Below are 62221 nucleotides of genomic sequence, written 5' to 3'. Positions count from 1 at the left end.
TGGTCCCCTGAATGCGCGTCCCTCTCTCGATGTCTGAATGCGCGTCCCTCTTCGATGTCTGAATGCGCGTCCCTCTCTCGATGTCTGAATGCGCGTCCCTCTCTCGATGTCTGAATGCGCGTCCCTCTCTCGATGTCTGAATGCGCGTCCCTCTCTCGATGTCTGAATGCGCGTCCCTCTCTCGATGTCTGAATGCGCGTCCCTCTCTCGATGTCTGAATGCGCGTCCCTCTCTCGATGTCTGAATGCGCGTCCCTCTCTCGATGTCTGAATGCGCGTCCCTCTCTCGATGTCTGAATGCGCGTCCCTCTCTCGATGTCTGAATGCGCGTCCCTCTCTCGATGTCTGAATGCGCGTCCCTCTCTCGATGTCTGAATGCGCGTCCCTCTCTCGATGTCTGAATGCGCGTCCCTCTCTCGATGTCTGAATGCGCGTCCCTCTCTCGATGTCTGAATGCGCGTCCCTCTCTCGATGTCTGAATGCGCGTCCCTCTCTCGATGTCTGAATGCGCGTCCCTCTCTCGATGTCTGAATGCGCGTCCCTCTCTCGATGTCTGAATGCGCGTCCCTCTCTCGATGTCTGAATGCGCGTCCCTCTCTCGATGTCTGAATGCGCGTCCCTCTCTCGATGTCTGAATGCGCGTCCCTCTCTCGATGTCTGAATGCGCGTCCCTCTCTCGATGTCTGAATGCGCGTCCCTCTCTCGATGTCTGAATGCGCGTCCCTCTCTCGATGTCTGAATGCGCGTCCCTCTCTCGATGTCTGAATGCGCGTCCCTCTCTCGATGTCTGAATGCGCGTCCCTCTCTCGATGTCTGAATGCGCGTCCCTCTCTCGATGTCTGAATGCGCGTCCCTCTCTCGATGTCTGAATGCGCGTCCCTCTCTCGATGTCTGAATGCGTGTCCCTCTCTCTCTGTCTGAATGCGTGTCCCTCTCTCTCTGTCTGAATGCGTGTCCCTCTCTCTCTGTCTGAATGCGTGTCCCTCTCTCTCTGTCTGAATGCGTGTCCCTCTCTCTCTGTCTGAATGCGTGTCCCTCTCTCTCTGTCTGAATGCGTGTCCCTCTCTCTCTGTCTGAATGCGTGTCCCTCTCTCTCTGTCTGAATGCGTGTCCCTCTCTCTCTGTCTGAATGCGTGTCCCTCTCTCTCTGTCTGAATGCGTGTCCCTCTCTCTCTGTCTGAATGCGTGTCCCTCTCTCTCTGTCTGAATGCGTGTCCCTCTCTCTCTGTCTGAATGCGTGTCCCTCTCTCTCTGTCTGAATGCGTGTCCCTCTCTCTCTGTCTGAATGCGTGTCCCTCTCTCTCTGTCTGAATGCGTGTCCCTCTCTCTCTGTCTGAATGCGTGTCCCTCTCTCTCTGTCTGAATGCGTGTCCCTCTCTCTCTGTCTGAATGCGTGTCCCTCTCTCTCTGTCTGAATGCGTGTCCCTCTCTCTCTGTCTGAATGCGTGTCCCTCTCTCTCTGTCTGAATGCGTGTCCCTCTCTCTCTGTCTGAATGCGTGTCCCTCTCTCTCTGTCTGAATGCGTGTCCCTCTCTCTCTGTCTGAATGCGTGTCCCTCTCTCTCTGTCTGAATGCGTGTCCCTCTCTCTCTGTCTGAATGCGTGTCCCTCTCTCTCTGTCCGAATGCGTGTCCCTCTCTCTCTGTCCGAATGCGTGTCCCTCTCTCTCTGTCCGAATGCGTGTCCCTCTCTCTCTGTCCGAATGCGTGTCCCTCTCTCTCTGTCCGAATGCGTGTCCCTCTCTCTCTGTCCGAATGCGTGTCCCTCTCTCTCTGTCCGAATGCGTGTCCCTCTCTCTCTGTCCGAATGCGTGTCCCTCTCTCTCTGTCCGAATGCGTGTCCCTCTCTCTCTGTCCGAATGCGTGTCCCTCTCTCTCTGTCCGAATGCGTGTCCCTCTCTCTCTGTCCGAATGCGTGTCCCTCTCTCTCTGTCCGAATGCGTGTCCCTCTCTCTCTGTCTGAATGCGTGTCCCTCTCTCTCTGTCTGAATGCGTGTCCCTCTCTCTCTGTCTGAATGCGTGTCCCTCTCTCTCTGTCTGAATGCGTGTCCCTCTCTCTCTGTCTGAATGCGTGTCCCTCTCTCTCTGTCTGAATGCGTGTCCCTCTCTCTCTGTCTGAATGCGTGTCCCTCTCTCTCTGTCCGAATGCGTGTCCCTCTCTCTCTGTCCGAATGCGTGTCCCTCTCTCTCTGTCCGAATGCGTGTCCCTCTCTCTCTGTCCGAATGCGTGTCCCTCTCTCTCTGTCCGAATGCGTGTCCCTCTCTCTCTGTCCGAATGCGTGTCCCTCTCTCTCTGTCCGAATGCGTGTCCCTCTCTCTCTGTCCGAATGCGTGTCCCTCTCTCTCTGTCCGAATGCGTGTCCCTCTCTCTCTGTCTGAATGCGTGTCCCTCTCTCTCTGTCTGAATGCGTGTCCCTCTCTCTCTGTCTGAATGCGTGTCCCTCTCTCTCTGTCTGAATGCGTGTCCCTCTCTCTCTGTCTGAATGCGTGTCCCTCTCTCTCTGTCTGAATGCGTGTCCCTCTCTCTCTGTCTGAATGCGTGTCCCTCTCTCTCTGTCCGAATGCGTGTCCCTCTCTCTCTGTCCGAATGCGTGTCCCTCTCTCTCTGTCCGAATGCGTGTCCCTCTCTCTCTGTCCGAATGCGTGTCCCTCTCTCTCTGTCCGAATGCGTGTCCCTCTCTCTCTGTCCGAATGCGTGTCCCTCTCTCTCTGTCCGAATGCGTGTCCCTCTCTCTCTGTCCGAATGCGTGTCCCTCTCTCTCTGTCCGAATGCGTGTCCCTCTCTCTCTGTCCGAATGCGTGTCCCTCTCTCTCTGTCCGAATGCGTGTCCCTCTCTCTCTGTCCGAATGCGTGTCCCTCTCTCTCTGTCCGAATGCGTGTCCCTCTCTCTCTGTCCGAATGCGTGTCCCTCTCTCTCTGTCCGAATGCGTGTCCCTCTCTCTCTGTCCGAATGCGTGTCCCTCTCTCTCTGTCCGAATGCGTGTCCCTCTCTCTCTGTCCGAATGCGTGTCCCTCTCTCTCTGTCCGAATGCGTGTCCCTCTCTCTCTGTCCGAATGCGTGTCCCTCTCTCTCTGTCCGAATGCGTGTCCCTCTCTCTCTGTCCGAATGCGTGTCCCTCTCTCTCTGTCCGAATGCGTGTCCCTCTCTCTCTGTCCGAATGCGTGTCCCTCTCTCTCTGTCCGAATGCGTGTCCCTCTCTCTCTGTCCGAATGCGTGTCCCTCTCTCTCTGTCCGAATGCGTGTCCCTCTCTCTCTGTCCGAATGCGTGTCCCTCTCTCTCTGTCCGAATGCGTGTCCCTCTCTCTCTGTCCGAATGCGTGTCCCTCTCTCTCTGTCCGAGTGCGTGTCCCTCTCTCTCTGTCCGAGTGCGTGTCCCTCTCTCTCTGTCCGAGTGCGTGTCCCTCTCTCTCTGTCCGAGTGCGTGTCCCTCTCTCTCTGTCCGAGTGCGTGTCCCTCTCTCTCTGTCCGAGTGCGTGTCCCTCTCTCTCTGTCCGAGTGCGTGTCCCTCTCTCTCTGTCCGAGTGCGTGTCCCTCTCTCTCTGTCCGAGTGCGTGTCCCTCTCTCTCTGTCCGAGTGCGTGTCCCTCTCTCTCTGTCCGAGTGCGTGTCCCTCTCTCTCTGTCCGAGTGCGTGTCCCTCTCTCTCTGTCCGAGTGCGTGTCCCTCTCTCTCTGTCCGAGTGCGTGTCCCTCTCTCTCTGTCCGAGTGCGTGTCCCTCTCTCTCTGTCCGAGTGCGTGTCCCTCTCTCTCTGTCCGAGTGCGTGTCCCTCTCTCTCTGTCCGAGTGCGTGTCCCTCTCTCTCTGTCCGAGTGCGTGTCCCTCTCTCTCTGTCCGAGTGCGTGTCCCTCTCTCTCTGTCCGAGTGCGTGTCCCTCTCTCTCTGTCCGCGTGCGTCTCTCTCTGTCCGCGTGCGTCTCTCTCTGTCCGCGTGCGTCTCTCTCTGTCCGCGTGCGTCTCTCTCTGTCCGCGTGCGTCTCTCTCTGTCCGCGTGCGTCTCTCTCTGTCCGCGTGCGTCTCTCTCTGTCCGCGTGCGTCTCTCTCTGTCCGCGTGCGTCTCTCTCTGTCCGCGTGCGTCTCTCTCTGTCCGCGTGCGTCTCTCTCTGTCCGCGTGCGTCTCTCTCTGTCCGCGTGCGTCTCTCTCTGTCCGCGTGCGTCTCTCTCTGTCCGCGTGCGTCTCTCTCTGTCCGCGTGCGTCTCTCTCTGTCCGCGTGCGTCTCTCTCTGTCCGCGTGCGTCTCTCTCTGTCCGCGTGCGTCTCTCTCTGTCCGCGTGCGTCTCTCTCTGTCCGCGTGCGTCTCTCTCTGTCCGCGTGCGTCTCTCTCTGTCTGCGTGCGTCTCTCTCTGTCTGCGTGCGTCTCTCTCTGTCTGCCTGCGTCTCTCTCTGTCTGCGTGCGTCTCTCTCTGTCTGCGTGCGTCTCTCTCTGTCTGCGTGCGTCTCTCTCTGTCTGCGTGCGTCTCTCTCTCTGTCTGCGTGCGTCTCTCTCTCTCTGTCTGCGTGTCTCTCTCTCTCTGTCTGCGTGTCTCTCTCTGTCTGCGTGCCTCTCTCTCTCTCTCTGTCTGCGTGTCTCTCTCTCTGTCTGCGTGTCTCTCTCTCTCTCTCTCTGTCTGCGTGTCTCTCTCTCTCTCTCTGTCTGCGTGTCTCTCTCTCTCTCTGTCTGCGTGTGTCTCTCTCTCTGTCTGCGTGTGTCTCTCTCTCTGTCTGCGTGTCTCTCTCTCTCTGTCTGCGTGTCTCTCTCTCTCTGTCTGCGTGTCCCTCTCTCTCTGTCTGCGTGTCTCTCTCTCTCTCTGTCTGTGTCTCTCTCTCTCTGCGTGTCTCTCTCTCTGTCTGCGTGCGTCTCTCTCTCTCTGCCTGCGTCTCTCTCTCTCTGCCTGCGTCTCTCTCTCTCTGCCTGCGTCTCTCTCTCTCTGCCTGCGTCTCTCTCTGTCTGCCTGCGTCTCTCTCTGTCTGCCTGCGTCTCTCTCTGTCTGCGTGCGTCTCTCTCTGTCTGCGTGCGTCTCTCTCTGTCTGCGTGCGTCTCTCTCTGTCTGCGTGCGTCTCTCTCTGTCTGCGTGCGTCTCTCTCTGTCTGCGTGCGTCTCTCTCTGTCTGCGTGTCTCTCTCTCTCTGTCTGCGTGCGTCTCTCTCTGTCTGCGTGCGTCTCTCTCTCTGCGTGCGTCTCTCTCTGTCTGCGTGCGTCTCTCTGTCTGCGTGCGTCTCTCTCTGTCTGCGTGCGTCTCTCTCTGTCTGCGTGCGTCTCTCTCTGTCTGCGTGCGTCTCTCTCTGTCTGCGTGCGTCTCTCTCTGTCTGCGTGCGTCTCTCTCTGTCTGCGTGCGTCTCTCTCTGTCTGCGTGCGTCTCTCTCTGTCTGCGTGCGTCTCTCTCTGTCTGCGTGCGTCTCTGTCTGCGTGCGTCTCTCTCTGTCTGCGTGCGTCTCTCTCTGTCTGCGTGCGTCTCTCTCTGTCTGCGTGCGTCTCTCTCTGTCTGCGTGCGTCTCTCTCTGTCTGCGTGCGTCTCTCTCTGTCTGCGTGCGTCTCTCTCTGTCTGCGTGCGTCTCTCTCTGTCTGCGTGCGTCTCTCTCTGTCTGCGTGCGTCTCTCTCTGCGTGCGTCTCTCTCTGTCTGCGTGCGTCTCTCTCTGTCTGCGTGCGTCTCTCTCTCTGTCTGCGTGCGTCTCTCTCTCTCTGTCTGCGTGCGTCTCTCTCTCTCTGTCTGCGTGCGTCTCTCTCTCTCTGTCTGCGTGCGTCTCTCTCTCCCTCTGTCTGCGTGCGTCTCTCTCTCTCTCTGTCTGCGTGCGTCTCTCTCTCTCTCTGTCTGCGTGCGTCTCTCTCTCTCTCTGTCTGCGTGCGTCTCTCTCTCTGTCTGCGTGCGTCTCTCTCTCTCTGTCTGCGTGCGTCTCTCTCTCTCTCTGTCTGCGTGCGTCTCTCTCTGTCTGCGTGCGTCTCTCTCTGTCTGCGTGCGTCTCTCTCAGTCTGCGTGCGTCTCTCTCTGCGTGCGTCTCTCTCTGTCTGCGTGCGTCTCTCTCTGTCTGCGTGCGTCTCTCTCTGTCTGCGTGCGTCTCTCTCTGTCTGCGTGCGTCTCTCTCTGTCTGCGTGCGTCTCTCTCTGTCTGCGTGCGTCTCTCTCTGTCTGCGTGCGTCTCTCTCTGTCTGCGTGCGTCTCTCTCTGTCTGCGTGCGTCTCTCTCTGTCTGCGTGCGTCTCTCTCTGTCTGCGTGCGTCTCTCTCTGTCTGCGTGCGTCTCTCTCTGTCTGCGTGCGTCTCTCTCTGTCTGCGTGCGTCTCTCTCTGTCTGCGTGCGTCTCTCTCTGTCTGCGTGCGTCTCTCTCTGTCTGCGTGCGTCTCTCTCTGTCTGCGTGCGTCTCTCTCTGTCTGCGTGCGTCTCTCTCTGTCTGCGTGCGTCTCTCTCTGTCTGCGTGCGTCTCTCTCTGTCTGCGTGCGTCTCTCTCTGTCTGCGTGCGTCTCTCTCTGTCTGCGTGCGTCTCTCTCTGTCTGCGTGCGTCTCTCTCTGTCTGCGTGCGTCTCTCTCTGTCTGCGTGCGTCTCTCTCTGTCTGCGTGCGTCTCTCTCTGTCTGCGTGCGTCTCTCTCTGTCTGCGTGCGTCTCTCTCTGTCTGCGTGCGTCTCTCTCTGTCTGCGTGCGTCTCTCTCTGTCTGCGTGCGTCTCTCTCTGTCTGCGTGCGTCTCTCTCTGTCTGCGTGCGTCTCTCTCTGTCTGCGTGCGTCTCTCTCTGTCTGCGTGCGTCTCTCTCTGTCTGCGTGCGTCTCTCTCTGTCTGCGTGCGTCTCTCTCTGTCTGCGTGCGTCTCTCTCTGTCTGCGTGCGTCTCTCTCTGTCTGCGTGCGTCTCTCTCTGTCTGCGTGCGTCTCTCTCTGTCTGCGTGCGTCTCTCTCTGTCTGCGTGCGTCTCTCTCTGTCTGCGTGCGTCTCTCTCTGTCTGCGTGCGTCTCTCTCTCTCTCTGTCTGCGTGCGTCTCTCTCTCTCTCTGTCTGCGTGCGTCTCCTCTCTCTGTCTGCGTGCGTCTCTCTCTCTCTGTCTGCGTGCGTCTTCTCTCTCTCTGTCTGCGTGCGTCTCTCTCTGTCTGCGTGCGTCTCTCTCTGTCTGCGTGCGTCTCTCTCTGTCTGCGTGCGTCTCTCTCTGTCTGCGTGCGTCTCTCTCTGTCTGCGTGCGTCTCTCTCTGTCTGCGTGCGTCTCTCTCTGTCTGCGTGCGTCTCTCTCTGTCTGCGTGCGTCTCTCTCTGTCTGCGTGCGTCTCTCTCTGTCTGCGTGCGTCTCTCTCTGTCTGCGTGCGTCTCTCTCTGTCTGCGTGCGTCTCTCTCTGTCTGCGTGCGTCTCTCTCTGTCTGCGTGCGTCTCTCTCTGTCTGCGTGCGTCTCTCTCTGTCTGCGTGCGTCTCTCTCTGTCTGCGTGCGTCTCTCTGTCTGCGTGCGTCTCTCTCTGTCTGCGTGCGTCTCTCTCTGTCTGCGTGCGTCTCTCTCTGTCTGCGTGCGTCTCTCTCTCTCTCTGTCTGCGTGCGTCTCTCTCTGTCTGCGTGCGTCTCTCTCTGTCTGCGTGCGTCTCTCTCTGTCTGCGTGCGTCTCTCTCTGTCTGCGTGCGTCTCTCTCTGTCTGCGTGCGTCTCTCTCTCTCTCTGTCTGCGTGCGTCTCTCTCTGTCTGCGTGCGTCTCTCTCTGTCTGCGTGCGTCTCTCTCTGTCTGCGTGCGTCTCTCTCTGTCTGCGTGCGTCTCTCTCTGTCTGCGTGCGTCTCTCTCTCTCTGTCTGCGTGCGTCTCTCTCTCTCTCTGTCTGCGTGCGTCTCTCTCTCTGTTTGCCTGTCTCTCTCTCTGTCTGCGTGTCTCTCTCTCTCTCTCTCTGTCTGCGTGTCTCTCTCTCTCTCTCTGTCTGCGTGTCTCTCTCTCTCTCTCTGTCTGCGTGTCTCTCTCTCTCTCTCTCTGTCTGTGTGTGTCTCTCTCTCTGTCTGCGTGTCTCTCTCTCTGTCTGCGTGCGTCTCTCTCTCTCTGTCTGCGTGTCTCTCTCTCTCTGTTTGCGTGTCTCTCTCTCTCTGTCTGCGTGTCTCTCTCTGTCTGCGTGTCTCTCTCTCTCTGTCTGCGTGTCTCTCTCTCTCTGTCTGCGTGTCTCTCTCTCTCTGTCTGTGTCTCTCTCTCTCTGTCTGCGTCTCTCTCTCTCTCTGCGTGTCTCTCCCTCTCTGTCTGCGTGTCTCTCTCTCTCTGCGTGTCTCTCTCTCTGCGTGTCTCTCTCTCTCTGTCTGCGTATCTCTCTCTCTCTGTCTGCGTGTCTCTCTCTCTCTGTCTGCGTGTCTCTCTCTCTCTGTCTGCGTGTCTCTCTCTCTCTGTCTGCGTGTCTCTCTCTGCGTGTCTCTCTCTCTCTGTCTGCGTGTCTCTCTCTCTCTGTCTGCGTGTCTCTCTCTCTCTGTCTGCGTGTCTCTCTCTCTCTGTCTGCGTGTCTCTCTCTCTCTGTCTGCGTGTCTCTCTCTCTCTGTCTGCGTGTCTCTCTCTCTCTGTCTGCGTGTCTCTCTCTCTCTGTCTGCGTGTCTCTCTCTCTCTGTCTGCGTGTCCCTCTCTCTCTGTCTGCGTGTCCCTCTCTCTCTGTCTGCGTGTCGCTCTCTCTCTGTCTGCGTGTCTCTCTCTCTCTGTCTGCGTGTCGCTCTCTCTCTGTCTGCGTGTCGCTCTCTGTCTGCGTGTCTCTCTCTCTCTGTCTGCGTGTCTCTCTCTCTCTGTCTGCGTGTCTCTCTCTCTCTGTCTGCGTGTCCCTCTCTCTCTGTCTGCGTGTCTCTCTCTGTCTGCGTGTCTCTCTCTCTCTGTCTGCGTGTCTCTCTCTCTCTGTCTGCGTGTCTCTCTCTCTCTGTCTGCGTGTCTCTCTCTCTCTGTCTGCGTGTCTCTCTCTCTCTGTCTGCGTGTCTCTCTCTCTCTGTCTGCGTGTCTCTCTCTCTCTGTCTGCGTGTCTCTCTCTCTCTGTCTGCGTGTCTCTCTCTCTCTGTCTGCGTGTCTCTCTCTCTCTGTCTGCGTGTCTCTCTCTCTCTGTCTGCGTGTCTCTCTCTCTCTGTCTGCGTGTCCGTCTCTCTCTCTCTGTCTGCGTGTCTCTCTCTCTCTGTCTGCGTGTCTCTCTCTCTCTGTCTGCGTGTCTCTCTCTCTCTGTCTGCGTGTCTCTCTCTCTCTGTCTGCGTGTCTCTCTCTGTCTGCGTGTCTCTCTCTCTCTGTCTGCGTGTCTCTCTCTCTCTGTCTGCGTGTCTCTCTCTCTCTGTCTGCGTGTCTCTCTCTCTCTCTGTCTGCGTGTCTCTCTCTCTCTCTGTCTGCGTCTCTCTCTCTGTCTGCGTCTCTCTCTCTCTCTGTCCACCTCTCTCTGTCTGCGTCTCTCTCTCTCTGTCTGCATGTCTCTCTCTCTCTGTCTGCGTGTCTCTCTCTCTCTGTCTGCGTGTCTCTCTCTCGCTGTCTGCGTGTCGCTCTCTCTCTGTTTGCGTGTCTCTCTCTGTCTGCGTGTCTCTCTCTCTCTGTCTGCGTGTCTCTCTCTCTCTGTCTGCGTGTCTCTCTTTCTCTCTCTGTCTGCGTGTCTCTCTTTCTCTCTCTGTCTGCGTGTCTCTGTCACTCTCTCTGTCTGCGTGTCTCTCTCTCTCTCTGTCTGCGTGTCTCTCTTTCTCTCTCTGTCTGCGTGTCTCTCTTTCTCTCTCTGTCTGCGTGTCTCTCTTTCTCTCTCTGTCTGCGTGTCTCTCTCTCTCTCTGTCTGCGTGTCTCTCTCTCTCTGTCTGCGTGTCTCTCTCTCTCTGTCTGCGTGTCTCTCTCTCTCTGTCTGCGTGTCTCTCTCTCTCTGTCTGCGTGTCTCTCTCTCTCTGCGTGTCTCTCTCTCTCTGTCTGCGTGTCTCTCTCTCTCTGTCTGCGTGTCTCTCTCTCTCTGTCTGCGTGTCTCTCTCTGTCTGCGTGTCTCTCTCTCTCTCTGTCTGCGTGTCTCTCTCTCTCTCTCTGTCTGCGTGTCTCTCTCTCTCTCTCTCTGTCTGCGTGTCTCTCTCTCTCGGTCTGGGTGTCTCTCTCTCTCTGTTTGCGTGTCTCTCTCTCTCTGTCTGCGTGTCTCTCTCTCTCTGTCTGCGTGTCTCTCTCTCTCTGTCTGCGTGTCTCTCTCTCTCTGCGTGTCTCTCTCTCTCTGTCTGCGTGTCTCTCTCTGTCTGCGTGTCTCTCTCTGTCTGCGTGTCCCTCTCTCTGTCTGCGTGTCCCTCTCTCTGTCTGCGTGTCTCTCTCTCTCTGTCTGCGTGTCTCTCTCTCTCTGTCTGCGTGTCTCTCTCTCTCTCTGTCTGTGTCTCTCTCTCTCTGTCTGCGTGTCTCTCTCTCTGTCTGCGTCTCTCTCTCTCTGTCTGCGTCTCTCTCTCTCTGCCTGCGTCTCTCTCTGTCTGCGTGCGTCTCTCTCTGTCTGCGTGTCTCTCTCTCTCTGTCTGCGTGTCTCTCTCTCTCTGTCTGCGTGTCTCTCTCTCTCTGTCTGCGTGTCTCTCTCTCTCTGTCTGCGTGTCTCTCTCTGCGTGTCTCTCTCTCTCTGTCTGCGTGTCTCTCTCTCTCTGTCTGCGTGTCTCTCTCTCTCTGTCTGCGTGTCTCTCTCTCTCTGTCTGCGTGTCTCTCTCTCTCTGTCTGCGTGTCTCTCTCTCTGTAACGTGTCTCTCTCTCTCTGTCTGCGTGTCTCTCTCTCTCTGTCTGCGTGTCCCTCTCTCTCTGTCTGCGTGTCCCTCTCTCTCTGTCTGCGTGTCGCTCTCTCTCTGTCTGCGTGTCTCTCTCTCTCTGTCTGCGTGTCGCTCTCTCTCTGTCTGCGTGTCGCTCTCTGTCTGCGTGTCTCTCTCTCTCTGTCTGCGTGTCTCTCTCTCTCTGTCTGCGTGTCTCTCTCTCTCTGTCTGCGTGTCTCTCTCTCTCTGTCTGCGTGTCCCTCTCTCTCTGTCTGCGTGTCCCTCTCTGTCTGCGTGTCTCTCTCTCTCTGTCTGCGTGTCTCTCTCTCTCTGTCTGCGTGTCTCTCTCTCTCTGTCTGCGTGTCTCTCTCTCTCTGTCTGCGTGTCTCTCTTTCTCTCTCTGTCTGCGTGTCTCTCTTTCTCTCTCTGTCTGCGTGTCTCTGTCACTCTCCCTGTCTGCGTGTCTCTCTCTCTCTCTGTCTGCGTGTCTCTCTTTCTCTCTCTGTCTGCGTGTCTCTCTTTCTCTCTCTGTCTGCGTGTCTCTCTTTCTCTCTCTGTCTGCGTGTCTCTCTCTCTCTCTGTCTGCGTGTCTCTCTCTCTCTGTCTGCGTGTCTCTCTCTCTCTGTCTGCGTGTCTCTCTCTCTCTGTCTGCGTGTCTCTCTCTCTCTGCGTGTCTCTCTCTCTCTGTCTGCGTGTCTCTCTCTCTCTCTGTCTGCGTGTCTCTCTCTCTCTCTGCGTGTCTCTCTCTGTCTGCGTGTCTCTCTCTCTCTCTGTCTGCGTGTCTCTCTCTCTCTCTCTGTCTGCGTGTCTCTCTCTCTCTCTGTCTGCGTGTCTCTCTCTCTCGGTCTGGGTGTCTCTCTCTCTCTGTTTGCGTGTCTCTCTCTCTCTGTCTGCGTGTCTCTCTCTCTCTGTCTGCGTGTCTCTCTCTCTCTGTCTGCGTGTCTCTCTCTCTCTGTCTGCGTGTCCCTCTCTCTCTGTCTGCGTGTCCCTCTCTCTCTGTCTGCGTGTCTCTCTCTCTCTCTGTCTGCGTGTCCCTCTCTCTGTCTGCGTGTCCCTCTCTCTCTGTCTGCGTGTCTCTCTCTCTCTGTCTGCGTGTCTCTCTCTCTCTGTCTGCGTGTCTCTCTCTCTCTCTGTCTGTGTCTCTCTCTCTCTGTCTGCGTGTCTCTCTCTCTGTATGCGTCTCTCTCTCTGTCTGCGTCTCTCTCTCTCTCTGCCTGCGTCTCTCTCTGTCTGCGTGCGTCTCTCTCTGTCTGCGTGCGTCTCTCTCTGTCTGCGTGCGTCTCTCTCTGTCTGCGTGCGTCTCTCTCTGTCTGCGTGCGTCTCTCTCTGTCTGCGTGCGTCTCTCTCTGTCTGCGTGCGTCTCTCTCTGTCTGCGTGCGTCTCTCTCTGTCTGCGTGCGTCTCTCTCTGTCTGCGTGCGTCTCTCTCTGTCTGCGTGCGTCTCTCTCTGTCTGCGTGCGTCTCTCTCTGTCTGCGTGCGTCTCTCTCTGTCTGCGTGCGTCTCTCTCTGTCTGCGTGCGTCTCTCTCTGTCTGCGTGCGTCTCTCTCTGTCTGCGTGCGTCTCTCTCTGTCTGCGTGCGTCTCTCTCTGTCTGCGTGCGTCTCTCTCTGTCTGCGTGCGTCTCTCTCTGTCTGCGTGCGTCTCTCTCTGTCTGCGTGCGTCTCTCTCTGTCTGCGTGCGTCTCTCTCTGTCTGCGTGCGTCTCTCTCTGTCTGCGTGCGTCTCTCTCTGTCTGCGTGCGTCTCTCTCTGTCTGCGTGCGTCTCTCTCTGTCTGCGTGCGTCTCTCTCTGTTTGCGTGTCTCTCTCTCTCTGTTTGCGTGTCTCTCTCTCTCTGTTTGCGTGTCTCTCTCTCTCTGTCTGCGTGTCTCTCTCTCTCTGTCTGCGTGTCTCTCTCTCTCTGTCTGCGTGTCTCTCTCTCTCTGTCTGAGTGTCTCTCTCTCTCTGTCTGCGTGTCTCTCTCTCTCTGTCTGCGTGTCTCTCTCTCTCTGTCTGCGTGTCTCTCTCTCTCTGTCTGCGTGCGTCTCTCTCTGTCTGCGTGCGTCTCTCTCTCTCTGTCTGCGTGCGTCTCTCTCTGTCTGCGTGCGTCTCTCTCTGTCTGCGTGCGTCTCTCTCTGTCTGCGTGCGTCTCTCTCTGTCTGCGTGCGTCTCTCTCTGTCTGCGTGCGTCTCTCTCTGTCTGCGTGCGTCTCTCTCTGTCTGCGTGCGTCTCTCTCTGTCTGCGTGCGTCTCTCTCTGTCTGCGTGCGTCTCTCTCTGTCTGCGTGCGTCTCTCTCTGTCTGCGTGCGTCTCTCTCTGTCTGCGTGCGTCTCTCTCTGTCTGCGTGCGTCTCTCTCTGTCTGCGTGCGTCTCTCTCTGTCTGCGTGCGTCTCTCTCTGTCTGCGTGCGTCTCTCTCTGTCTGCGTGCGTCTCTCTCTGTCTGCGTGCGTCTCTCTCTGTCCGCGTGCGTCTCTCTCTGTCTGCGTGTCTCTCTCTCTCTCTCTGTCTGCGTGCGTCTCTCTCTGTCTGTCTGCGTGTCTCTCTCTGTCTGCGTGTCTCTCTCTCTCTGTCTGCGTGTCTCTCTCTCTCTGTCTGCGTGTCTCTCTCTCTCTGTCTGCGTGTCTCTCTCTCTCTCTGTCTGTGTCTCTCTCTCTCTCTGTCTGCGTGTCTCTCTCTCTGTCTGCGTCTCTCTCTCTCTGTCTGCGTCTCTCTCTCTCTGCCTGCGTCTCTCTCTGTCTGCGTGCGTCTCTCTCTGTCTGCGTGCGTCTCTCTCTGTCTGCGTGCGTCTCTCTCTGTCTGCGTGCGTCTCTCTCTGTCTGCGTGTCTCTCTCTCTCTGTCTGCGTGCGTCTCTCTCTGTCTGCGTGCGTCTCTCTCTGTCTGCGTGCGTCTCTCTCTGTCTGCGTGCGTCTCTCTCTGTCTGCGTGCGTCTCTCTCTGTCTGCGTGCGTCTCTCTCTGTCTGCGTGCGTCTCTCTCTGTCTGCGTGCGTCTCTCTCTGTCTGCGTGCGTCTCTCTCTGTCTGCGTGCGTCTCTCTCTGTCTGCGTGCGTCTCTCTCTGTCTGCGTGCGTCTCTCTCTGTCTGCGTGCGTCTCTCTCTGTCTGCGTGCGTCTCTCTCTGTCTGCGTGCGTCTCTCTCTGTCTGCGTGCGTCTCTCTCTGTCTGCGTGCGTCTCTCTCTGTCTGCGTGCGTCTCTCTCTGTCTGCGTGCGTCTCTCTCTGTCTGCGTGCGTCTCTCTCTGTCTGCGTGCGTCTCTCTCTGTCTGCGTGCGTCTCTCTCTGTCTGCGTGCGTCTCTCTCTGTCTGCGTGCGTCTCTCTCTGTCTGCGTGCGTCTCTCTCTGTCTGCGTGCGTCTCTCTGTCTGCGTGCGTCTCTCTCTGTCTGCGTGCGTCTCTCTCTGTCTGCGTGCGTCTCTCTCTGTCTGCGTGCGTCTCTCTCTGTCTGCGTGCGTCTCTCTCTGTCTGCGTGCGTCTCTCTCTGTCCGCGTGCGTCTCTCTCTGTCTGCGTGTCTCTCTCTCTCTCTCTGTCTGCGTGTCTCTCTCTGTCTGTCTGCGTGTCTCTCTCTGTCTGCGTGCGTCTCTCTCTCTGTCTGCGTGTCTCTCTCTCTCTGTCTGCGTGCGTCTCTCTCTCTGTCTGCGTGCGTCTCTCTCTCTCTCTGTCTGCTTGCGTCTCTCTCTCTCTGTCTGCGTGCGTCTCTCTCTCTCTCTGTCTGCGTGCGTCTCTCTCTCTCTCTGTCTGCGTGCGTCTCTCTCTCTGCGTGTCTCTCTCTCTCTGTCTGCGTGTCTCTCTCTGTCTGCGTGTCTCTCTCTGTCTGCGTGTCTCTCTCTCTGTCTGCGTGTCTCTCTCTCTCTCTGTCTGCGTGTCTCTCCCTCTCTCTCTGTCTGCGTGTCTCTCTCTCTCTCTCTGTCTGCGTGTCTCTCTCTCTCTCTCTCTCTGTCTGCGTGTCTCTCTCTCTCTCTCTGTCTGCGTGTCTCTCTCTCTCTCTCTCTGTCTGCGTGTCTCTCTCTCTCTCTCTCTCTCTGTCTGCGTGTCTCTCTCTCTCTGTCTGCGTGTCTCTCTCTCTGTCTGCGTGTCCCTCTCTCTCTGTCTGCGTGTCTCTCTCTCTCTCTGTCTGCGTGTCTCTCTCTCTCTCTCTGCGTCTCTCTCTCTGTCTGCGTCTCTCTCTCTCTCTGTCTGCGTCTCTCTCTCTCTCTGTCTGCGTCTCTCTCTCTCTGTCTGCGTCTCTCTCTCTCTGTCTGCGTGTCTCTCTCTCTCTGTCTGCGTGTCTCTCTCTCTCTGTCTGCGTGTCTCTCTCTCTGTCTGCGTGTCTCTGTCACTCTGTCTGCGTGTCTCTGTCACTCTGTCTGCGTGTCTCTCTCTCTCTCTGTCTGCGTGTCTCTCTCTCTCTGTCTGCGTGTCTCTCTCTCTCTGTCTGCGTGTCTCTCTCTCTCTGTCTGCGTCTCTCTCTCTCTGTCTGCGTCTCTCTCTCTCTGTCTGCGTCTCTCTCTCTCTCTGTCTGCGTGTCTCTCTCTCTCTGTCTGCGTGTCTCTCTCTCTCTGTCTGCGTGTCCCTCTCTCTCTGTCTGCGTGTCTCTCTCTCTCTGTCTGCGTGTCTCTCTCTCTCTGTCTGCGTGTCCCTCTCTCTCTGTCTGCGTGTCTCTCTCTCTGTCTGCGTGTCTCTCTCTCTCTGTCTGCGTGTCTCTCTCTCTCTGTCTGCGTGTCTCTCTCTCTCTGTCTGCGTGTCTCTCTCTCTCTGTCTGCGTGTCTCTCTCTCTCTGTCTGCGTGTCTCTCTCTCTCTGTCTGCGTGTCTCTCTCTCTCTGTCTGCGTGTCTCTCTCTCTCTGTCTGCGTGTCTCTCTCTCTGTCTGCGTGTATCTCTCTCTCTGTCTGCGTGTCTCTCTCTCTCTGTCTGCGTGTCTCTCTCTGTCTGCGTGTCTCTCTCTCTCTGTCTGCGTGTCTCTCTCTCTCTGTCTGCGTGTCTCTCTCTCTCTGTCTGCGTGTCTCTCTCTCTCTGTCTGCGTGTCTCTCTCTCTCTGTCTGCGTGTCTCTCTCTCTCTGTCTGCGTGTCTCTCTCTCTCTGTCTGCGTGTCTCTCTCTCTCTGTCTGCGTGTCTCTCTCTCTCTGTCTGCGTGTCTCTCTCTCTCTCTGTCTGCGTGTCTCTCTCTCTCTCTGTCTGCGTGTCTCTCTCTCTCTCTGTCTGCGTGTCTCTCTCTCTCTGTCTGCGTGTCTCTCTCTCTCTCTGTCTGCGTGTCCGTCTCTCTCTCTCTGTCTGCGTCTCTCTCTCTCTCTCTCTGTCTGCGTGTCTCTCTCTCTCTCTCTCTCTCTGTCTGCGTGTCTCTCTCTCTCTCTGTCTGCGTGTCTCTCTCTCTCTCTCTCTGTCTGCGTGTCTCTCTCTCTCTCTCTCTCTCTGTCTGCGTGTCTCTCTCTCTCTGTCTGCGTGTCTCTCTCTCTCTGTCTGCGTGTCCCTCTCTCTCTGTCTGCGTGTCTCTCTCTCTCTCTGTCTGCGTGTCTCTCTCTCTCTCTCTGCGTCTCTCTCTCTGTCTGCGTCTCTCTCTCTCTCTGTCTGCGTCTCTCTCTCTCTCTGTCTGCGTCTCTCTCTCTCTGTCTGCGTCTCTCTCTCTCTGTCTGCGTGTCTCTCTCTCTCTGTCTGCGTGTCTCTCTCTCTCTGTCTGCGTGTCTCTCTCTCTCTCTGTCTGCGTGTCTCTGTCACTCTGTCTGCGTGTCTCTGTCACTCTGTCTGCGTGTCTCTCTCTCTCTCTGTCTGCGTGTCTCTCTCTCTCTGTCTGCGTGTCTCTCTCTCTCTGTCTGCGTGTCTCTCTCTCTCTGTCTGCGTCTCTCTCTCTCTGTCTGCGTCTCTCTCTCTCTCTGTCTGCGTCTCTCTCTCTCTGTCTGCGTGTCTCTCTCTCTCTGTCTGCGTGTCTCTCTCTCTCTGTCTGCGTGTCCCTCTCTCTCTGTCTGCGTGTCTCTCTCTCTCTGTCTGCGTGTCTCTCTCTCTCTGTCTGCGTGTCCCTCTCTCTCTGTCTGCGTGTCTCTCTCTCTGTCTGCGTGTCTCTCTCTCTCTGTCTGCGTGTCTCTCTCTCTCTGTCTGCGTGTCTCTCTCTCTCTGTCTGCGTGTCTCTCTCTCTCTCTGTCTGCGTGTCTCTCTCTCTCTGTCTGCGTGTCTCTCTCTCTCTGTCTGCGTGTCTCTCTCTCTCTGTCTGCGTGTCTCTCTCTCTCTGTCTGCGTGTCTCTCTCTCTCTGTCTGCGTGTCTCTCTCTCTGTCTGCGTGTCTCTCTCTCTGTCTGCGTGTATCTCTCTCTCTGTCTGCGTGTCTCTCTCTCTCTGTCTGCGTGTCTCTCTCTCTCTGTCTGCGTGTCTCTCTCTGTCTGCGTGTCTCTCTCTCTCTGTCTGCGTGTCTCTCTCTCTCTGTCTGCGTGTCTCTCTCTCTCTGTCTGCGTGTCTCTCTCTCTCTGTCTGCGTGTCTCTCTCTCTCTGTCTGCGTGTCTCTCTCTCTCTGTCTGCGTGTCTCTCTCTCTCTGTCTGCGTGTCTCTCTCTCTGTCTGCGTGTCTCTCTCTCTCTCTGTCTGCGTGTCTCTCTCTCTCTGTCTGCGTGTCTCTCTCTCTCTCTGTCTGCGTGTCCGTCTCTCTCTCTCTGTCTGCGTCTCTCTCTCTCTGTCTGCGTCTCTCTCTCTCTTTGTCTGCCTCTCTCTCTCTGTCTGCGTGTCTCTCTCTCTCTGTCTGCGTGTCTCTCTCTGTCTGCGTGTCTCTCTCTCTCTCTGTCTGCGTGTCTCTCTCTCTCTCTCTGTCTGCGTGTCTCTCTCTCTCTCTCTCTGTCTGCGTGTCTCTCTCTCTCGGTCTGGGTGTCTCTCTCTCTCTGTTTGCGTGTCTCTCTCTCTCTGTCTGCGTGTCTCTCTCTCTCTGTCTGCGTGTCTCTCTCTCTCTGTCTGCGTGTCTCTCTCTCTCTGCGTGTCTCTCTCTCTCTGTCTGCGTGTCTCTCTCTCTCTGTCTGCGTGTCTCTCTCTCTCTGTCTGCGTGTCTCTCTCTCTCTGTCTGCGTGTCTCTCTCTCTCTGTCTGCGTGTCTCTCTCTGTCTGCGTGTCTCTCTCTCTCTCTGTCTGCGTGTCTCTCTCTCTCTCTCTGTCTGCGTGTCTCTCTCTCTCTCTCTCTGTCTGCGTGTCTCTCTCTCTCGGTCTGGGTGTCTCTCTCTCTCTGTTTGCGTGTCTCTCTCTCTCTGTCTGCGTGTCTCTCTCTCTCTGTCTGCGTGTCTCTCTCTCTCTGTCTGCGTGTCTCTCTCTGTCTGCGTGTCTCTCTCTCTCTGTCTGCGTGTCTCTCTCTCTCTGTCTGCGTGTCTCTCTCTCTCTGTCTGCGTGTCTCTCTCTGTCTGCGTGTCTCTCTCTGTCTGCGTGTCCCTCTCTCTGTCTGCGTGTCCCTCTCTCTCTGTCTGCGTGTCTCTCTCTCTCTGTCTGCGTGTCTCTCTCTCTCTGTCTGCGTGTCTCTCTCTCTCTCTGTCTGTGTCTCTCTCTCTCTGTCTGCGTGTCTCTCTCTCTGTCTGCGTCTCTCTCTCTCTGTCTGCGTCTCTCTCTCTGCCTGCGTCTCTCTCTGTCTGCGTGCGTCTCTCTCTGTCTGCGTGTCTCTCTCTCTCTGTCTGCGTGTCTCTCTCTCTCTGTCTGCGTGTCTCTCTCTCTCTGTCTGCGTGTCTCTCTCTCTCTGTCTGCGTGTCTCTCTCTCTGCGTGTCTCTCTCTCTCTGTCTGCGTGTCTCTCTCTCTCTGTCTGCGTGTCTCTCTCTCTCTGTCTGCGTGTCTCTCTCTCTCTGTCTGCGTGTCTCTCTCTCTCTGTCTGCGTGTCTTCTCTCTCTGTCTGCGTGTCTCTCTCTCTCTGTCTGCGTGTCTCTCTCTCTCTGTCTGCGTGTCCCTCTCTCTCTGTCTGCGTGTCCCTCTCTCTCTGTCTGCGTGTCGCTCTCTCTCTGTCTGCGTGTCTCTCTCTCTCTGTCTGCGTGTCGCTCTCTCTCTGTCTGCGTGTCGCTCTCTGTCTGCGTGTCTCTCTCTCTCTGTCTGCGTGTCTCTCTCTCTCTGTCTGCGTGTCTCTCTCTCTCTGTCTGCGTGTCCCTCTCTCTCTGTCTGCGTGTCCTCCTCTCTGTCTGCGTGTCTCTCTCTCTCTGTCTGCGTGTCTCTCTCTCTCTGTCTGCGTGTCTCTCTCTCTCTGTCTGCGTGTCTCTCTCTCTCTGTCTGCGTGTCTCTCTTTCTCTCTCTGTCTGCGTGTCTCTCTTTCTCTCTCTGTCTGCGTGTCTCTCTTTCTCTCTCTGTCTGCGTGTCTCTGTCACTCTCCCTGTCTGCGTGTCTCTCTTTCTCTCTCTGTCTGCGTGTCTCTCTTTCTCTCTCTGTCTGCGTGTCTCTCTTTCTCTCTCTGTCTGCGTGTCTCTCTTTCTCTCTCTGTCTGCGTGTCTCTCTCTCTCTCTGTCTGCGTGTCTCTCTCTCTCTGTCTGCGTGTCTCTCTCTCTCTGTCTGCGTGTCTCTCTCTCTCTGTCTGCGTGTCTCTCTCTCTCTGCGTGTCTCTCTCTCTCTGTCTGCGTGTCTCTCTCTCTCTGTCTGCGTGTCTCTCTCTCTCTGTCTTCGTGTCTCTCTCTGTCTGCGTGTCTCTCTCTCTCTCTGTCTGCGTGTCTCTCTCTCTCTCTCTGTCTGCGTGTCTCTCTCTCTCTCTGTCTGCGTGTCTCTCTCTCTCGGTCTGGGTGTCTCTCTCTCTCTGTTTGCGTGTCTCTCTCTCTCTGTCTGCGTGTCTCTCTCTCTCTGTCTGCGTGTCTCTCTCTCTCTGTCTGCGTGTCTCTCTCTCTCTGTCTGCGTGTCTCTCTCTCTCTGTCTGCGTGTCCCTCTCTCTCTGTCTGCGTGTCCCTCTCTCTCTGTCTGCGTGTCTCTCTCTCTCTCTGTCTGCGTGTCCCTCTCTCTGTCTGCGTGTCCCTCTCTCTCTGTCTGCGTGTCTCTCTCTCTCTGTCTGCGTGTCTCTCTCTCTCTGTCTGCGTGTCTCTCTCTCTCTCTGTCTGTGTCTCTCTCTCTCTGTCTGCGTGTCTCTCTCTCTGTATGCGTCTCTCTCTCTGTCTGCGTCTCTCTCTCTCTGCCTGCGTCTCTCTCTGTCTGCGTGCGTCTCTCTCTGTCTGCGTGCGTCTCTCTCTGTCCGCGTGCGTCTCTCTCTGTCTGCGTGTCTCTCTCTCTCTCTCTGTCTGCGTGTCTCTCTCTGTCTGTCTGCGTGTCTCTCTCTGTCTGCGTGCGTCTCTCTCTCTGTCTGCGTGTCTCTCTCTCTCTGTCTGCGTGCGTCTCTCTCTCTGTCTGCGTGCGTCTCTCTCTCTCTCTGTCTGCTTGCGTCTCTCTCTCTCTGTCTGCGTGCGTCTCTCTCTCTCTCTGTCTGCGTGCGTCTCTCTCTCTCTCTGTCTGCGTGCGTCTCTCTCTCTGCGTGTCTCTCTCTCTCTGTCTGCGTGTCTCTCTCTGTCTGCGTGTCTCTCTCTGTCTGCGTGTCTCTCTCTCTGTCTGCGTGTCTCTCTCTCTCTCTGTCTGCGTGTCTCTCCCTCTCTCTCTGTCTGCGTGTCTCTCTCTCTCTCTCTGTCTGCGTGTCTCTCTCTCTCTCTCTCTCTGTCTGCGTGTCTCTCTCTCTCTCTCTGTCTGCGTGTCTCTCTCTCTCTCTCTCTGTCTGCGTGTCTCTCTCTCTCTCTCTCTCTCTGTCTGCGTGTCTCTCTCTCTCTGTCTGCGTGTCTCTCTCTCTCTCTCTGCGTCTCTCTCTCTGTCTGCGTCTCTCTCTCTCTCTGTCTGCGTCTCTCTCTCTCTCTGTCTGCGTCTCTCTCTCTCTGTCTGCGTCTCTCTCTCTCTGTCTGCGTGTCTCTCTCTCTCTGTCTGCGTGTCTCTCTCTCTCTGTCTGCGTGTCTCTCTCTCTCTGTCTGCGTGTCTCTCTCTCTCTCTGTCTGCGTGTCTCTGTCACTCTGTCTGCGTGTCTCTGTCACTCTGTCTGCGTGTCTCTCTCTCTCTCTGTCTGCGTGTCTCTCTCTCTCTGTCTGCGTGTCTCTCTCTCTCTGTCTGCGTGTCTCTCTCTCTCTGTCTGCGTCTCTCTCTCTCTGTCTGCGTCTCTCTCTCTCTGTCTGCGTCTCTCTCTCTCTCTGTCTGCGTGTCTCTCTCTCTCTGTCTGCGTGTCTCTCTCTCTCTGTCTGCGTGTCCCTCTCTCTCTGTCTGCGTGTCTCTCTCTCTCTGTCTGCGTGTCTCTCTCTCTCTGTCTGCGTGTCCCTCTCTCTCTGTCTGCGTGTCTCTCTCTCTGTCTGCGTGTCTCTCTCTCTCTGTCTGCGTGTCTCTCTCTCTCTGTCTGCGTGTCTCTCTCTCTCTGTCTGCGTGTCTCTCTCTCTCTGTCTGCGTGTCTCTCTCTCTCTGTCTGCGTGTCTCTCTCTCTCTGTCTGCGTGTCTCTCTCTCTCTGTCTGCGTGTCTCTCTCTCTCTGTCTGCGTGTCTCTCTCTCTGTCTGCGTGTATCTCTCTCTCTGTCTGCGTGTCTCTCTCTCTCTGTCTGCGTGTCTCTCTCTCTCTGTCTGCGTGTCTCTCTCTGTCTGCGTGTCTCTCTCTCTCTGTCTGCGTGTCTCTCTCTCTCTGTCTGCGTGTCTCTCTCTCTCTGTCTGCGTGTCTCTCTCTCTCTGTCTGCGTGTCTCTCTCTCTCTGTCTGCGTGTCTCTCTCTCTCTGTCTGCGTGTCTCTCTCTCTCTGTCTGCGTGTCTCTCTCTCTCTGTCTGCGTGTCTCTCTCTCTCTGTCTGCGTGTCTCTCTCTCTCTCTGTCTGCGTGTCTCTCTCTCTCTCTGTCTGCGTGTCTCTCTCTCTCTGTCTGCGTGTCTCTCTCTCTCTCTGTCTGCGTGTCCGTCTCTCTCTCTCTGTCTGCGTCTCTCTCTCTCTCTCTCTGTCTGCGTGTCTCTCTCTCTCTCTCTCTCTGTCTGCGTGTCTCTCTCTCTCTCTCTGTCTGCGTGTCTCTCTCTCTCTCTCTCTGTCTGCGTGTCTCTCTCTCTCTCTCTCTCTCTGTCTGCGTGTCTCTCTCTCTCTGTCTGCGTGTCTCTCTCTCTCTGTCTGCGTGTCCCTCTCTCTCTGTCTGCGTGTCTCTCTCTCTCTCTGTCTGCGTGTCTCTCTCTCTCTCTCTGCGTCTCTCTCTCTGTCTGCGTCTCTCTCTCTCTCTGTCTGCGTCTCTCTCTCTCTCTGTCTGCGTCTCTCTCTCTCTGTCTGCGTCTCTCTCTCTCTGTCTGCGTGTCTCTCTCTCTCTGTCTGCGTGTCTCTCTCTCTCTGTCTGCGTGTCTCTCTCTCTCTCTGTCTGCGTGTCTCTGTCACTCTGTCTGCGTGTCTCTGTCACTCTGTCTGCGTGTCTCTCTCTCTCTCTGTCTGCGTGTCTCTCTCTCTCTGTCTGCGTGTCTCTCTCTCTCTGTCTGCGTGTCTCTCTCTCTCTGTCTGCGTCTCTCTCTCTCTGTCTGCGTCTCTCTCTCTCTCTGTCTGCGTCTCTCTCTCTCTCTGTCTGCGTGTCTCTCTCTCTCTGTCTGCGTGTCTCTCTCTCTCTGTCTGCGTGTCCCTCTCTCTCTGTCTGCGTGTCTCTCTCTCTCTGTCTGCGTGTCTCTCTCTCTCTGTCTGCGTGTCCCTCTCTCTCTGTCTGCGTGTCTCTCTCTCTGTCTGCGTGTCTCTCTCTCTCTGTCTGCGTGTCTCTCTCTTTCTGTCTGCGTGTCTCTCTCTCTCTGTCTGCGTGTCTCTCTCTCTCTGTCTGCGTGTCTCTCTCTCTCTGTCTGCGTGTCTCTCTCTCTCTCTGTCTGCGTGTCTCTCTCTCTCTCTGTCTGCGTGTCTCTCTCTCTCTGTCTGCGTGTCTCTCTCTCTCTCTGTCTGCGTGTCCGTCTCTCTCTCTCTGTCTGCGTCTCTCTCTCTCTGTCTGCGTCTCTCTCTCTCTTTGTCTGCCTCTCTCTCTCTGTCTGCGTGTCTCTCTCTCTCTGTCTGCGTGTCTCTCTCTGTCTGCGTGTCTCTCTCTCTCTCTGTCTGCGTGTCTCTCTCTCTCTCTGTCTGCGTGTCTCTCTCTCTCTCTCTCTGTCTGCGTGTCTCTCTCTCTCGGTCTGGGTGTCTCTCTCTCTCTGTTTGCGTGTCTCTCTCTCTCTGTCTGCGTGTCTCTCTCTCTCTGTCTGCGTGTCTCTCTCTCTCTGTCTGCGTGTCTCTCTCTCTCTGCGTGTCTCTCTCTCTCTGTCTGCGTGTCTCTCTCTCTCTGTCTGCGTGTCTCTCTCTCTCTGTCTGCGTGTCTCTCTCTCTCTGTCTGCGTGTCTCTCTCTCTCTGTCTGCGTCTCTCTCTGTCTGCGTGTCTCTCTCTCTCTCTGTCTGCGTGTCTCTCTCTCTCTCTCTGTCTGCGTGTCTCTCTCTCTCTCTCTGTCTGCGTGTCTCTCTCTCTCGGTCTGGGTGTCTCTCTCTCTCTGTTTGCGTGTCTCTCTCTCTCTGTCTGCGTGTCTCTCTCTCTCTGTCTGCGTGTCTCTCTCTCTCTGTCTGCGTGTCTCTCTCTCTCTGCGTGTCTCTCTCTCTCTGTCTGCGTGTCTCTCTCTCTCTGTCTGCGTGTCTCTCTCTCTCTGTCTGCGTGTCTCTCTCTGTCTGCGTGTCTCTCTCTGTCTGCGTGTCCCTCTCTCTGTCTGCGTGTCCCTCTCTCTCTGTCTGCGTGTCTCTCTCTCTCTGTCTGCGTGTCTCTCTCTCTCTGTCTGCGTGTCTCTCTCTCTCTCTGTCTGTGTCTCTCTCTCTCTGTCTGCGTGTCTCTCTCTCTGTCTGCGTCTCTCTCTCTCTGTCTGCGTCTCTCTCTCTCTGCCTGCGTCTCTCTCTGTCTGCGTGCGTCTCTCTCTGTCTGCGTGTCTCTCTCTCTCTGTCTGCGTGTCTCTCTCTCTCTGTCTGCGTGTCTCTCTCTCTCTGTCTGCGTGTCTCTCTCTCTCTGTCTGCGTGTCTCTCTCTGCGTGTCTCTCTCTCTCTGTCTGCGTGTCTCTCTCTCTCTGTCTGCGTGTCTCTCTCTCTCTGTCTGCGTGTCTCTCTCTCTCTGTCTGCGTGTCTCTCTCTCTCTGTCTGCGTGTCTCTCTCTCTGTAACGTGTCTCTCTCTCTCTGTCTGCGTGTCTCTCTCTCTCTGTCTGCGTGTCCCTCTCTCTCTGTCTGCGTGTCCCTCTCTCTCTGTCTGCGTGTCGCTCTCTCTCTGTCTGCGTGTCTCTCTCTCTCTGTCTGCGTGTCGCTCTCTCTCTGTCTGCGTGTCGCTCTCTGTCTGCGTGTCTCTCTCTCTCTGTCTGCGTGTCTCTCTCTCTCTGTCTGCGTGTCTCTCTCTCTCTGTCTGCGTGTCCCTCTCTCTCTGTCTGCGTGTCCCTCTCTGTCTGCGTGTCTCTCTCTCTCTGTCTGCGTGTCTCTCTCTCTCTGTCTGCGTGTCTCTCTCTCTCTGTCTGCGTGTCTCTCTCTCTCTGTCTGCGTGTCTCTCTTTCTCTCTCTGTCTGCGTGTCTCTCTTTCTCTCTCTGTCTGCGTGTCTCTGTCACTCTCCCTGTCTGCGTGTCTCTCTCTCTCTCTGTCTGCGTGTCTCTCTTTCTCTCTCTGTCTGCGTGTCTCTCTTTCTCTCTCTGTCTGCGTGTCTCTCTTTCTCTCTCTGTCTGCGTGTCTCTCTCTCTCTCTGTCTGCGTGTCTCTCTCTCTCTGTCTGCGTGTCTCTCTCTCTCTGTCTGCGTGTCTCTCTCTCTCTGTCTGCGTGTCTCTCTCTCTCTGCGTGTCTCTCTCTCTCTGTCTGCGTGTCTCTCTCTCTCTGTCTGCGTGTCTCTCTCTCTCTGTCTGCGTGTCTCTCTCTGTCTGCGTGTCTCTCTCTCTCTCTGTCTGCGTGTCTCTCTCTCTCTCTCTGTCTGCGTGTCTCTCTCTCTCTCTGTCTGCGTGTCTCTCTCTCTCGGTCTGGGTGTCTCTCTCTCTCTGTTTGCGTGTCTCTCTCTCTCTGTCTGCGTGTCTCTCTCTCTCTGTCTGCGTGTCTCTCTCTCTCTGTCTGCGTGTCTCTCTCTCTCTGTCTGCGTGTCCCTCTCTCTCTGTCTGCGTGTCCCTCTCTCTCTGTCTGCGTGTCTCTCTCTCTCTCTGTCTGCGTGTCCCTCTCTCTGTCTGCGTGTCCCTCTCTCTCTGTCTGCGTGTCTCTCTCTCTCTGTCTGCGTGTCTCTCTCTCTCTGTCTGCGTGTCTCTCTCTCTCTCTGTCTGTGTCTCTCTCTCTCTGTCTGCGTGTCTCTCTCTCTGTATGCGTCTCTCTCTCTGTCTGCGTCTCTCTCTCTCTGCCTGCGTCTCTCTCTGTCTGCGTGCGTCTCTCTCTGTCTGCGTGCGTCTCTCTCTGTCTGCGTGCGTCTCTCTCTGTCTGCGTGCGTCTCTCTCTGTCTGCGTGCGTCTCTCTCTGTCTGCGTGCGTCTCTCTCTGTCTGCGTGCGTCTCTCTCTGTCTGCGTGCGTCTCTCTCTGTCTGCGTGCGTCTCTCTCTGTCTGCGTGCGTCTCTCTCTGTCTGCGTGCGTCTCTCTCTGTCTGCGTGCGTCTCTCTCTGTCTGCGTGCGTCTCTCTCTGTCTGCGTGCGTCTCTCTCTGTCTGCGTGCGTCTCTCTCTGTCTGCGTGCGTCTCTCTCTGTCTGCTTGCGTCTCTCTCTGTCTGCGTGCGTCTCTCTATCTGCGTGCGTCTCTCTCTGTCTGCGTGCGTCTCTCTCTGTCTGCGTGCGTCTCTCTCTGTCTGCGTGCGTCTCTCTCTGTCTGCGTGCGTCTCTCTCTGTCTGCGTGCGTCTCTCTCTGTCTGCGTGCGTCTCTCTCTGTCTGCGTGCGTCTCTCTCTGTCTGCGTGCGTCTCTCTCTGTCTGCGTGCGTCTCTCTCTGTCTGCGTGCGTCTCTCTCTGTCTGCGTGCGTCTCTCTCTGTCTGCGTGCGTCTCTCTCTGTCTGCGTGCGTCTCTCTCTGTCTGCGTGCGTCTCTCTCTGTCTGCGTGCGTCTCTCTCTGTCTGCGTGCGTCTCTCTCTGTCTGCGTGCGTCTCTCTCTGTCTGCGTGCGTCTCTCTGTCTGCGTGCGTCTCTCTGTCTGCGTGCGTCTCTCTCTGTCTGCGTGCGTCTCTCTCTGTCTGCGTGCGTCTCTCTCTGTCTGCGTGCGTCTCTCTCTGTCAGCGTGCGTCTCTCTCTGTCTGCGTGCGTCTCTCTCTGTCTGCGTGCGTCTCTCTCTGTCTGCGTGCGTCTCTCTCTGTCTGCGTGCGTCTCTCTCTGTCTGCGTGCGTCTCTCTCTGTCTGCGTGCGTCTCTCTCTGTCTGCGTGCGTCTCTCTCTGTCTGCGTGCGTCTCTCTCTGTCTGCGTGCGTCTCTCTCTGTCTGCGTGCGTCTCTCTCTGTCTGCGTGCGTCTCTCTCTGTTTGCGTGTCTCTCTCTGTCTGCGTGTCTCTCTCTCTCTGTTTGCGTGTCTCTCTCTCTCTGTTTGCGTGTCTCTCTCTCTCTGTCTGCGTGTCTCTCTCTCTCTGTCTGCGTGTCTCTCTCTCTCTGTCTGAGTGTCTCTCTCTCTCTGTCTGCGTGTCTCTCTCTCTCTGTCTGCGTGTCTCTCTCTCTCTGTCTGCGTGTCTCTCTCTCTCTGTCTGCGTGTCTCTCTCTCTCTCTGTCTGTGTCTCTCTCTCTCTCTGTCTGCGTGTCTCTCTCTCTGTCTGCGTCTCTCTCTCTCTGTCTGCGTCTCTCTCTCTCTGCCTGCGTCTCTCTCTGTCTGCGTGCGTCTCTCTCTGTCTGCGTGCGTCTCTCTCTGTCTGCGTGCGTCTCTCTCTGTCTGCGTGCGTCTCTCTCTGTCTGCGTGCGTCTCTCTCTGTCTGCGTGCGTCTCTCTCTGTCTGCGTGCGTCTCTCTCTGTCTGCGTGCGTCTCTCTTTGTCTGCGTGCGTCTCTCTCTGTCTGCGTGCGTCTCTCTCTGTCTGCGTGCGTCTCTCTCTGTCTGCGTGCGTCTCTCTCTGTCTGCGTGCGTCTCTCTCTGTCTGCGTGCGTCTCTCTCTGTCTGCGTGCGTCTCTCTCTGTCTGCGTGCGTCTCTCTCTGTCTGCGTGCGTCTCTCTCTGTCTGCGTGCGTCTCTCTCTGTCTGCGTGCGTCTCTCTCTGTCTGCGTGCGTCTCTCTCTGTCTGCGTGCGTCTCTCTCTGTCTGCGTGCGTCTCTCTCTGTCTGCGTGCGTCTCTCTCTGTCTGCGTGCGTCTCTCTCTGTCTGCGTGCGTCTCTCTCTGTCCGCGTGCGTCTCTCTCTGTCTGCGTGCGTCTCTCTCTGTCCGCGTGCGTCTCTCTCTGTCTGCGTGTCTCTCTCTCTCTCTCTGTCTGCGTGTCTCTCTCTGTCTGTCTGCGTGTCTCTCTCTGTCTGTCTGCGTGTCTCTCTCTGTCTGCGTGCGTCTCTCTCTCTGTCTGCGTGTCTCTCTCTCTCTGTCTGCGTGCGTCTCCCTCTCTGTCTGCGTGCGTCTCTCTCTCTCTCTGTCTGCTTGCGTCTCTCTCTCTCTGTCTGCGTGCGTCTCTCTCTCTCTCTGTCTGCGTGCGTCTCTCTCTCTCTCTGTCTGCGTGCGTCTCTCTCTCTGCGTGTCTCTCTCTCTCTGTCTGCGTGTCTCTCTCTGTCTGCGTGTCTCTCTCTGTCTGCGTGTCTCTCTCTCTGTCTGCGTGTCTCTCTCTCTCTCTCTGTCTGCGTGTCTCTCCCTCTCTCTCTGTCTGCGTGTCTCTCTCTCTCTCTCTGTCTGCGTGTCTCTCTCTCTCTCTCTCTCTGTCTGCGTGTCTCTCTCTCTCTGTCTGCGTGTCTCTCTCTCTCTGTCTGCGTGTCTCTCTCTCTCTCTCTCTGTCTGCGTGTCTCTCTCTCTCTGTCTGCGTGTCTCTCTCTCTCTGTCTGCGTGTCCCTCTCTCTCTGTCTGCGTGTCTCTCTCTCTCTCTGTCTGCGTGTCTCTCTCTCTCTCTCTGCGTCTCTCTCTCTGTCTGCGTCTCTCTCTCTCTCTGTCTGCGTCTCTCTCTCTCTCTGTCTGCGTCTCTCTCTCTCTGTCTGCGTCTCTCTCTCTCTGTCTGCGTGTCTCTCTCTCTCTGTCTGCGTGTCTCTCTCTCTCTGTCTGCGTGTCTCTCTCTCTCTCTGTCTGCGTGTCTCTGTCACTCTGTCTGCGTGTCTCTGTCACTCTGTCTGCGTGTCTCTCTCTCTCTCTTGTCTGCGTGTCTCTCTCTCTCTGTCTGCGTGTCTCTCTCTCTCTGTCTGCGTGTCTCTCTCTCTCTGTCTGCGTCTCTCTCTCTCTGTCTGCGTCTCTCTCTCTCTGTCTGCGTCTCTCTCTCTCTCTGTCTGCGTGTCTCTCTCTCTCTGTCTGCGTGTCTCTCTCTCTCTGTCTGCGTGTCCCTCTCTCTCTGTCTGCGTGTCTCTCTCTCTCTGTCTGCGTGTCTCTCTCTCTCTGTCTGCGTGTCCCTCTCTCTCTGTCTGCGTGTCTCTCTCTCTGTCTGCGTGTCTCTCTCTCTCTGTCTGCGTGTCTCTCTCTCTCTGTCTGCGTGTCTCTCTCTCTCTGTCTGCGTGTCTCTCTCTCTCTGTCTGCGTGTCTCTCTCTCTCTGTCTGCGTGTCTCTCTCTCTCTGTCTGCGTGTCTCTCTCTCTCTGTCTGCGTGTCTCTCTCTCTCTGTCTGCGTGTCTCTCTCTCTCTGTCTGCGTGTCTCTCTCTCTGTCTGCGTGTATCTCTCTCTCTGTCTGCGTGTCTCTCTCTCTCTGTCTGCGTGTCTCTCTCTCTGTCTGCGTGTCTCTCTCTGTCTGCGTGTCTCTCTCTCTCTGTCTGCGTGTCTCTCTCTCTCTGTCTGCGTGTCTCTCTCTCTCTGTCTGCGTGTCTCTCTCTCTCTGTCTGCGTGTCTCTCTCTCTCTGTCTGCGTGTCTCTCTCTCTCTGTCTGCGTGTCTCTCTCTCTCTGTCTGCGTGTCTCTCTCTCTCTGTCTGCGTGTCTCTCTCTCTCTCTGTCTGCGTGTCTCTCTCTCTCTCTGTCTGCGTGTCTCTCTCTCTCTGTCTGCGTGTCTCTCTCTCTCTCTGTCTGCGTGTCCGTCTCTCTCTCTCTGTCTGCGTCTCTCTCTCTCTGTCTGCGTCTCTCTCTCTCTTTGTCTGCCTCTCTCTCTCTGTCTGCGTGTCTCTCTCTCTGTCTGCGTGTCTCTCTCTCTCTGTCTGCGTGTCTCTCTCTCTCTGTCTGCGTGTCTCTCTCTCTGTCTGCGTGTCTCTCTTTCTCTCTGTCTGCGTGTCTCTCTTCTCTCTCTGTCTGCGTGTCTCTGTCACTCTCTCTGTCTGCGTGTCTCTCTCTCTCTCTGTCTGCGTGTCTCTCTCTCTCTGTCTGCGTGTCTCTCTCTCTGTCTGCGTGTCTCTCTCTCTCTGTCTGCGTGTCTCTCTCTCTCTGTCTGCGTGTCTCTCTCTCTGTCTGCGTGTCTCTCTCTCTCTCTCTCTCTGTCTGCGTGTCTCTCTCTCTCTCTGTCTGCGTGTCTCTCTCTCTCTCTCTGTCTGCGTGTCTCTCTCTCTCTCTCCGTCTGCGTGTCCCTCTCTCTCCGTCTGCGTGTCCCTCTCTCTCCGTCTGCGTGTCCCTCTCTCTCCGTCTGCGTGTCCCTCTCTCTCCGTCTGCGTGTCCCTCTCTCTCCGTCTGCGTGTCCCTCTCTCTCCGTCTGCGTGTCCCTCTCTCTCCGTCTGCGTGTCCCTCTCTCTCCGTCTGCGTGTCCCTCTCTCTCCGTCTGCGTGTCCCTCTCTCTCCGTCTGCGTGTCCCTCTCTCTCCGTCTGCGTGTCCCTCTCTCTCCGTCTGCGTGTCCCTCTCTCTCCGTCTGCGTGTCCCTCTCTCTCCGCCTGCGTGTCCCTCTCTCTCCGTCTGCGTGTCCCTCTCTCTCTGTCTGCGTGCGTCTCTCTCTGTCTGCGTGCGTCTCTCTCTGTCTGCGTGCGTCTCTCTCTGTCTGCGTGCGTCTCTCTCTGTCTGCGTGCGTCTCTCTCTGTCTGCGTGCGTCTCTCTCTGTCTGCGTGCGTCTCTCTCTGTCTGCGTGCGTCTCTCTCTGTCTGCGTGCGTCTCTCTCTGTCTGCGTGCGTCTCTCTCTGTCTGCGTGCGTCTCTCTCTGTCTGCGTGCGTCTCTCTCTGTCTGCGTGCGTCTCTCTCTGTCTGCGTGCGTCTCTCTCTGTCTGCGTGCGTCTCTCTCTGTCTGCGTGCGTCTCTCTCTGTCTGCGTGCGTCTCTCTCTGTCTGCGTGCGTCTCTCTCTGTCTGCGTGCGTCTCTCTCTGTCTGCGTGCGTCTCTCTCTGTCTGCGTGCGTCTCTCTCTGTCTGCGTGCGTCTCTCTCTGTCTGCGTGCGTCTCTCTCTGTCTGCGTGCGTCTCTCTCTGTCTGCGTGCGTCTCTCTCTGTCTGCGTGCGTCTCTCTCTGTCTGCGTGCGTCTCTCTCTGTCTGCGTGCGTCTCTCTCTGTCTGCGTGCGTCTCTCTCTGTCTGCGTGCGTCTCTCTCTGTCTGCGTGCGTCTCTCTCTGTCTGCGTGCGTCTCTCTCTGTCTGCGTGCTCTCTCTGTCTCTCTCTGTCTGCGTGCGTCTCTCTCTCTGTCTGCGTGCGTCTCTCTCTCTCTCTGTCTGCGTGCGTCTCTCTCTCTCTCTGTCTGCGTGCGTCTCTCTCTCTCTCTGTCTGCGTGCGTCTCTCTCTCTCTCTGTCTGCGTGCGTCTCTCTCTCTCTCTGTCTGCGTGCGTCTCTCTCTGTCTGCGTGCGTCTCTCTCTGTCTGCGTGCGTCTCTCTCTGTCTGCGTGTCTCTCTCTCTCTGTCTGCGTGTCTCTCTCTCTCTCTGTCTGCGTGTCTCTCTCCCTCTCTGTCTGCGTGTCTCTCTCTCTCTGTCTGCGTGTCTCTCTCTCTCTCTGTCTGCGTGTCTCTCTCTCTCTCTGTCTGCGTGTCTCTCTCTCTCTCTGTCTGCGTGTCTCTCTCTCTCTGTCTGCGTCTCTCTCTCTGGCTACCTCTCTCTGTCTGCGTCTCTCTCTCTCTGTCTGCATGTCTCTCTCTCTCTGTCTGCGTGTCTCTCTCTCTCTGTCTGCGTGTCTCTCTCTCTCTCCTGTCTGCGTGTCTCTCTCTCTCTGTCTGCGTGTCTCTCTTTCTCTCTCTGTCTGCGTGTCTCTCTTTCTCTCTCTGTCTGCGTGTCTCTGTCACTCTCTCTGTCTGCGTGTCTCTCTCTCTCTCTGTCTGCGTGTCTCTCTTTCTCTCTCTGTCTGCGTGTCTCTCTTTCTCTCTCTGTCTGCGTGTCTCTGTCACTCTCTCTGTCTGCGTGTCTCTCTCTCTCTCTGTCTGCGTGTCTCTCTCTCTCTGTCTGCGTGTCTCTGTCTCTCTGTCTGCGTGTCTCTCTCTCTCTGTCTGCGTGTCTCTCTCTCTCTGTCTGCGTGTCTCTCTCCTCTGTCTGCGTGTCTCTCTCTCTCTCTCTCTGTCTGCGTGTGTCTGTCTCTCTCTGTCTGCGTGTCTCTCTCTCTCTCTGTCTGCGTGTCTCTCTCTCTCTCTCTGTCTGCGTGTCTCTCTCTCTCTGTCTGCGTGTCTCTCTCTCTCTGTCTGCGTGTCTCTCTCTCTCTGTTTGCGTGTCTCTCTCTCTCTGTTTGCGTGTCTCTCTCTCTCTGTTTGCGTGTCTCTCTCTCTCTGTCTGCGTGTCTCTCTCTCTGTCTGCGTGCGTCTCTCTCTGTCTGCGTGCGTCTCTCTCTGTCTGCGTGCGTCTCTCTCTGTCTGCGTGCGTCTCCTCTCTGTCTGCGTGCGTCTCTCTCTGTCTGCGTGCGTCTCTCTCTGTCTGCGTGCGTCTCTTCTCTCTGTCTGCGTGCGTCTCTCTCTGTCTGCTGCGTCTCTCTCTGTCTGCGTGCGTCTCTCTCTGTCTGCGTGCGTCTCTCTCTGTCTGCGTGCGTCTCTCTCTGTCTGCGTGCGTCTCTCTCTGTCTGCGTGCGTCTCTCTCTGTCTGCGTGCGTCTCTCTCTGTCTGCGTGCGTCTCTCTCTGTCTGCGTGCGTCTCTCTCTGTCTGCGTGCGTCTCTCTCTGTCTGCGTGCGTCTCTCTCTGTCTGCGTGCGTCTCTCTCTGTCTGCGTGCGTCTCTCTCTGTCTGCGTGCGTCTCTCTCTGTCTGCGTGCGTCTCTCTCTGTCTGCGTGCGTCTCTCTCTGTCTGCGTGCGTCTCTCTCTGTCTGCGTGCGTCTCTCTCTGTCTGCGTGCGTCTCTCTCTGTCTGCGTGCGTCTCTCTCTGTCTGCGTGCGTCTCTCTCTGTCTGCGTGCGTCTCTCTCTGTCTGCGTGCGTCTCTCTCTGTCTGCGTGCGTCTCTCTCTGTCTGCGTGCGTCTCTCTCTGTCTGCGTGCGTCTCTCTCTGTCTGCGTGCGTCTCTCTCTGTCTGCGTGCGTCTCTCTCTGTCTGCGTGCGTCTCTCTCTGTCTGCGTGCGTCTCTCTCTGTCTGCGTGCGTCTCTCTCTGTCTGCGTGCGTCTCTCTCTGTCTGCGTGCGTCTCTCTCTGTCTGCGTGCGTCTCTCTCTGTCTGCGTGCGTCTCTCTCTGTCTGCGTGCGTCTCTCTCTGTCTGCGTGCGTCTCTCTCTGTCTGCGTGCGTCTCTCTCTGTCTGCGTGCGTCTCTCTCTGTCTGCGTGCGTCTCTCTCTGTCTGCGTGCGTCTCTCTCTGTCTGCGTGCGTCTCTCTCTCTCTCTCTCTGTCTGCGTGCGTCTCTCTCTCTCTCTCTCTGTCTGCGTGCGTCTCTCCTCTCTCTGTCTGCGTGCGTCTCTCTCTCTCTGTCTGCGTGCGTCTCTCTCTCTGTCTGCGTGCGTCTCTCTCTCTCTGTCTGCGTGTCTCTCTCTCTGTCTGCGTGTCTCTCTCTCTCTGTCTGCGTGTCTCTCTCTCTCTGTCTGCGTGTCTCTCTCTCTGTCTGCGTGTCTCTCTCTCTCTCTCTCTCTGTCTGCGTGTCTCTCTCTCTCTCTCTGTCTGCGTGTCTCTCTCTCTCTCTCTCTCTGTCTGCTGTCTCTCTCTCTCTCTCTGTCTGCGTGTCTCTCTCTCTCTCTCTGTCTGCGTGTCTCTCTCTCTCTCTCTCTGTCTGCGTGTCTCTCTCTCTCTCTGTCTGCGTGTCTCTCTCTCTCTCTCTCTGTCTGCGTGTCTCTCTCTGTCTGCGTGTCTCTCTCTCTCTGTTTGCGTGTCTCTCTCTCTATGTCTGCGTGTCTCTCTCTCTATGTCTGCGTGTCTCTCTCTCTATGTCTGCGTGTCTCTCTCTCTCTGTCTGCGTGTCTCTCTCTCTCTGTCTGCGTGTCTCTCTCTCTATGTCTGCGTGTCTCTCTCTCTCTGTCTGCGTGTCCCTCTCTCTATGTCTGCGTGTCTCTCTCTCTCTGTCTGCGTGTCTCTCTCTCTATGTCTGCGTCTCTCTCTCTCTCTATGTCTGCGTGTCTCTCTCTCTCTATGTCTGCGTGTCTCTCTCTCTGTCTGCGTGTCTCTCTCTGTCTGCGTGTCTCTCTCTGTCTGCGTGTCTCTCTCTCTCTGTCTGCGTGTCTCTCTCTCTCTGTCTGCGTGTCTCTCTCTCTCTGTCTGCGTGTCTCTCTCTCTCTGTCTGCGTGTCTCTCTCTCTCTGTCTGCGTGTCTCTCTCTCTCTCTGTCTGCGTGTCTCTCTCTCTCTGTCTGCGTGTCTCTCTCTCTCTCTCTGCGTGTCTCTCTCTCTGTCTGCGTGTCTCTCTCTCTGTCTGCGTGTCTCTCTCTCTGTCTGCGTCTCTCTCTCTGTCTGCGTCTCTCTCTCTGTCTGCGTCTCTCTCTCTCTCTGTCTGCGTCTCTCCCTCTCTCTGTCTGCGTCTCTCCCTCTCTCTGTCTGCGTCTCTCTCTCTCTCTGTCTGCGTCTCTCTCTCTCTCTGTCTGCGTGTCTCTCTCTCTCTGTCTGCGTGTCTCTCTCTCTGTCTGCGTGTCTCTCTCTCTGTCTGCGTGTCTCTCTCTCTGTCTGCGTGTCTCTCTCTCTGTCTGCGTGTCTCTCTCTCTCTCTCTGCGTGTCTCTCTCTCTGTCTGCGTGTCTCTCTCTCTGTCTGCGTCTCTCTCTCTCTCTGTCTGCGTGTCTCTCTCTCTCTGTCTGCGTCTCTCTCTCTGTCTGCGTCTCTCTCTCTCTCTGTCTGCGTCTCTCTCTCTCTCTGTCTGCGTCTCTCTCTCTCTCTGTCTGCGTCTCTCTCTCTCTCTGTCTGCGTCTCTCTCTCTCTCTGTCTGCGTCTCTCTCTCTGTCTGCGTCTCTCTCTCTGTCTGCGTGTCTCTGTCTGCGTGTCTCTCTCTCTCTCTCTGTCTGCGTGTCTCTCTCTCTCTCTCTGTCTGCGTGTCTCTGTCACTCTCTCTGTCTGCGTGTCTCTCTCTCTCTGTCTGCGTGTCTCTCTCTCTCTCTCTGTCTGCGTCTCTCTCTCTCTCTGTCTGTCTGTTCCCCCCCCCCCCCCAGCGCATTGAATACATGTGTTAGTTCTGCTTGTTGTTTGACTTGCTAATAGTGGCTCATGTGGAGAATGTCTGTCTGCTGAACAACACGCTTTGGTCTCTCTGGTTCTGTGCCCCAGTGGAAGTTTATCTTTGGGTAAGGGGTGTGAATAATGATGCAGGTATGTGTGCAATTTGAGTCAGAGTAGGATTGGTGGAGGTGAAAGCTTTCCCTCCTGTCATCTTGCAGCTGATACTTGTTACTGCACTTCTTTCTCACAAAGTGTTATCTGTTTAGCTGGTGAAACTGGATGTGTCCACAGAACTCGAAACCTACAAGGGCAGTCGGCAGGGACTGGATGACATGTTCACTGAGGCTCGGAGACAGCTTCGAGAGGAGTCACGCATACGTCAGGTGTGTGTTCTTTACACAATTGCCCTTCAGCCCCTGAGTTTCTCTGGATGGCCATAGTGGATTGAATGGAATTCCTATAACTGTCATTGGCCAGTTGCTGGCTCCTCTCCAGCCCTTTGTATATGTTACTGTGCCAGACCTTCTCTTGGAATGAACTTCCTATCCGCAGGGAAAGTCTTTCTGGGTCATCTTTATATATGGTCTCCATCTGGTTGCCACTTTGAATTATGTCTAAGAAATGGTAAGCTGGGGAGGGAAATGGCAGAAAGGTCAAATCTGATTCTACCTTTCATATTGCAGCAAATCCAACTGCATTACAACAGATTACATGTTGATCAAACAGCTTGGAAGCGTGAGTGGGATCAACATTGGGGACCTGCTGGAGCTCTGAACAGGTGTTTAGGAGGTAGTTGAAACTCTTAGTTAAGACCCAATCTCTATGTTTCAGTGTGAGGAACGTTGCATTTAGGAACAGGTTTGTGTGTAGGCGTACTGATGGTGGGAGGAGGAAGAAATGTACTTTGGGCAGAGTGATGGATAGAACATAACGCAGCATTCACCTTTTGTGGGAGAGAACTCTAGTTTTCCATTGCCCGTTTTATATGGACGTGTTTCCTATCAGCCTAGCTTTCATTTAATGGTTAATTCTCTTTATCTTGGACTTTCCCCAGAGGGAGGAGTTCCTTCCTAATTACCCCCTAATCAGATCCTTCTAACAATCTAACCCCCTTCAGTAGACCACTCCTCAATACTTTAAAGTCAAGGAAATAAAAGCTAGCTTTCAAACTCTTAAACCCCGAGTAACCTTCTGGTGAATCTATGCGACACCCCCTCCAGCGTCAGTATGTTCTTCTGAAGGTACAGTGCCCAGCTTTGAATGAGGTTTCTTCGAAAAATACTTCCTGGAACCTACCAGGGAGTAGATTGTTTTGGACTTGGTAATGAGAGAGGATTAATTAAAGATCTCAAAGTAAAGGATCCTTAAGGTGAGATAGAATTTCACCTTCCATTTCAAGTGAGGAATGTGGGTCCATATCTGTTGTCTTAAATTTAAATAAAGACTATTACATGGGTATGAAGACAGAGTTAGTTAAAATAGAATGGGAAGATGGTAGAGAAGCAGTAGCAGACAAACTAGCTTTCGGAGCGCTGGTGACGAAGGAACAGCGCTTCGAAAGCTAGTGGCGTTTGCTACCAAATAAACCTGTTGGACTTTAACCTGGTGTTGTTAGACTCCTTACTGTGTTTACCCCAGTCCAACGCCGGCATTTCCACATTCTGTTAGATAGCCAATCCTCAATCCACGCTAACACTTTACCCCCAACTCCGTGTACCTTTATCTTGGGAATGAAACACTTCTGTCAAGAAAGCAGGAAATTACAGGCCAATTAGTCTATCATTGGGAAAATACTGAAATCCGTTATTAAGGAGATGGTTTTGTGAAAGGGAAATAGTGTTTGACAAGTTCTTTGAGGATGGAACAAGCAGGGTAGATGAAGGAAAACCGGTAGATGTAGCCTATTTGGATTTTCAAAAGGTATTTGATGGGCTGCACAGACAAGGTTACTGTACAAGGTAAGAGGTTATGATGTTAGGGGGTGATATATTACCATGGATAGAGGATTGGCTAACTAACAAGGAAGCAGAGATTCAGGATAAATGGGTCATTTTCAAGTTGGTAAACTGTAACTAGTGAAGAGCGACAGGAATCAATGCTGGGGCCTAAACTATTTATCGATCTATATTAATGATTTGGATGAAGGGATTGACTATTGTAGTCAAATTTGCTAATGATACAAAGTTAGATAGGAAAGCAAGTTGTGAGGAAGATACAAAGAACCTGCAAAGGTAAGTAGGTTAAGTGAGTGGGCAAACGCTGACAGATGGAGTATACTGTGGGGAAAACATGAGATTGTCTACTTCAATATGAAGAATGTTAGAGTAGAATATTATTTAAATAATAGACTGCAGAATTCAGCAATACAGAGGGACCTGTGTGTCATACAAAAATCACAAACAACATGCAGGTGCTGCAAGTAATTAGGAAGGCAAATGGAATAGACTTTTACTCCAAGGGGGATGGTGTGTAAAAGTAGAGAGATCTTGCTACAAGCTATGCAGGCCATTAGTGAGAACTCACCCAAAGTACTGTATACAGCTTTGGTCTCCTTGAGCAGGAAGCTACCAGCATTAGAAGCAGTTCAGCGAAGATTCACTAAGCTTAAACCTGGGATGAGGGATTTGTCCTGAGGAAAGGTTGAGCAAGTTGGGCCTGTACTCATTGGAGTTTAGGAAAATGAGAGGTGATCTTACTGAAACATACAAGATTCTGAGGATCTGACGGGGTAGATGCTGAGAAAATATTTCCCTTAATGAAGGAATTGAAAGTGAGGGGTACAGTTTCCAAATAAGATGTTTCCCATTTAAGACAGACTGGGAGGAATGGCTTCTCTCTGAGGGTTGTTAGTCTTTGGAATTCTCTAGAGAGTAGGCGGAGTCACTGAATATATTGAAATCATAGAAACCCTATAGTATAGAAAGAGGCCATTCGGCCCATCGAGTCTGCACCGACCACAATCCCACCCAGGCCCTACCCCCATATCCCTACATATTTTACCCGCTAATCCCTCTAATCGCATCCCAGGACACTAAGGGGCAATTTTAGCACGGCCAATCAATCTAACCCGCACATCTTTGGACTGTGGGAGGAAACCAGAGCACCCGGAGGAAACCCACGTAGACACGAGGAGAATGTGCAAACTCCACACAGACAGTGACCCAAGCCGGGAATCGAACCCAGGTCCCTGGAGCTGTGAAGCAGCAGTGCTAACCACTGTGCTACCGTGTCGCCCAAGGCTGAGTTGGACAGATTTGAGAGTCAGAGTTATGGGGTGCAAGCAGGAAAATGAAGTTAAGGGCACAATCAGATCAGCCATGATCTCATTGAATGGCAAGGCATTTGACTCAAGTAGGCCATGAGTCAAATGGCCTACTCCTGTTCCTATGTCCTATGATCCTATGTGGGTACTTGGATGACACTGAACATGAGCTGGTACAGAAACATGGTTCTGAGGGAAGAACAGGACTAGCAACTCAACATTTAGGGTTACAGGATCTTTAAGCAAGACAGAGGAGAGTGTAAAAAGGAGGTGGTATAGCACTTTTATTAAGGAGTCAATTACTGCAATAAGGAGAGATAATACCTTGGAAGGATATTCAAATGATGTTAGTGGGTAGAACTTAGAAATGTAAAGGGGGCAGCTACATTACTGGGAGTTATTATAGGCCCTCAAAGAGTCAGCAGGCAACAGAGGAGAAAATATATAAACAGTTCACTGAGATGTGTAGGAATAATAATCTGGTAATTTTTTAGGGGATTTCAACTTCTCCAACATAAATTGGGATAGTCATGTGTAAAGGGTTTAGAGGGAGCAGATTTCTTGAAATGTATCCAGGGGAGTTTTGTGTATCAATTTGTAGAAGGCCCAACAAGGGGTGGAGCAGTGCTGGATCTGCTTCTGGGGAATGAAACGGACAAGTGTTCAATGTGGCTGTGGGGGAGCATTTTAGCGATAGTGACCACAACATGGTATACAGTTCAAGGACATAGAGAAAGATGGCCTGCAAAAGATGGCATTGGATTGGGGGAAGGCAGATTTTATTAAAATAATACAGGGTCTAGCCAAAGGGTTGGAGGTGGGGGTGGGGGAGCATTCAAAAAGGAGTTAGGGCAGTACAGGTCTAACGTGCCCTTGGGGGAAATGTAGGAGCAATAAGTTCAGGAACCCTGGATGTCTAGTACAATTCAGGACTGGATAAGGAAGAAGAGAAAGGCTTTTAGCCAGTCCAAAGGGAGCAATTCAGCTGTGGCCTTAGAGGAATATGGGAAGTGCAAGAGGGAACTTGAGAAAGCAATTAGAAGAGCAAACAAGAGCATGAAAAAGGACTTATGAAAAACCTCACAACACCAAGTCAAAGTCCAACAGGTTTATTTGGAATCACAAGCTTTTGGAGCGCTGCTCCTTCATCAAGTGAGTCTCATCTGATGAAGGAGCAGCGCTCTGAAAGCTCGTGATTCCAAATAAACCTGTTGGACTTTAACCTGGTGTTGTGAGACTTCTAACTGTGCCCACCCCAGTCCAATGCCAGCAACTCAACATCATGACTTACGAGAAAGATTAGGGAGAATCCTGAAATATTCTATAAATACATTAAGGGGAAGATGTTAACCAGGGAAAGAGTAGGGCCCATCAGAGACCAAGGAGGCAATGTGTGTGAGAAGCCGGAGGACATTGAAAGGGTGTCATAGAAACATAGAAAACTACAGCACAAAACAGGCTCTTTGGCCCCACAAGTTGTGCTGAACATATCCCTACCTTTTAGGCCTACCTATAACCCTCCATCCTATTAAGTCCCATGTACTCATCTCTTAAAAGACCCTATTGAGTTTGCCTCCACCACCACTGACGGCAGCCGATTCCACTCGCCCACCACCCTCTGTGTGAAAAACTTCCCCCCAACATTTCCCCTGTACCTACACCCCAGCACCTTAAACCTGTGTCCTCTCGTAGCAGCCATTTCCACCCTGGGAAAAAGCCTCTGAGAGTCCACCCGATCTATGCCTCTCAACATCTTATATACCTCTATTATGTCTCCTCTCATCCTACGTCTCTCCAAGGAGAAAAGACCAAGCTCCCTCAGCCTATCCTCATAAGGCATGCCACTCAATCCAGGCAACATCCTTGTAAATCGCCTCTGCACCCTTTCAATCTTTTCCACATCCTTCCTGTAATGAGGCGACCAGAACTGAGCACAGTACTCCAAGTGGGGTCTGACGAGGGTCTTGTATAGCTGCATCATTATCCCCGGACTCCTAAACTCAATCCCTCGATTGATAAAGGCCAGCACACCATACGCCTTCTTAACCACCTCCTCCACCTGCGGGGCCGATTTTAGAGTCCTATGGACCCGGACCCCAAGGTCCTTCTGATCCTCCACAGTACTAAGGGTCTTTCCCTTTATATTTATATTGTACTCCTTCATCTCATTTGACCTGCCAAAATGGACCACTACGCATTTATCTGGGTTGAAGTCCATCTGCCACTTGTCCGCCCAGTCTTGCATCCTATCTATGTCCCTCTGTAACTTCTGACATCCCTCCAGACTATCCACAACCCCCAACCTTCGTGTCGTCGGCAAACTTACCAACCCATCCCTCCACTTCCTCATCCAGGTCATTTATGAAAATGACAAACAGCAAGGGTCTCAGAACAGATCCCTGGGGCACACCACTGGTGACCGACCTCCATTTAGAAAAAGACCCATCTATACACACTCTCTGCCTCCTTTGGGCAAGCCTGTTCTGGATCCACAGGGCAGCAGCCCCTTGGATCCCATGCCCTCTCACTTTTTCTAGAAGCCTTGCATGGGGGACCTTATCGAACGCCTTGCTAAAATCCATATAAACCACATCTACCGCTTTCCCTTCATCAATGCGTTTAGTCACATTTTCGAAGAACTCCACCGGGCTCGTAAGGCACGATCTGCCTTTGACAAAGCCATGCTGAGTATTCTTGAGCATACTAAACCTCTCCAAATGCTCATAAATCTTGTCCCTCAGGATCTTCTCCATCAGCTTACCAACCACTGAGGTTAGACTCACCGGTCGGTAATTTCCTGGGCTATCCCTATTCCCCTTCTTGAAAATAGGAACCACATCCGCAATCCTCCGGCACCTCTCCCGTCTCCATCGATGTCGCAAAGATCATTGCCAGAGGCTCTGCAATCTCTTCCCTCGTCTCCCTCAGTAACCTGGGGTACATCCCATCCGGACCCGGCGACTTATCTATCTTGATGCCATTCAAAGATTCCAGCACAACCACTTTGTTAAAGTCCACATACTCAATCTTTTCAGTCCACTGCAAGCCCACAGTACATCCACCCATGTCCTTCTCCTCTGTGAAAACTGAGACAAAATGCTCATTGAGCTCCTCTGCCATTTCTACTGGTTCCGTACTGATTTTCCCGCCTTCACCTTTTATAGGCCCTATTCCTTCACGTCTCATCCTTTTACTCTTCAGTCTTCACTCAGGAAAAGGAGAATGTAGGTACAGAATTCAGGAAAAGGGACTGAGGAACTTACACAGTTTGAAATAGGAAATGAGGAAGGATTGAAGGCTTTGATGGGTTTAAAAATGGATAAATCCCCTCACCTGAATGAATTGCATCCAGGCTGCTGTGAGAGGTGAGGCAGGAAATTGCAGGGGCTCTGGCACATGTTTAATTGCTATCTGGCCTCAGGGGAAGTGCCCAGAGGACTGGAGGAAGAATGATGTGGTTCCACTTTTCAAGATGGGTGGCAGAGATGAACCAGGAAATTACGACCAGTGAGTCTACACCGACTCTGACAGAGTATTTTACCCAGGCCCTCTCCTCTGTCCTATCCCCATAACCTCACACATTTAGCATGGCTAATCCATCTAACCTACATGTCTTGGGACAATAAGGGACATTTTAGCATAGCCAATCCACCTGCACATCTTTGGATTGTGGGAGGAAACCCACGCAGACACGGGGAGAATGTACAAACTCCACACAGTCACCCGAGGCCAGAATTGAACCCGGGTCCCTGGTGCCATGAGGCAGCAGTGCTAACCACTGCAACCGTAGCTTCACCTTTAAAGTTGTTTTCATAGTAATTTTTATAGTCATCTATTTGTTCATCCATTGTTTGTAGACATTGCTGGAAAGGCCACCCTTTGTTGTAGTTGCCCAGTGGTGAGCAGCGACGTTTGCCCTGATCCACTGCAGTCCGTCTGCTGAAAGTCTTATTCTTTACAATGAGTTGATGCAATTGAGTGGGTGGCTAAGTCCTTTCAGAGAGTCATCAATAACATTGGAGGCACCTTATGGGGCAGATAGGGTAAGACTGGCAGGTTTCCTTCTTCAGAATACAATTGAACCACGTGAACTTGTAAGACAATTGGACTGCTTCGTGGTCATTTTCTTCAACACCAGACAGATCTTCAATGATGAATCATTGGAACAGGCATAGGTCGTTTAGCCCCTTGAACACTCTGCCATTCAGTGGCATCAAAGCTGATCGGCAACCTAACTACACATACCCCCATTGCCCCATATCCCTCAATACCGTTGGCAACAATAACCTATTGATCTCTGGTCTAAAATGAGCAATCAATATCACATCTATTGCCATTTGTGGAAGAGAGTTCCAAACTTCTACCACTCTGTGTGTAGAAGTGTTTCCTAATTTCACTCCTGAACAGTCTGGCCCTCACCTTTAGACTATGTCCCCTAGTTTTAAATTCCCCAACTGGCAGAAATAGTTTCCCTTCATCTACCTTTTCTTGCACCCCCTCTCTCCCTTAATATGTTGAAAGCTTTGATCAAATCATCCCCGTGTCTGCGTGGGCTTCCTCCGTGTGCTCCGGTTTCCTCCCACACTCCAAAGGTGTGCGGGTTAGGTGGATTGGTCATGCTAAATTGCCCCTTAGTGTCAGGGGGACTAGCTAAGGTAAATGCATGGGGTTATGGGGATAGGGCCTGGGTGGGATTGTGGTCAGTGCAGACTCGATGGGCCGAATGGCCTCCTGCACTGTATGGTTCTATGATTCTATCCCTTAACCGTCTAAATTCCAATGAATATAACCCTTGTTTGTTTATCTCTCTTTGTAATTTAACCCTTGGATTCCTGGTTTTATTCTTGTAAATCTACACTGCTTCTCATCCCAAGATGCATCTTTTCTCTGGTGTGATGCTCTGAACTGCTCACAATAACTCCAGGTGCAGTCTAACTAGGGCTTTGTATAGCTATAGCATAACTTCCACCCCAACCTGTATTCTAGTCTTCTAGATATAAAGGCCAGCATTCCATTAAATGTTTTGATGATCTTTTATACCTGTTCTTGACATTTTAATGATCCAAATACTTGGATTCCCATGTCTCTTTGGACCTTCACTTAGAAATTATCCTCTTCTATCTGTTTCAAGTTAAAAGTCGGTGATCTCATGTTTACCAACATTGAAATCCATTTACCAAAAATGTGCTCATTCACTCAATGTTTGTAAGTTTATGCTTACACCTGCACTGTTTATATGCTGCCTGTCTTTTGTTTTTGGTAAATTTAGATGCATGTCTTTCTATCCCCTTTAAGTCATTGATAAATGAACAGAAATATTGTGGACAATACAGGTCATATCCTGCTAATTAGAGCATCAACTTCTTATCCCTAATCACTGCCTCCAGCCACTAATTCATTCGGTAACAGTCTCTTACGAGGGACTTTTATAAAATGCCTTCGGGAAGTCCCTATATGTTCCCCTGCCCACAACTTTTAGTCAGTTCATTCAGATCCATCAGGCATGATCTACCCTTTACAAATGTAGATTTCTGTTGTCTCACAGTCCATATGCACTGTGAACATGAGCTAAATATTCAGTGATCTGAAAGATTCAGTCAGGACAGAAGAGAACACTTGTACTGAGCTAACTAATTCTAACGGTTCAGCATGGGGACACAATCCCATCTTAAGACGTTTGCATATTCTGTTATCTTCCCAAATCTCTTCAGTTTAAGAAAAATCAATAAATCAATGACGTTGCAGGACTGAACATATTGCAAAGTACAGACGACAACTTTATTTTGATACATGGTACATAGTTCTCGAAAGTAAATAAACTGCTCCATGTAGCACATTGCCTTCAGAAAGATGGCGGCTGCACATGCATGGCAACAAATACAACTTTTTATAATAGATTTTTAAAAATCTTTCATGGCCTGAGTGTCGCAGGCTAGGCCAGCATTAATTGCCCTTCAGAAGCTGCCATGAACTGTTACAGTCCCTGTGGTGTAAGTACACCCACAGTGCTGTTAGAAAGGGGGTTTGAGGATTTTGATCCAGTGACAGTGAAGGAACAGTAATGTAGTTCCAGGCCAGAATGGTGAGTGACTTGGAGGGGAACTTTGAGGTGTACCCATGTCTCTGTTGTCCTTGCCTTTCTAGGTGTTAGAGTTACTGGTTTGGAAGGTGCTGTTTAAGGAGGCTCAGTAAGTTGCTGCAGTGCATTTTGTAGATGGTACACACTGCTGTCACTGTGCATTGATGGTGGACGGAATTAATGTTCGAGGTACCGGATGAGCTGCCAATAAAGTCAGCTACTTTGTCCTGGTTGGTATCAAACGTCCTGAGTATTGCCTGGATGAGTGCAGCTTCAACAAGTGGAGACTATTCTATCATACTCCTGACTTGTGCCTTATACACAGGCTTTGGGGAGTAAGGACGTGGGTTACTCATTGCAGAATTCCTAGCCTCTGAGCTTCTCTTGTAACCACAGTATTTATATGACTGGTGTAGCTTCTGGTCAATGGTAACTCCAAAGCTATTGATTGTGGGGGATTCAGCAATGGTAATGCTATTGAATGTCAAGTGGAGATGGTTGTATTCTCTCTCTTGAGGATCGACATCACATGCACGTGTGGTGCAAATGTTACTTGTCACTTGTCAGCCCAAGCCTGAATGTTGTCCAGGTCCTGCTGCATAAGGGAACAGAATGCTTCAGTATCTAACGAGTTGTGAATGATGCTAACTATTGTGTGATCTTCACTGAACATCCCTAACTCTTGAATTTATGATGGAGGGAAAGTCATTGATGAAAGAGCTAAAGATGTTTGGTTCTCAGACAGTTAAGATCCAGGTGCATTCAGTTAGCTGAAAGCAGGATTTACAGAATTAATTTAAAGTTGGCGATGACACAGTAAGATGAGGTTGGTACACAGACTTGGTTCACTCTACAGGCAATGACAGAAATTTTCCAGAGAACCGGGCTTTGAGGAGGTTTGGGCTTTGAGGAGGTTTGGGCTTGAGGCAATCTGGCTTTGATGTCAACAGGCTAGATGCTTACAGCAGATTGCCCTGGGAGTCCAGGAATGTAACATTAAAACTTTCCAAAGGCCAGAGGAGCTGAGGTGATGTGATGTTGCCCATTGATGAGTTAGTTTCAAAGTAATAATCAGTTTCTGTGTCTCTGGTCAAAATCCATTGTTCACCTTGGGCTATTTCTGCATCTTCAGATGTAACGAGTTTTGATAGATCTCTCTTTGTTATAAGTGCCATTGTTTTGTTGATTTGTAATGAGTCCACACATTGATGGGTGAGAGATTCCACAAGGATGAGTGTTGGGCTTTGCCCTGTAATTACTATTGGAAGCTTCCAGAACTGTAGCTAACTTGCAAACCATGTGATCTGTAGCAGCCATGTTTTTGGTCCAGCAAAGTCCATTTTTAAGTTAACAGAAAGTAAAGTTTGGTTTGAACAGCATAAGATCTCTTTCATGACTAAGGGAGATTGCTGATCAGAGTCCTACCTATGTCGAGAGTTTCTCTGCGATTCTAGTTGATTCCAGTTTTGCTAGAGCTCCTTGATGCTACACACTAAATCCTGCCTTGATGTCAAGGACAGTCACTGTCAACTCACCTCGAGTTCAGCTGTTCTGTCCGTGCCCCAGGCCCTGCCTCCATTTAGCCTTTCCCCCAGACCCCTCTCCCTTCCTGTCCCCATTCCCTACCCCATTGTTGTTGGGAAAGTTGTGGCATTGCTGAGCTTTTCTTGTTTGGCAGGATGTGGAGAGTGATCTGTTGGTCCAGATTAACATGAAGCAGGAGATGGAGCTGGCCATGAAACTGCTAGAGAAGGACATTCATGAGAAGCAGGACGCACTCATTAGCCTTCGGCATCAACTCGAGGAGGTGAAAGCCATTAATGTGGAGATGTTTCAGAAGCTCAAGGTACGTTGCTTTGTGTCAGAAGCTGCTGGGTTTCAAATATCAGCTTGAGAATTTAAAAATGCTGCATTCTAGTTACCAGGACAACTGTTAAATATCCGGTTAATTAGCCTGTCGGTATTGTGGTGAGTTTCAAAAAAACGAATCCAGTCGATCTCCTGTGTCCTTTCATGGAATATAGGCTTCAGATTAAGCAGGGTTAAAGACCAGGTGGTAATGAGAGCAGGCTACTTCAATCTCTGTGAAAAGACCACAGTTCCATCTGGATTATCCTTTACCACCAGGTAGTTTCATAAGACGATGGTTGAGTAGTTGACTGATCACAGAAATCAATCTCTATTGATTAGTCTACCACAGACCCTGGCATTAGGTGAAGAAAGCTCCTCAGTGGTGGAGAGCTTTGGGAACCCAAGGTCCAAATTTCTGTTCCTCTCAAGTTTTCTACACTCACCTTGTCATGTCTCAAATTGCTCACAGCACTACTCATCTCTTTCCATCACGTCACTTGGGAGTCTCTCTGTAGATTGATATGATGGTATGGTAGTTATGTCACTGGACTAATAAGCAGGAGGCCCAGTTTACTCCAATCCTGACTCCCAGTGACCCCAGTTTTGTTCCTCAAACTCTGCTTCCATTTAATCTTCAAACTAGGTCAATAGTTTGCCTTCAGTTCTATGCGCTTCAAGTTTTGATAACAGTCCCTTATGAGGGATTTTGTCAAATGCCTTCTGCAAGTTCACATAAATCACATTCACGGATATTGCCGCACTAATATTTTAGACACCTCTTCAAAATGTTCGACCTGATTTGTCAACATCACCTCCCCTTTACAAATCCACGCTGAATCTCTTTGATGAACTGAAAATTTTCAAGATGTTCCCGTCAGTCAATCTTTAATTATAGACTCATTGGAACAGCGGTTGTCAGGCTAACTAGTCTGTAATGACTGCTTTTGCTCTGTCACTCTTCTAACCAGCTTAAAAGATCAAACTCTGAATTGAGAGAACCTTGGGAGATTATAGTTAGATCATCAGTAATGTTCTTACCTACTTCTGCTGAACCATCTGGCCCTGGGAGGTTTTGATCTGAATAGTGTCGTTAATTTCTCCAGTGCTGTTATTTTCCTTTAATTTTGTTGAACCCCTGTTTCTGATTGAATAATAGTTTCCTTGGGATGTCTGGCATGTTGACTATACATCCTGATGCAGTACTGATTCAGCACCTCTACTATTCCCTTATTTTCATTGACAATATCTATTGAAGTCAACCTCACCTGAATGTTCCGCATTCTCCCTTTCAAACAACATTGCACTTTTCGCATTATATTCAATATTTGATAAATGTTCACTTGCCATTAGGCTGCAAATTCAATATGATTCTGTCCCATTACTAAATCAGATATGATCTGCAGCATTGTTGCTGAAAGCTCTCTCAGGTACACTCAAGAAATGCACTGCCTTTCTGTGCCAGTGTGCTTATCTCAATCTGTATGAAAGTTATAAATTCCACCCCATTAAAACCATCCTATACATCTCCTCAGCAATTATACAATCTGCTGGTTCACAACTACTAGCAGGGGGCCTATATACAACTTCCAATATACTTTAAACCCTTTTCTGTTTCTTAATTCTATCCATAACGTCTGTCTGCTTACATTTTGTTAGATCTTCTCTCTCAGAATGGTCTAGTTTGGACCAGGGAGCGGCGCAGGCTTGGAGGGCCGAAGGGCCTGTTCCTGTGCTGTTTTGTTCTTTGTTCTCTGAATTCAGCAATGGAGTGTCAAGAAACTGATTAGGAAAGGGAAAATCGAATAAGAGAGTAAACTAACAAGAAACATTAAAAGGACAAATGTTGGGTCCATTTCAGGCAGGGACGGGGGAATTTATAATGTGGAATAAGGAAATGGCAGAGAAACTAAACCAATGCTTTGTGTCTGTCTTTACAAAGGGAAATACAAAAAACCTGCCAGATGTACAAGAAAACCAAGGGACTAGTGATAATGAGGAACTGAAAGAAATTAGTATCAGTTTAAAACAAAGTAGTACTGGTTAATGGGATTGCATGCTGATAAATCCCCTGGACCTGATGATCTGCATCCCTGGAGTTTTTAAAGAGGGGGCTGTAGAAATGGTGGAACTTCAGTAGATTCTGGAATGGTTTGTGCAGATTGGAGAGTAGCAAATGTAACCCCAATATTTAACAAAGGAGGAAGAGAGAAAACGGGGAACTACAAATCCGTTAGCTTGACATCAGGAAAAATGCCATTTGCTTTCTTAACTGCTCCTTCAGTCTGTCCTGCCACCTTCAATGATTTATGTTCTCAAACCCCTCAGCTTCTGCACCCCTTTTGGAATTGTGCCCTTTATTTTAAATGGGCTCTCTACATATTTCCTACCAAAATTAATCACTTCACACTTTTTAATCTTTCACAGGATGTGGGCACTGCGTGTAGGACACATCCCTAATTGTCCACGAGAGGGCAGTGGTGAGCTATCTTCCTAAACCACTTCAGTCCATGTTAGGAAGGGAGTTCCAGGATTTTGACCCAGCAACAATGAAGGAATAGTGATATAGTTCCAAGTCAGGATGCTTGAGAGTTGGAGGGGAACTTGCAGTTGGTGGTGTTCCCATGCACCTTCTACCCTTGTCCTTCTGGCTGGTTGAGGTCACAGGTTTGGAAGGTTTTGTTGAAGGAACCTTACTTTTGCTGCAGTGCATATTGTAGAGGGTACTTTGAACAGCTTCCTTGAACAGTATGTAATGGAACCTATGAGGGAGCAAGCTATCCTAGATCTGGTCCTGTGTAATGAGACAGGAATAATTAATGATCTTGCAGTTAGGGATCCTCTCGGAAGAAGCGATCACAGTATGGTTGAATTTAAAATACAGATGGAGCGTGAGAAGGTAAAATCCAATACCAGTGTCTTGTGCTTAAACAAAGGAGACTACAAAGGGATGAGGGAGAGGGTGGCTAAGGTAGACTGGGAGCAAAAACTTTATGGTGGGACAATTGAGGAACAGTGGAAGACTTTCAAAGCGATCTTTCACAGTGCTCAGCAAAAGTGTATACCAGTGATAAGGAAGGACTGTAGAAAAAGAGATAATCAGCCATGGATATCTAAGGAAATAAAGGAGGGTGTCAAATTGAAAGAAAATGCATACAAAGTGGCAAAGATTAGTGGAAACCTAGAGGATTGGGAAATCTTTAAAGGTAACAGAAAGCCACAAAAAAAGCTATAAAGAAAAGTAAGATGGATTATGGGAGTAAACTAGCTCAGAATATAAAAACAGATAACAAAAGTTTCCACAAATATATAAAACGAAAAAGAGTGGTTAAAGTAAACATTGGTCCTTTAGAGGACGAGAAGGGGGATGTAATAACTGGAAATAAGAAAATGGCTGAGACATCGAACAGGTATTTTGTGTCGGTCTTCACAGTGGAAGATACAAATAACATGCCAAAAATTGATGACAGGAAGGCTATGGCAGGTGAGAACCTAGAAACTATCATTATCAGGAAAGAGGTAGTGTTGAGCAAGCTAATGGGGCTAAAGGTAGACAAGTCTCCTGGTCCTGATGGAATGCATCCTAGGGTACTAAACGAGATGGTGGGGGAAATAGCAAATGCACTAGTGGTAATTTACTAAAATTCGCTGGACTCTGGAGTGGTTCCCGCAGATTGGAAAAAAGGAGGTAGACAAAAGGTGGGTAACTATAGGCCGGTTAGCTTAACTTCTGTAGTAGGGTAAAAGCTCGAGTCTATCATCAAGAAAGAAATAGCGAAACATCTGGATATAAATTGTCCCATTGCTAAGACGCAGCATGGGTTCATGAAGGGCAGATCATGTTTGACTAATTTGGTGGAATTGTTTGAAAACATTACATGTGCAGTGAACAATGGGGAACCTGTGGATGTGGTGTATCTGGATTTCCAGAAGGCATTGACAAGATGCCGCACCAAAGACTGCTACATAAGATAAAGGTGCATGGTGTTACGGGTAATGTATTAGCATGGATAGAGGATTGGTTAACTAACAGAAAGCAAAGACTGGGGGTAAATGGGTGTTTTTCTGGTTGGCGATCAGTGACTAGTGGTGTGCCTCAGGGATCAGTGTTGGGACCGCAATTGTTTACGATTTACATAGATGATTTGGAGTTGGGGACCAAGTGTAGTGTGTCAAAATTTGCAGATGACACTAAGATGAGTGGCAGAGCAAAGTGTGCAGAGGACGCTGAAAGTCTGCAAAGGGATATAGATAGTCTAATTGAGTGGGCGAGGGTCTGGCAGATGGAGTACAATGTTGGCAAATGTGAGGTCATCCATTTTGGTAGGAATAACAGCAAAATGGACTATCATTTAAATGATAAAAAATTGCAGCATGCTGCTGTGTAGAGGGACCTGGGTGTCCTTGTGCATGAATCACAAGGAGTTGGTTTGCAGGTGCAGCAGGTAATTAAGGCAGCAAATGGAATTTTGTCCTTCATTGCTAGAGGGATGGAGTTTAAAAACAGCGAGGTTATATTGCAGCTGTATAAGGTGCTGGTGAGGCCCCACCTGGAGTACTGTGTACAGTTTTGGTCTCCTGACTTGAGAAAGGATATACTGGCACTGGAGGGGGTGCAGAGGAGATTCACTAGGTTGATTCCGGAGTTGAGAGGTTTGGCTTACGAGAAGAGACTGAGTAGACTGGGCCTATACTCATTGGAATTCAGAAGAATGAGGGAAGATCTTATAGAAACATATAAGGTTATGAAGGGAATAGATAAAATAGAAGCAGGGAAGTTGTTTCCACTGGCGGGTGAAACTAGAAATAGGGAGCATAGCCTCAAAATAAGAGGGAGCAGATTTAGGACTGAGTTGAGGAGGAATTTATTCACACAAAGGGTTGTGAATCTGTGGAATTCCCTGCCCAGTGAAGCAGTTGAGGCTACCTCATTGAATATTTTTAAGGCAAGGATAGATAAATTTTTGAACAGTAAAGGAATTAAGGGTTATGGTGAGCGGGCGGGTAAGTGGAGCTGAGTCCACGAAAAGATCAACCATGATCTTATTGAATGGTGGAGCAGGGTCGAGGGGCCAGATGGCCTACTCCTGCTCCTAGTTCTTATGTTACACACTGCTACCACTCTGTGTTAATGTTGGAAGAAGTGAAAGTTTAAGGTAGTGGATATGGTGCTTATCAAGCGGACTACTTTGTCCTGGATGGTGTCAAGCTTCTTAAATGTTGTTGGAGCTGCACTCATTCAGGCAAGTGGAGAATATTCCATCACACTCCTGACTTGTGCCTTGTAGATGGTGGGCAGGATTTGGGGAATGAGGAGGTGAGTTGCTGGCATTCCCAGTGTCAGACCTACTTTTTCAGCCACAGTCTTTATGACTGCTCCAGTTCATGTTTAGTTTAAAGGTAAACCCCAGGATGTTGATGGTGGGTTAGGGTTAGGATTTAGCTACGGGAGTATCATTGTATGTCAAGGAGAGCTGTTTGGATTCTCTCTTGTTGGAGCTGGCCATTCCTTGGCATGTGTGGCATGAATGTTGCCAGCCCAAGCCTGAAGTTGTGCAGTGGACACAAACTGCCTCAGTATCTGAGTCACCGTGAATGATGCTGTCCATTGTGCAGTCATCAACTAACATCCCCACTTCTAACCTTATGATGGAAGGAAGATCATTGATGAAGCAGCTGAAGATGGTTGGGCTAGAACTCCATCCTGAGGAACTCCTGCAGAGATGTCCTGGGACTGTGATTGACCTTCAACCATCTTCCTTTGTGCCGGGTATAACTCCAACCCCTGACTCCCATTGACCCCATGTTTGTACCTTGATGCCACACGTGATCAAATGCTGCCTTGATGTTAAGGACAGCCACACACATTTCCCTTCTTTCTCCATGTTTGAGCCCTGTAATGAGATCAGGGGTTGGGTTCAGATAAAGCTCGGCACAACATCGTGGGCCGAAGGGCCTGTTCTGTGCTGTACTGTTCTATGTTCTATGAGTGACCCTGACGGAATCCAAATCGAGTGTCAGTGAGCAGGTTATTGCTGAGCAGGTGCTGCTTGATAGCGCTGTTGAGGACCCCTTCCATCACTATTGAGAGTGGACTGATGGGATGGTGATTGATTGGGTTGGATTTGTCCTGCTTTTTGTGGATAGGGCAAACCTTGGCAATTTTCCACATTGCTGGGTTGATGCTGGTGTTGTAGCTATACTGGAACAGCTTGGCTGAGGATGCTGCAAGTTCTTGTATCGCCACCTACAATAAGAGTGCAGAAAAGATTTACTAGGATGCTACCGGGACTTGATGGTTTGGGTTATAAGGAGAGGCTGGATAGACTGGGACTTTTTTCTCTGGAGCGTAGGAGGCTGAAGGGTGATCTTATAGAGGTCTATAAAATAATGAGGGACACAGATCAGCTAGATAGTCAATATCTTTTCCCAAAGGTAGGGGAGTCTAAAACTAGAGGGCATAGGTTTAAGGTGAGAGGGGAGAGATACAAAAGTGTCCAGAGGGGCAATTTTTTCACAGAGGGTGGTGAGTGTCTGGAACAAGCTGCCAGAGGTAGTAGTAGAGGCGGGTACAATTTTGTCTTTTAAAAAGCATTTAGATAGTTACATGGATACGATGGGTATAGAGGGATTTGGGCCAAATGCGGGCAATTGGGATTAGCTTAGGGGTTTTTAAAAAAAAGGACGGCATGGACAAGTTGGGCCGAAGGGCCTGTTTCTATGCTGTGAACCTCTATGACTTTATGAATTAATCTGTGTGTGCCTATTCCATTGTGAGTCTTTTCTACTGAAAGAGTGAATTATCCAGCATCAATTTGCAGCCTGGTGACCTCTGAAAGAATAAGCCAATGGTCTTTCATTCTGGACTCTGAACACACGTGACACAATTCTTTGCCCTGTGAATCTTCCTTTCTCTATCCCCCCACTTATACTGTGCGTGTGAAATGGGAGGGATATGTTGCAACTCCTCTTGTGTTTGATAAATATACTATCCCTCTTTTACCCTATCTCAAGTTTGCTGTGGGGTTACTAATAGAAATTGAATCACACTAAAACTGAAGGGTTGGGAAATACGCCGCCACTTGCAAAGGGGAAATGAGAATATCTTTGTCTATGGGTGGGGGGGGGTGAGGAGAAATCAGCGCTGTTTAAATGAAATGCCGTCCTGTCCGTGGCAACTTCAACACCATTCTCCTGCACTAACCCCGTATCCCTGATGTTTATAATATGGAGAAATCTATCAATCTCAGTCTTGAACATACTCAATAACTGAGCCCCCACAGCCTCTGGGACTGAGAATTCCAAAGATTCACCACCCTCTGAGTGAAGAAATTCCTCCTCATCACAGTCTTAAATCACCCGCCCCTTATTCTGAGAATGTGTCCCCCGTTTCTAGATTCTCTCAGCCGGGGAAACATCCTCCCTGTAAGAATTTTGTATGTTTGAATGAGATCATTATTCTAAACTCCAGAGCATAAAGGCCCAGTCTATTTAATTTTTACCCAATGGACCAATCCTCCCAGGAACTGTTTCATTTTTCTGAGCTCAGTATCCGAATTCCATTCCCACCACGTTCTGAGCAATGTTGCTCTTTCTGTTTGGAATCTAGACTTCTGAAGATGGTCTGAAGCAGAAAAGTGAGATGATGAGTCGGCTGCAGGAGAAGACAAACCAGGTTACAGCCGCCATGAAACGGATGGAGCAAAGGTACAACATCTCAGTAAATTTCCTCCCCTTCTGCAACAGTTTTACAGGCACTAGCTCTTGTCCTTCACCCGTACAGTGCATCATTTCCAACAGTGTGAGCCAAGTACTACTCCCTCAGCAAGCTAGGTTTCCACCAGCGTGGACATTCCAGAAAAGGTCACACACCATTAGGAACAGAATCATTGGCTGATTTATTTTTCCCTACCTCTCAAGGGGCTAAGATTATTTGGTGCCATGGCTGAATGCTCTCAAAGCTGGGAATTTCTTGGACTGAGTCTCTCAGTATGATTTATAAAAGAACAAAGCACAATACAGCACAGGAACAGGCCCTTCGGCCCTCCAGGCCCGCGCCGCTCCCTGGTCCAAACTAGACCATTCTTTTGTATCCCTCCATTCCCACTCCGTTCATGTGGCTATCTAGATAAGTCTTAAACGTTCCCAGTGTGTCTGCCTCCACCACCTTGCCCGGCAGCACATTCCAGGCCCCCACCACCCTCTGTGTAAAATACGTCCTTCTGATATCCGTGTTAAACCTCCCCCCCCCTCACCTTGAACCTATGACCCCTCGTGAACGTCACCACCGACCTGGGAAAAAGCTTCCCACCGTTCACCCTATCTATGCCTTTCATAATTTTATACACCTCTATTAGGTCACCCCTCATCCTCCGTCTTTCCAATGAGAACAACCCCAGTTTACCCAATCTCACCTCATAACTAAGCCCTTCCATACCAGGCAACATCCTGGTAAACCACCTCTGCACTCTCTCTAAAGCCTCCACGTCCTTCTGGTAGTGTGGCGACCAGAATTGGGTGCAGTATTCCAAATGTGGCCGAACCAACGTTCTATACAACTGCAACATCAGACCCCAACTTTTATACTCTATGCCCCGTCCTATAAAGGCAAGCATGCCATATGCCTTATTCACTACCTTCTCCACCTGTGACGTCACCTTCAAGGATCTGTGGACGTGCACACCCAGGTCCCTCTGCATATCTACACCCTTTATGGTTCTGCCATTTATCGTATAGCTCCCCCCTACGTTAGTTCTACCAAAATGCATCACTTCGCATTTATCAGGATTGAACTCCATCTGCCATTTCTTTGCCCAAATTTCCAGCCTATCTATATCCTTCTGTAGCTTCTGACAATGCTCCTCACTATCTGCAAGTCCAGCCATTTTTGTGTCGTCCCCAAACTTACTGATCACCCCAGTCATACCTTCTTCCAGATCGTTTATATAAATCACAAACAGCAGAGGTCCCAATACAGAGCCCTGCAGAACACCACTCGTCACAGGCCTCCAGCCGGAAAAAGACCCTTCCACTACCACCCTCTGTCTTCTGTGACCAAGCCAGTTCTCCACCCATCTAGCCACCTCCCCCTTTATCCCATGAGATCCAACCTTTTGCACCAACCTACCATGAGGGACTTTGTCAAATGCTTTACTAAAGTCCATGTAGACGACATCCACGGCCCTTCCCTCGTCAACCATTCTAGTCACTTCTTCAAAAAACTCCACCAGGTTAGTGAGGCATGACCTCCCTCTCACAAAACCATGCTGACTATCGTTAATGAGTTTATTCCTTTCTAAATGCGCATACATCCTATCTCTAAGAATCTTCTCCAACAACTTCCCCACCACGGACGTCAAGCTCACCGGCCTATAATTACCCGGGTTATCCTTCCTACCCTTCTTAAATAACGGGACCACATTAGCTATCCTCCAATCCTCTGGGACCTCACCTGTGTCCAGTGACGAGACAATGATTTGCGACAGAGGCCCAGCGATTTCATCTCTCGTCTCTCTGAGCAGCCTGGGATAGATTCCATCAGGCCCTGGGGATTTGTCAGTCTTTATATTCCCTAAAAAACCTAACACTACCTCCCTTGTAATGGAGATTTTCTCTAACGGGTCAACACTTCCCTCCGAGACACTCCCAGTCAACACATCCCTCTCCTTTGTGAATACCGACGCAAAAGAGTCCTTCTTTGCAAAAATTCTGACTGTGAATGAACAGTTAATCTGGTTCCAGAATCAAAGGAAAATACTGTGGGGAGTGCTGGAAATACTCAGCAGGTCTGGCAGCATCCTTGGAGAGAGAAGAGCGCTGAAGAAGAGTCACATTCAACTCATAATGTTAATGTTTCTCTCATTAGATGCTGCTCGACCTGCTGAGTTTTTCCAGCACTGGTTCCAACTGATTAAAGTAGTTTTAATAGCTTCTGCTTCCAGAATTGGGTATCAAGTCTGAGTAGGATCAAATTTGCAGATACTCATAATGGAATAGCCTGGTCTCTCTCTCCATCTACACCCACACATTGGACACCACAGGACAGCTACTGGGATACAAGGAACGTGGCCAAATGATTACCCCACTAGGTTGCAGGCTCAAGACTCAACAGTAGTTGGTAGAAATATGAAATGTCTCGCAGTTATTGTTAGGTGGGGTCCCAATGGGGAGATTCTCTGGTCTATATATAGGGGACTTCTAAGAGGTTCCTGACGAGAGAACAGAGCTCACAGTTACCACCTCATCTACATGTGTTGTATAACCTCCTCCTCACCCAGCTATTCTTATCATTACTCACTGTATGGAGATACATTGCTGCTACACTGTTTACAGGTGTCACTGCTATTAACATCTCTTCCTTTCTTTCTCTCTTATTTTTCTTTCTCTGCCATTCGCTTCTCCCCATTTGTCCCTGTTGATGACCTCATTAAGTGACAAACATTTATTGGATCAAACACGAACTGTTGCAATCTCATGTTTGAAGTGTGTTGGTAGAGAGAATAATATTTAGAATTTCTTTATAACTTAATTCCTATCCATTTGAGCCGAGATGCAAAGCACAGGAAGTGGGAGATGTTAGAATCTGGATGATGGCAGGACAGAACATTCTTCCAAATATTCATTCAACTCATCCACTTCGCTTATACAGAGATCTTTACAGTTGCCCGTCCTGTCCATGTTTCTGACATCTGCTGCCCCCCCCCTTCCCTCCCCGTTGCCCCCGCTAACCTCCCCGTTGCCCCCGCTAACCTCCCTGTTGCCCCCGCTAACCTCCCTGTTGCCCCCGCTAACCTCCCTGTTGCCCCCGCTAACCTCCCCGTTGCCCCCGCTAACCTCCCCGTTGCCCCCGCTAACCTCCCCGTTGCCCCCGCTAACCTCCCCGTTGCCCCCGCTAACCTCCCCGTTGCCCCCGCTAACCTCCCCGTTGCCCCCGCTAACCTCCCCGTTGCCCCCGCTAACCTCCCCGTTGCCCCCGCTAACCTCCCCGTTGCCCCCGCTAACCTCCCCGTTGCCCCCGCTAACCTCCCCGTTGCCCCCGCTAACCTCCGCGTTGCCCCCGCTAACCTCCCCGTTGCCCCCGCTAACCTCCCCGTTGCCCCCGCTAACCTCCCCGTTGCCCCCGCTAACCTCCCCGTTGCCCCCGCTAACCTCCCCGTTGCCCCCGCTAACCTCCCCGTTGCCCCCGCTAACCTCCCCGTTGCCCCCGCTAACCTCCCCGTTGCCCCCGCTAACCTCCCCGTTGCCCCCGCTAACCTCCCCGTTGCCCCCGCTAACCTCCCCGTTGCCCCCGCGAACCTCCCCGTTGCCCCCGCGAACCTCCCCGTTGCCCCCGCGAACCTCCCCGTTGCCCCCGCGAACCTCCCCGTTGCCCCCGCGAACCTCCCCGTTGCCCCCGCGAACCTCCCCGTTGCCCCCGCGAACCTCCCCGTTGCCCCCGCGAACCTCCCCGTTGCCCCCGCGAACCTCCCCGTTGCCCCCGCGAACCTCCCCGTTGCCCCCGCGAACCTCCCCGTTGCCCCCGCGAACCTCCCCGTTGCCCCCGCGAACCTCCCCGTTGCCCCCGCGAACCTCCCCGTTGCCCCCGCGAACCTCCCCGTTGCCCCCGCGAACCTCCCCGTTGCCCCCGCGAACCTCCCCGTTGCCCCCGCGAACCTCCCCGTTGCCCCCGCGAACCTCCCCGTTGCCCCCGCGAACCTCCCCGTTGCCCCCGCGAACCTCCCCGTTGCCCCCGCGAACCTCCCCGTTGCCCCGCTAACCTCCCCGTTGCCCCCGCGAACCTCCCCGTTGCCCCCGCCAACCTCCCCGTTGCCCCCGCCAACCTCCCCGTTGCCCCCGCCAACCTCCCCGTTGCCCCCGCCAACCTCCCCGTTGCCCCCGCTAACCTCCCCGTTGCCCCCGCTAACCTCCCCGTTGCCCCCGCTAACCTCCCCGTTGCCCCCGCTAACCTCCCCGTTGCCCCCGCTAACCTCCCCGTTGCCCCCGCTAACCTCCCCGTTGCCCCGCTAACCTCCCCGTTGCCCCCGCTAACCCTCCCCGTTGCCCCCGCTAACCTCCCCGTTGCCCCCGCTAACCTCCCCGTTGCCCCCGCTAACCTCCCCGTTGCCCCCGCTAACCTCCCCGTTGCCCCCGCTAACCTCCCCGTTGCCCCCGCTAACCTCCCCGTTGCCCCCGCTAACCTCCCCGTTGCCCCCGCTAACCTCCCCGTTGCCCCCGCTAACCTCCCCGTTGCCCCCGCTAACCTCCCCGTTGCCCCGCTAACCTCCCCGTTGCCCCCGCTAACCTCCCCGTTGCCCCCGCTAACCTCCCCGTTGCCCCCGCTAACCTCCCCGTTGCCCCCGCTAACCTCCCCGTTGCCCCCGCCAACCTCCCCGTTGCCCCCGCTAACCTCCCCGTTGCCCCCGCCTACCTCCCCGTTGCCCCCGCAACCTCCCCGTTGCCCCCGCCAACCTCCCCGTTGCCCCCGCCAACCTCCCCGTTGCCCCCGCCAACCTCCCCGTTGCCCCCGCCAACCTCCCCGTTGCCCCCGCCAACCTCCCCGTTGCCCCCGCCAACCTCCCCGTTGCCCCCGCCAACCTCCCCGTTGCCCCCGCCAACCTCCCCGTTGCCCCCGCCAACCTCCCCGTTGCCCCCGCCAACCTCCCCGTTGCCCCCGCCAACCTCCCCGTTGCCCCCGCCAACCTCCCCGTTGCCCCCCCAACCTCCCGTTGCCCCCGCCAACCTCCCCGTTGCCCCCGCCACCTCCCCGTTGCCCCCGCCAACCTCCCCGTTGCCCCCGCCAACCTCCCCGTTGCCCCCGCCAACCTCCCCGTTGCCCCCGCCAACCTCCCCGTTGCCCCCGCCAACCTCCCCGTTGCCCCCGCCAACCTCCCCGTTGCCCCCGCCAACCTCCCCGTTGCCCCCGCCAACCTCCCCGTTGCCCCCGCCAACCTCCCCGTTGCCCCCGCCAACCTCCCCGTTGCCCCCGCCAACCTCCCCGTTGCCCCCGCCAACCTCCCCGTTGCCCCCGCCAACCTCCCCGTTGCCCCCGCCAACCTCCCCGTTGCCCCCGCCAACCTCCCCGTTGCCCCCGCCAACCTCCCCGTTGCCCCCGCCAACCTCCCCGTTGCCCCCGCCAACCTCCCCGTTGCCCCCGCCAACCTCCCCGTTGCCCCCGCCAACCTCCCCGTTGCCCCCGCCAACCTCCCCGTTGCCCCCGCCAACCTCCCCCGTTGCCCCCGCCAACCTCCCCGTTGCCCCCGCCAACCTCCCCGTTGCCCCCGCCAACCTCCCCGTTGCCCCCGCCAACCTCCCCGTTGCCCCCGCCAACCTCCCCGTTGCCCCCGCCAACCTCCCCGTTGCCCCCGCCAACCTCCCCGTTGCCCCCGCCAACCTCCCCGTTGCCCCCGCCAACCTCCCCGTTGCCCCCGCCAACCTCCCCGTTGCCCCCGCCAACCTCCCCGTTGCCCCCGCCAACCTCCCCGTTGCCCCCGCCAACCTCCCCGTTGCCCCCGCCAACCTCCCCGTTGCCCCCGCCAACCTCCCCGTTGCCCCCGCCAACCTCCCCGTTGCCCCCGCCAACCTCCCGTTGCCCCCGCCAACCTCCCCGTTGCCCCCGCCAACCTCCCCGTTGCCCCCGCCAACCTCCCCGTTGCCCCCGCCAACCTCCCCGTTGCCCCCGCCAACCTCCCCGTTGCCCCCGCCAACCTCCCCGTTGCCCCCGCCAACCTCCCCGTTGCCCCCGCCAACCTCCCCGTTGCCCCCGCCAACCTCCCCGTTGCCCCCGCCAACCTCCCCGTTGCCCCCGCCAACCTCCCCGTTGCCCCCGCCAACCTCCCCGTTGCCCCCGCCAACCTCCCCGTTGCCCCCGCCAACCTCCCCGTTGCCCCCGCCAACCTCCCCGTTGCCCCCGCCAACCTCCCCGTTGCCCCCGGCCAACCTCCCCGTTGCCCCCGCCAACCTCCCCGTTGCCCCCGCCAACCTCCCCGTTGCCCCCGCCAACCTCCCGTTGCCCCCGCCAACCTCCCCGTTGCCCCCGCCAACCTCCCCGTTGCCCCCGCCAACCTCCCCGTTGCCCCCGCCAACCTCCCCGTTGCCCCCGCCAACCTCCCCGTTGCCCCCGCCAACCTCCCCGTTGCCCCCGCCAACCTCCCCGTTGCCCCCGCCAACCTCCCCGTTGCCCCCGCCAACCTCCCGTTGCCCCCGCCAACCTCCCCGTTGCCCCCGCCAACCTCCCCGTTGCCCCCGCCAACCTCCCCGTTGCCCCCGCCAACCTCCCCGTTGCCCCCGCCAACCTCCCCGTTGCCCCCGCCAACCTCCCCGTTGCCCCCGCCAACCTCCCCGTTGCCCCCGCCAACCTCCCCGTTGCCCCCGCCAACCTCCCCGTTGCCCCCGCCAACCTCCCCGTTGCCCCCGCCAACCTCCCCGTTGACCCCGCCAACCTCCCCGTTGCCCCCGCCAACCTCCCCGTTGACCCCGCCAACCTCCCCGTTGACCCCGCCAACCTCCCCGTTGACCCCGCCAACCTCCCCGTTGACCCCGCCAACCTCCCCGTTGCCCCCCGCCAACCTCCCCGTTGACCCCGCCAACCTCCCCGTTGCCCCCGCCAACCTCCCCGTTGCCCCCGCCAACCTCCCCGTTGCCCCCGCCAACCTCCCCGTTGCCCCCGCCAACCTCCCCGTTGCCCCCGCCAACCTCCCCGTTGCCCCCGCCAACCTCCCCGTTGCCCCGCCAACCTCCCCGTTGCCCCCGCCAACCTCCCCGTTGCCCCCGCCAACCTCCCCGTTGCCCCCGCCAACCTCCCCGTTGCCCCCGCCAACCTCCCCGTTGCCCCCGCCAACCTCCCCGTTGCCCCCGCCAACCTCCCCGTTGCCCCGCCAACCTCCCCGTTGCCCCCGCCAACCTCCCCGTTGCCCCCGCCAACCTCCCCGTTGCCCCCGCCAACCTCCCCCGTTGCCCCCGCCAACCTCCCCGTTGCCCCCGCCAACCTCCCCGTTGCCCCCGCCAACCTCCCCGTTGCCCCCGCCAACCTCCCCGTTGCCCCCGCCAACCTCCCCGTTGCCCCCGCCAACCTCCCCGTTGCCCCCGCCAACCTCCCCGTTGCCCCCGCCAACCTCCCCGTTGCCCCCGCCAACCTCCCCGTTGCCCCCGCCAACCTCCCCGTTGCCCCCGCCAACCTCCCGTTGCCCCCGCCAACCTCCCCGTTGCCCCCGCCAACCTCCCCGTTGCCCCCGCCAACCTCCCCGTTGCCCCCGCCAACCTCCCCGTTGCCCCCGCCAACCTCCCCGTTGCCCCCGCCAACCTCCCCGTTGCCCCCGCCAACCTCCCCGTTGCCCCCGCCAACCTCCCCGTTGCCCCCGCCAACCTCCCCGTTGCCCCCGCCAACCTCCCCGTTGCCCCCGCCAACCTCCCCGTTGCCCCCGCCAACCTCCCCGTTGCCCCCGCCAACCTCCCCGTTGCCCCCGCCAACCTCCCCGTTGCCCCCGCCAACCTCCCCGTTGCCCCCGCCAACCTCCCCGTTGCCCCCGCCAACCTCCCCGTTGCCCCGCCAACCTCCCCGTTGCCCCCGCCAACCTCCCCGTTGCCCCCGCCAACCTCCCCGTTGCCCCCGCCAACCTCCCCGTTGCCCCCGCCAACCTCCCCGTTGCCCCCGCCAACCTCCCCGTTGCCCCCGCCAACCTCCCCGTTGCCCCCGCCAACCTCCCCGTTGCCCCCGCCAACCTCCCCGTTGCCCCCGCCAACCTCCCCGTTGCCCCCGCCAACCTCCCCGTTGCCCCCGCCAACCTCCCCGTTGCCCCCGCCAACCTCCCCCGTTGCCCCCGCCAACCTCCCCGTTGCCCCCGCCAACCTCCCCGTTGCCCCCGCCAACCTCCCCGTTGCCCCCGCCAACCTCCCCGTTGCCCCCGCCAACCTCCCCGTTGCCCCCGCCAACCTCCCCGTTGCCCCCGCCAACCTCCCGTTGCCCCCGCCAACCTCCCCGTTGCCCCCGCCAACCTCCCCGTTGCCCCCGCCAACCTCCCCGTTGCCCCCGCCAACCTCCCCGTTGCCCCCGCCAACCTCCCCGTTGCCCCCGCCAACCTCCCCGTTGCCCCGCCAACCTCCCCGTTGCCCCCGCCAACCTCCCCGTTGCCCCCGCCAACCTCCCCGTTGCCCCCGCTAACCTCCCCGTTGCCCCCGCCAACCTCCCCGTTGCCCCCGCCAACCTCCCCGTTGCCCCCGCCAACCTCCCCGTTGCCCCCGCCTAACCTCCCCGTTGCCCCCGCTAACCTCCCCGTTGCCCCCGCCAACCTCCCCGTTGCCCCCCCCCGTGCCCCGCTTAACCTCCCCGTTGCCCCCGCCTAACCTCCCCGTTGCCCCCGCCAACCTCCCCGTTGCCCCCGCTAACCTCCCCGTTGCCCCCGCTAACCTCCCCGTTGCCCCCGCCTAACCTCCCCGTTGCCCCCGCTTAACCTCCCCGTTGCCCCCGCTAACCTCCCCGTTGCCCCCGCTAACCTCCCCGTTGCCCCCGCTAACCTCCCCGTTGCCCCCGCTAACCTCCCCGTGCCCCCGCTAACCTCCCCGTTGCCCCCGCTAACCTCCCCGTTGCCCCCGCTAACCTCCCCGTTGCCCCCGCTAACCTCCCCGTTGCCCCCGCTAACCTCCCCGTTGCCCCCGCTAACCTCCCCCGTTGCCCCCGCTAACCTCCCCGTTGCCCCCGCTAACCTCCCCGTTGCCCCCGCTAACCTCCCCGTTGCCCCCGCTAACCTCCCCGTTGCCCCCGCTAACCTCCCCGTTGCCCCCGCTAACCTCCCCGTTTGCCCCCGCTAACCTCCCCGTTGCCCCCGCTAACCTCCCCGTTGCCCCCGCTAACCTCCCCGTTGCCCCCGCTAACCTCCCCGTTGCCCCCGCTAACCTCCCCGTTGCCCCCGCTAACCTCCCCGTTGCCCCCGCTAACCTCCCCGTTGCCCCGCTAACCTCCCCGTTGCCCCCGCTAACCTCCCCGTTGCCCCCGCTAACCTCCCCGTGCCCCCGCTAACCTCCCCGTTGCCCCCGCTAACCTCCCCGTTGCCCCCGCTAACCTCCCCGTTGCCCCCGCTAACCTCCCCGTTGCCCCCGCTAACCTCCCCGTTGCCCCCCGCTAACCTCCCCGTTGCCCCCGCTAACCTCCCCGTTCCGCCCGCTATCCTCCCCGT

At 54.0% G+C, this 62221-nt stretch overlaps 1 protein-coding gene across 1 annotated transcript; it reads left to right on the top strand.

Annotated features, from left to right (window-relative positions):
- Window positions 1-34026: 34026 nt before the first annotated feature.
- On the top strand, window positions 34027-55811 carry LOC144489463 (RUN and FYVE domain-containing protein 2-like). The gene is made up of 5 exons (XM_078207325.1): window positions 34027-34035; window positions 34152-34268; window positions 44905-45072; window positions 52684-52781; window positions 55506-55811. Exons 1-5 carry the CDS (start codon window positions 34027-34029, stop codon window positions 55582-55584), a joined length of 471 nt encoding a protein of 156 aa, XP_078063451.1. The 3' UTR covers window positions 55585-55811.
- The last annotated feature ends 6410 nt before the right edge of the window (window positions 55812-62221 follow it).

Source organism: Mustelus asterias, unplaced genomic scaffold (genome assembly GCF_964213995.1).
Source record: "Mustelus asterias unplaced genomic scaffold, sMusAst1.hap1.1 HAP1_SCAFFOLD_2210, whole genome shotgun sequence".
Classification (NCBI taxonomy): domain Eukaryota; kingdom Metazoa; phylum Chordata; class Chondrichthyes; order Carcharhiniformes; family Triakidae; genus Mustelus; species Mustelus asterias.
The sequence above is the reverse complement of the archived record's forward strand: the minus strand, read 5'-3'. Positions and strand labels throughout refer to the sequence as shown.

Excerpts from the sequence above, each read along its gene's own strand:
- LOC144489463 (XM_078207325.1), top strand. Across the intron at positions 34,269-44,904 it reads AGGAGTCACGCATACGTCAG|GATGTGGAGAGTGATCTGTT; the intron begins GTGTGTGTTCTT and ends CTTGTTTGGCAG. Across the intron at positions 45,073-52,683 it reads AGATGTTTCAGAAGCTCAAG|ACTTCTGAAGATGGTCTGAA; the intron begins GTACGTTGCTTT and ends TTTGGAATCTAG.